Source organism: the organism of the source record quoted next, unplaced genomic scaffold (genome assembly GCF_019419815.1).
Source record: "Pyrus x bretschneideri cultivar Hongxiangsu unplaced genomic scaffold, Pyrus_bretschneideri_v1 Contig77, whole genome shotgun sequence".
NCBI lineage: Eukaryota > Viridiplantae > Streptophyta > Magnoliopsida > Rosales > Rosaceae > Pyrus > Pyrus x bretschneideri.
In genome coordinates this window covers 346,897-418,985 of record NW_025999817.1, presented here as the reverse complement: position 1 = coordinate 418,985, position 72,089 = coordinate 346,897, and the positions used below count along the sequence as shown (strand labels likewise).

The window sequence follows — 72,089 nt, the reverse complement described above, 5'->3', positions numbered from 1 at the left end:
CTTCCCCTTCTCCATTTTCTCCATTTCCACTCCATTCTACACTTCCATCCCATCAACCAACCTATCCTTAAACCTTGTGCTACAACAACGAGGAAGAGAAGAGTGCCTAAACGTTCATACAATTCAAGTTTTGAGTTGTTGGAATGTTTAGGTGTTTCTTTGATTTCAAAGTTTCATTTTAATTCTCTTTGTTTTGTACGTATAAGGAATGGAAGAGAAGGGTGCTTAAACGTTCATACAATTCAAGTTTTGAGTTGTTGGAATGTTTAGGTGTTTCTTTGATTTCAAAGTTATGAGGAACTAAACCCCCTTTAGCTAGGGGGTGATTCGAAACTATGTTTATGTTTGTAATATGATTTGATTACTTTTAATTACGTTTCATAAGTTGTGAATTCAATTTGTTTAACTGTTTAATTGATAACCTATTTATGTATGTTTATTAAGAATGAACGCTTAATTTTCATGCATGAATTTGACGCTAGAATATAAGTGAGTTTCACGTAATAGTTATGAACTTATATTCACAAGTAGTGGAGGTTGCTTATAAACAATCGTGTTAAACATATTCTTGGCATAAGTTTCATGCAATCATAGTAACGAATGCCTCGTCAACACTTATAGTTTTCATGATGCTTAATGATTCTTGCTTGTATCTCTATTATGCAATTCATGTAGGGAACTTGTGAGGAATGCTTTGGATTGTCGTATGCAATCATCCAATTCATTAATTTAAGGAAAACTTGACGGTTAATTTAAGCGGACCTAATTAACCCGGGGCGTTGAGAATTCATGGTTTATTGAAAAGCAATTAGACATCGTTTTGTATGCAAGTATAACATATGTGGAGATGAACCCCTTAGCTAGCTTCCCATCCATTCATTTCCGTCAAATCCATAATTACAATTTGTTTTATTTCCAAGTTTCCATTTTTAGTTTAAAGTCGTCCAAATCCAATCCCCCTTTACTTTATTGTCCAATTTAGTTAGAAATCAATTTAGTTTGTGTTTTTAAAGCATTTTGAGTCTTTTGGTTTGTCTTAGTGTTTTAACGTTTAGTTTCACATTCTTTGAGTCTAGTTTAGTGTTTTATCTTGTTTTTACGTTTTTGAGTCAGTTTCCAAGGTTTTAGCAATCCCTCCTAATCCCCGGTCCAGAACGATCCCTACTTATACTTATACTACAATTGTCAAAAAGAGGGTTTAATTTGTGCGCGTATAAATCTCGCATCAAATTTTGGCGCCGTTGCCGGGGATTAGCAACTTTGCTAATCCCTTGGATTGTTTTATTTTCGTTTGTTTTTATTTTTCTAGATTCTTAAATTTGTTTTGTTTCTTGTTTTAGGTACTAGTTCATGACTCGGAGTTCTCATCCGATTCGTGAACATATCCTGGAGTGATTGGGTTCTTCGTCCGGCTGCAAGACGTAAAAGAAAGCGCTACTTGGGAGGCAACCCAATACAGTGAATAAAGCTTGTTTATTGATTTCCGAGTGATAAAAAAAAAAAAAAAAAAAAAACATGGCAGAAAGATGGAGCCTTTACAAAGGTTGTGTACGTGAGGCCCCACTACGTGGCAACACTCTCGGAGCAGGAGGCATCGGAACAGGAGGTCTCGGAGCAGAAGGCATTGGAGCAAGAGGCATCGGAGCGGAAGGCATAGGAGCGGGAGGTACCAAAGATAGATCATTCAAGGCCTCAAACCTTGGTGGAACGCTGGATGACCCAGGAAAGAGGTGCCTCTGGAAGAAAGCTGCAAACCGTTGACGGTCATCAAGCTCATCAAGCTTCCTCTTCATGCCTGACGAATAATTGTTGGCAAGCACGTGCAAACTTCGGTTCTCGTACTTAAGTTGTTTGATCTCCTGCTTAAGACTCTCCACCTCCGCCATCAAGGATTCAACCTGACGGGAGCGAGCAAGAAGGCGTTGGCCCATGTTGGACACAGAGCCAGCGCACTGAACGCTAAGAGCCAAGGACTCTTGAACGGCCAACTCATCGGACCGTCCTGAAAGCAGCTGACTGTCTTTGGGAGTGAGGAGGTTCCGAGCCACTATTGTAGCCGTTGTGGGATCCGTCATCACAGAGTCCTCATCTGTAAGAGGGCCATGGGAAGATAAGAAAGACGGGCACCATACCTTACCCTGACGAGACGCGACCGGATCACTGCTTAGACTCAAATCTAAGCAAAGGTTCGATGGGTTGGATGAGCTAGCCATTGTTCACGAAGTTAAAAGAGAAGGGGTGGACGAAGTAGATTTTCAAACGGGCTGGAGACGATTTCTGGGCAATTTTCAAGTGTGCATGCTAGAAGGTGATCAATCACCTCTATTAAAGGAGAGGCGTTCACCAATTCAGAATGAAGAGACACCACTCTTCTCGTCAGACGCAATCCCAGCTTTTCAGAAGACGCGTGGAAGGCGAGAAATCAGCTGCACACTTTAGCTGACAAATGTGGGAGACAAAGCCGAAAGCTCCCGGCTTTCCAGAAAGCGTGTGCATATTTGTCGAAAACTCCCGGCTTTGCAGAAAACGTGTGCCACTTGTCAAAAGATCTCAGACAGAGCCGCATCCGCGCTGCTACGTGTCGTTCAGAAAGCGAAGGGCATCGTTCAGAAATCGAAGGGGCGACTGCTCAGAAATCGAAGAGGCAAATTCAAAGATCGAAGAGTCGTCACTATTTCAAAAAGCCGGATTTGCGGGATCAAAACGTTTGTCGACAATGGTAAAAGAACAGTACCACCACTTGCTATTGAATTCCCTATATATGTCGACCTTCATTTTTTTGGCAAAGCAGAACTGAAGAAAAAGCCCAACTCTTTCTCACCTCTGAGGGTGCACTCCCAGCAAAGCCTTTCGAAATACTCTATTCTTTCTTCTTCCCCAAAGATGATAGCAGATGCCTGGAGTACAGATGACCCAGAAGGAAACAGCACCACAAATACATGTGCTGATTCATTCACCGCTTCTTTAAAAAGCAAAGGTATCTCATATCATCAAGGGCAAAAGCAAAGGTATATCATATCATGCTCTTTCCCTGTCTTTTCCTTTGTCCTTGATATTACTTGCATGGCAAAGTGAAAGAAGCAATCAGCCGGCACTTGGAGTCTATCTGGACTCTATTCTCTGGTTGTTTACCTAGCTTTGCTGAGCTATCCTCTAACCCTCTTCAATACGAATTGGAGAGATTGAACAAAGAAACAGATAAAAGGAGGAAGCTCAGACCTTCGGGGGAGACCAAAGGAAGCCTGCTACCCAGTTCACGAGTAGCACAAAGGAAAATCAACGATGGGAGCAGCGCATTTCAAGAGTAAGCCTGTGGAATCACTCAAGATGAAGCCTCACTGCAATCACCAAGGAGAAGATGGAATTTACACTTAACAACCAGATTTGCATCTCTAAAACTCTTCTCTTTGATAGATACATTCTGCCATGTTTAGTATGTTTAGTATGTTTAGTATGTTTAGTTGTTGTTTTATATGTTTTCTTTTGTTTGGTGTGTTTTAAGCTTAAAACATTGAGGACAATGTTTGATTTAAGTATAGGGGGGTAACTAAGTATGTTGATGCAAAATTGTTGGATTTTATCACCCATAACTTCAAGTGTTGTTCCTTGCTGTTTTAAAATGTTTTTAAACTGTTTTAGTGTGTGTTGACTTAAAAATCCGAAAATACCATAAAAATTTGAAAAATTGTTTTGAAAAACCCAAAAAGAGTTGTTTTTGTGTGTTTGTGTCGTAGGTCACCTTCCAACACAATGATGAGGATTTGGTTTTTAATTGCATGATGGTTAAAGAAAGTTACAAACATGGATGGACGTTTGATATACTCTTTGGTTTATGCTTGGTTGTCATTATAGTTTACGAATTCACATGTAATCACAAATAATAAAAATTAGTTTTTGTAACATGCTTGAAGGAAGGAACTCAAACAAACGCTACATCCCTGTGAGACTTGAGCCTAAAAGTTATTTGGAGAGTAATAATCTGTGCGTCATTGTTTTCTAAAGTCGTTGCATGATCTCATTATTCTTTGTTTGGTTACTACTTAGAAGGCGTTTCATCACTTAGTTCCAAATGCTAGAACTCATGCCCATTTCATTCAAAGCATGTCATTGATTTGCATACCACATATTCAAGATGAAGTTGTGTAGTGACTACCATCAAAGCCAAACAGCCATGTGCCCTTCACTCATTTTGTGTTTAAGTTTAACCCCATTGAGCCGTGTTAGCCCATATTCTTTGTTAACCCGCATTATCCTCACCTAGCCTAGATTAGGACCATCCTTACCCTTGTTCTTGAAGCATAATAAGCAAGGAATTCCTTTTGATTAATGTGTTGCAGGAAATAAGTGTGGGGGAATTTTTATTGATGTGAGTTGATGTGCCATAGGCACGGCTAGAAAAAGAAAAAAAAAAAATTGAAAAAGAGTTCCAAAGTATTGTTTGTTGAAGTAAGGGCCCAAAACAATGAATTAGGCCCTACGAGTTGTTTGAATCTCCCCTAATTGTTTAAAAGTTGATTTCTGCATTCTAAGGGAATTCTAGGTCTTGATTTCATTACTTTACTTATTATTGCTGAAAGAACTTTTGTTTATCCCTACCTTTCCTTGTTAGCCAACACCCCAAGCCCCGTTACAACCCTCTACTTCTATCTTGAGTGTTGTGCATTTCAATTGTGGAGTTTGAATTTGGTATGAGCATATGGTGTCACTGGTTCTCGCATCTAAGTAGTAGCATTCCATTCATGAGATCATATCTAAACACGTTTAATTACTCCAGAAAGTGCATTCTTTGTTATAACCTATGTGAGTACTAGTCTTTCATGTTTACATCAATCTTCTCACATATAACTAGTGTAGGGTGTGTAGTCAGAAAATCTGAGTGAAAATTGAGTGCATAACTAGTGAGGAATTGAGGGAATTCTCTAAGGCATGTTACTACATGCAAAATGTGTTTTAATTGATTAAATGCGAACTAGTGAATGGTGACTATGATTAAGTATGTGCTTGAGGGGAAGTAAGACTAAAAGCTATGTGAGTAATGATTTTTGACATGTCATGTTTCATTGGAAATCCCTGAGGCAACCGTTGGAAGGTTTAGGTTATGTTTTGTTTATTTTGTTTCAGCTTGTTTACTTTAGTTGTTTTGTTTTGCTCGAGGACTAGCAAAAGCTAAGTGTGGGGGAATTTGATAGAAGCATATTCATGCGACTTAATTAGCTTGTTCTCGTGCATTTATGTTGTGTTTACTTATCTATTTCAGTGTTTAAGGCCACTTTTGTGTATTTTCAGATTATAAGGCCAAAGTGTGCAAGAAGATGCAATTTGGAGCTTTTGGAGCAAAACTGAGCTGGAATGTGGTGTATGTAAATGGAGCACGAGGAATGAACGTGGTTGAAGGTCAAAGGAGTTCAAGAAATGAAGAAATGAAAGTGAAGAGCAAAGAAGTCGGAATTGGCAACCAAAGTTTCTAAAGTTGGAAGTTTCTATTCTTGGAGGTTTCCATTGTCGTGAGTTTCTATTCTTGGCTTTGGGCTTTTAGATGACCTAAACCCTAACTCTTTGTGGACCCTAAGCCTATGCCGCACCTAAACCCTAACCTTAGCCCATTTTAGAGCCATTGCCGTGGGCTTTAGCCCAAGTCCTTTCCCTTGCCATGCAAGGGGGGGCATTTTAGGCCCAAAATCCATGCATTAAGCCCTTCACCCTAATTCTTCCTCCTAATTAGTGCATCCCACCATTCTATTCCATAATTTCCATTAGTGCATCCCACCATTCCATTCACACTTAAATGCCCATTATCCCATTTTTTTAGCTTTTAATTCCACACCATCCCATTATCCTTTACATCCACTAAACCATGCATCCACATTCACCTAAATAAACCCTAAACTACATCCACTAAACCATCCATCCACCATAATTCCCACCATCCACACCTTTTCCCTTCCACCAAATACCTTAAACAAACATCCATTAACACCCATTCTCTTCCTATAAATACCCATTCATTCCATTCACCATCTCATCTCATTCACAACACAACAACACACCACAAACACTTCCCCTTCTCCATTTTCTCCATTTCCACTCCATTCTACACTTCCATCCCATCAACCAACCTATCCTTAAACCTTGTGCTACAACAACGAGGAAGAGAAGAGTGCCTAAACGTTCATACAATTCAAGTTTTGAGTTGTTGGAATGTTTAGGTGTTTCTTTGATTTCAAAGTTTCATTTTAATTCTCTTTGTTTTGTACGTATAAGGAATGGAAGAGAAGGGTGCTTAAACGTTCATACAATTCAAGTTTTGAGTTGTTGGAATGTTTAGGTGTTTCTTTGATTTCAAAGTTATGAGGAACTAAACCCCCTTTAGCTAGGGGGTGATTCGAAACTATGTTTATGTTTGTAATATGATTTGATTACTTTTAATTACGTTTCATAAGTTGTGAATTCAATTTGTTTAACTGTTTAATTGATAACCTATTTATGTATGTTTATTAAGAATGAACGCTTAATTTTCATGCATGAATTTGACGCTAGAATATAAGTGAGTTTCACGTAATAGTTATGAACTTATATTCACAAGTAGTGGAGGTTGCTTATAAACAATCGTGTTAAACATATTCTTGGCATAAGTTTCATGCAATCATAGTAACGAATGCCTCGTCAACACTTATAGTTTTCATGATGCTTAATGATTCTTGCTTGTATCTCTATTATGCAATTCATGTAGGGAACTTGTGAGGAATGCTTTGGATTGTCGTATGCAATCATCCAATTCATTAATTTAAGGAAAACTTGACGGTTAATTTAAGCGGACCTAATTAACCCGGGGCGTTGAGAATTCATGGTTTATTGAAAAGCAATTAGACATCGTTTTGTATGCAAGTATAACATATGTGGAGATGAACCCCTTAGCTAGCTTCCCATCCATTCATTTCCGTCAAATCCATAATTACAATTTGTTTTATTTCCAAGTTTCCATTTTTAGTTTAAAGTCGTCCAAATCCAATCCCCCTTTACTTTATTGTCCAATTTAGTTAGAAATCAATTTAGTTTGTGTTTTTAAAGCATTTTGAGTCTTTTGGTTTGTCTTAGTGTTTTAACGTTTAGTTTCACATTCTTTGAGTCTAGTTTAGTGTTTTATCTTGTTTTTACGTTTTTGAGTCAGTTTCCAAGGTTTTAGCAATCCCTCCTAATCCCCGGTCCAGAACGATCCCTACTTATACTTATACTACAATTGTCAAAAAGAGGGTTTAATTTGTGCGCGTATAAATCTCGCATCAGATTCAGATTTGTGAAGCTGGGCTAAGTATCCATCATTTATTGTTTGCTGATGATAGCTTCTTGTTCTGTAAAGCTAATTTGGATGAATGTGCTAAGGTTTAACATATTTTGGATGTTTTCTCTTAGGCGTCAGGGCAGGAAATAAACTTGGGGAAAAGTAGTATAGCGTTCAGTGCTAATGTGGGGGGGCGTGAGCAGCAAAGGCTTGCAGATTTTATGGGGGGTATTTGGGCATGTCCACATTTGTGGGGAAGAATAAACGCCAAACTTTTGCTTATATCAAAGAACGGGTTCATACAAGGTTGAGTGGGTGGAAAGGGAAATGTTTAAGTGGAGCGAGACGTGAATTGCTTGAAGGGAAAATATGAGATTTATGTGGGATTTCTAGTGACTAGCATGCATATACAATTCAAAATTTATATACGAAAGCAACGGAAGCATGTCATACATTTTATCAAAGCTATAGTCATGCAAATCCCCTTCAAGATGCATAGGTTTATATAAGATGCATCAAAAACAATTTATTGAAGAACAAAGTTTAGGAGTAGTTTTATACCTCTTGATCTAGATCTAAGACCAAGGATTGACCACCTCCAAGCTCTTTGCTCCTTGAACTCCTTGAGCCTAGCCTCCCTCCTTGCCTCCTCCACTTTGTTGAGAATGAGTGCTCCTAGGTCCTCTTCAAGTTTCCAAAGATATGAAAACCTCTAAAGATCCTCACCCACTTTGTAATGAGAAAGATGAAGGAATTAACCAAAGGGTGATAAGATGATTAGCTAATACTTCCCTTTGGTGGCCGGCCTTTGAGCTTAGAGAGAGGATGTTTTTCTTTTCTTTTGTGTATTATGAACTACCTAACACACTCTCATTATTATGTTCCTTTTATTTCTTAAAGAAACAAATCAACCATTGACTTACTCTCTCTCCCTTCTCATTTGGCCGGCCTATTGTGTTTAATTTGGGCTTTGGGCTTTTAATTATTTCAAGTCATCCAATGCTTGAATAAAAGCCCAATGGGTTTTGGCCCAATGGGCCCGATTAAACCCGAACGTTTCTTTAAGCCCAAAACGATCTTTATCGCTTTTATGATTTCTTTAGACTTTCTAAATTAATCAAAACACTTAATTAATCCAATTAATTATTTCCTTCATCCATTAGTTACTCACTACAAGAGTGTATCGGTGAACAATCTTTTAGGTTCTAATTAGCAAGGCAGTGAGGTGATTGGCACCAATCCAATTGATTATCCAATCACTTAGTGATTTAAAACTTACTTTTAATTCACCTTCCTTTTAATGACTACATTTAATCATCTAGAAGAACTCACAAGCCATGAGTGACATCTAATCATATATCATGGCTACCCAAGCTAATGTAGAAGTTATTCGGAGAACCTATTCAGTTGGAATTACAATGTAATTCGATCCTTCTCTAAAACAATACTCTCAATCACATTACTAGGGTATGGATTTATAATGTCAAACCCCTAATGTGATTATTCCTTCTTATACGATTCATTTGAGACGTATAGGAACGCTTTCCTTTATTACGCTCGATACTTCGGCCGAAGATTCCCGAATCATATCTTAGAGTATTCATCCTCTCTTATCGAGGATTAGAGATTCCTTGTTGCGCATTCACTTGCCTTCATGGCTAAGTGGCTTAACCCCAACGATGCCTTGGACACTCTCGAATGGAATGACTTTAACATAATCAAAGATTAAGTACTTAACCACAAGACAACGAGATGCCTCAGGTCAAAGGATTACTTACATTATTCCAACCATTAGAGTTACTTGCTTGACATGTGAGTAGACCTCCATGCAAGTACTCTCGTTCGATTGTGTTCAGTGAACTCATTCCCTTAATGAGCACCTACATGCTTGTCTTAGTGTCGCTACACGAATGGGATGAGACTTTCCATCCTTCCAATTGAAGCGGACATAGTATGTACCAGTCTATGGATTGTCAGTATCCCTCCGACAATCCTTATGACCAGGAACCTTTTTGGACATGATGGTTATGAGAAGAAGGTCTCTGTAATCTAACATCATTAGGTTACTTCTTCCATCAATCCATTGTCCATGGATTCACTATTTAGGACATATTTCGTTCATTGAGATAGTCCCAATTAGTATATTTGCCTTCCCATGTATAAGAGTCATATATACATCAATTCATTGTCCTGAAAGGTTTCTTCCAAAGATTGACTTTCAGGGCATATTTCCAACAATCTCCCACTTGCACTAAAGTCAATCACTAGTGTATCTTATACATCCAACAATCTCCCTCTCTTATGCTCGTAGGTTAACTTGGTTATGTATTTAATCACCTTTTAATTTAAAAGGGATTTACTTATCAAATGTTTCTAAAACATTTTGATGATGTCTCTTTCTTGTGTTCGAATACTTTGATGAGACCTTGATTCCATGGCTTGAGCTATCGCCCCATTACGTCGTAGTATCCTACTAACGACCTTATGGTTTGGATTCAATCATTGGTTCTAAAAGAACCCCTTTTATTCAAAACACCTTTTGAAGCAGTTTCTAAAACAATATATCGATATATATATTTTGTTTGTATACTTTATACAAACTTTGCTCCAACCTTGAGACCATTGTAGTACGATACTAACAATACATTCATATGATTAGTACTTCATCCATTATGAAGTTCCATTTGTTAAAATGGGTTATTTTCACTTTGGTTCGTAACCTAAGTGAATGCACGCTTCCAAAGTCCCACTTTGATGTTCCTTTCTTAAAGGCAATAATACTCTATCAGTTGCTTTGGTTCTGATCCTGGGATATAGTAATATCTTAAAGTGATAACCCATGGTCTTTCACTTTTGGATATCTACTCACAAGTCCATACATGTGTCCCTTTTGTGATTTTATGACACATATGAAAAAGATTTTCTATCATATAAGGAAATTTTATGATTTGAACCATGAGGTGACGAATTTGAATTGTCTTGTTGTTAAACTATATGTTGTGACTCATTTTGAAACTATTCCCTTTTGTTTCATCAACTTGTCCATATGCTTTGTTATTAGCTTGTTCTCGTAAAAGAGAATGATGGACAACTTCCAACATATAACTATTTTATGCTAGGTTGACGAAACCAACATTCAAAGACTATTCTTTAGAATGTTACACAACATAGATTTTTAACGTTTTGAAGAGCTTGAGTCTTTTAACAATTAAAATTTCAAACTCTTAATAATAGTCAAATACTATTATTATTTAGACAACTATAAACCAATCATATTCAAGTTTATATCTATTTTAACACCTCCCACTATTTCTTATGACTTTAATGAGAAATGATTTCATACATTCAAAAATGTATAAACGTGGAATGTACGAGTAGAGGACATTGTGTAGTAGCTTTAAAACCTTTCAAGCTCATCTGTTTCAACCTTCATTAAGTTGATGCCTTGTTATTAAGTGATTAAAATCTTTAAACCTTTTATAGATTTAGACACTTCTTTCTTGGTTTTAATCACTAACACACTTAACATTTTAAAACAATTTTAAGAATGCCCAATTAGTTGTTCAAAACTACTAATTGAATCAAGAGTGACCTTGATTATTGTGTTTTAAGTGATAACCCTAGAAAACGTTTTTCTTATTACTTATATCATTATAATGTGATATAAATCTTGTATCTCAACTAGGATACAACAAGACAATATTCAATTCATAACACTACTTTAAGGAAATAATATATTAGAAGGCATTCATCACATTACATTAATATGATAACACAAACATTCACAATGTTTAACTTAAAAGGAATTAGCTCTAAACATTTAGAGACTTATTTAAGTACCTTCAAACATTTAGGCATTAATAGTGGTCTTCCATCATATGAAGCCACATAATAAGTTCTTAACATAATAAGAAAGTTTAAAGACAATCTTTAAATGCCTAAACAAACTTCCCAAGTAGTAAGCAAAATCATGGTGACCGAACCCTTCTTCACTCTTTTATTTGCTTGTTCCTCTTCTACTTAGTTCCTCCACCTATATACAATTATACAAGTGATTAGCTCTTTATATCAAATATAAATATTTAGAAGATCTAACAATTAGAATTGAAGATGAGAACATAAACCATACCTTGTGGCTTGTCCTTAAGAGTTGCAAGGTAAAACCTGCAATTCCTCCTCCAATGCCCTTCCTTTCCACAATGGTGGCAAGTCCCCTTGGGCTCCATTTCCTTTTTCTTTTTCTTCACTCCTCCTTTTGGCTTAGGAGTGGGAGACTTTATCTCCTTCCCCTTTCCTTTGCCATACGGCTTAGGATTGGAAGAGGATGGCTTGTTGTAGGCTACTGCAACAGTCCCTACAACGTTCTCTTTCATAGTCTTCTCAGCAGTTACTAACATGTTTAGTAACTCAGAGAGAGTACTATCTATTTTATTCATATTGTAGTTCATTACGAACTGTGAGAATGAATCAGAAAGAGAAGCCAATATAAAGTCCTGGGCCAATTCCCCGTCAAGTGGAGTACCTAGGTTCTCCAGTTGTTCAATGAATCCTATCATCTTCAGTGCATGTAGATGCACTGGAGCCCCTTTGACCATCTTGGTCTTCACAAGTTCACAAACAGTGTTAAAGCGACGGTTGCGCGTCCATTCACCATATAACTCCGTAAGATGGAGTATTATGGAAAATGCACTGTCCATGCCCTCGTGCTGTCTCTGTAGCTCCTCATTCATGGAGGCCAACAGATAGCACTTGGCTTGTGTATCATCCTCAACGTGCTTGTCATACTTAGCACGTTCATCCTCTGTGGCCTCAGGGCCAAGAGGTATGTCAGGAAGAGGCTTATCAAGTACGTAAATAATCTTCTCCAACGTTAGGAGAATCTTGACATTACGATACCATGATGGGAAATTGTGCCCCTCTAGGCAATGTTTGTCGAGTATTTTCGCGAATGTGCTTCCAACCATATCTAAATACATAAACAATAAAATAAATTAGTTTGATTGTTGATTAAGTCACACGATTCGGGTCTTTAAACCGAATGACATCACCCACCATTTTTGGCAAATTCCATATCCCTCAAGATGGAATCCGGGAGATTTCAAAGAAAGCTCCTAGCAGGTTATAGGAGGCTCACTATTACCAAGCCCACCTCACGATGATACGATGTTGGCTAGCAACAATAATAATGAGAGGGTACAATTACCCATTTACAACTTTTGTAATTACCCATCTAGTTTGGCCTCTAGAGAATGTGGCCTCACGATGATACGATATCGGCACCATTGCACTTAGTTAAGTTATTCCCACCATGCTTAGTTCATGTAGGGGTTCAAGAATAACCTCACAATGATACGATGTTGGCTATCCTCGTTGCCTACACTTACCTCATCATATGTTCATGGACTCCTCCTGAGTGTAAGCATGCACTTTGTACTCACCCATGATAGGGTGAAGCCGGTGTACAAGTCACAAACGATTGGAGCCCACCACGGTGGAAGGCCTACGAAGAAATGTTCAAAAACATCTCTCGTTTATCAACTTAATATTCGTTTGTTGAGGGATTTTAAGGTCTCATCAATTTTATTTATTTAAACATATTCAAATAAATTGTCCTATTACAACTACTAGTCCAAAGTTAATGAAATTAGTAGCATATGATATCCCCACTATTCGTTTTCATAAAACAAATCAATATCAAAACATTTTTCAAAATATTGGAGATATATATAACTACTAATTGAAATCATTATAGTTTAGTAGCGTATGATACTCCCACTATTTGTTTTGAGAAAAACAAATCAATATCAAAAACGAATTTTTCAAATATTGGAAGTAACTACTACTACTACGGGTTTTGCAATCCTTTGAAATTGGACTTTATAGTTATCTTAGGCTCTTGGATGACCATGGACTTATTGGGTTATTGCAACAACGAGCCAACATTGTTGAATAAGATCTCGGGGAGGTTGTGTCATTTTAATTACGTGCTTTTCAATCCAATTAAAACATTTTCATTGAGCCATTAGAAATGAAAGACAATCATTCATTGCTTATTAGGGCGTTGGACCCATTTAATCTTGAATCTCATGTCAAAACCCTCTTTTAGTTATGTCTCCTTACCAATAGTTAAAGAAACTCTAGTCTAGCACTAGAGGGAATCAACTAACTAAAAGAGATTAAGAGGTAATAAGAATTACAAACCGATTTGTACAAATTCCTACAAATTACATATACTAAGAGGGAGAGATAGATTAATGTCGAAACGTGACAAGGTCCAATTGAAACAGTAATTAAAACACATTCCCAAGGTTCAAACAATTTGATTTTAGCGCCTTATCTCATAGCTCAATTATCGTTTAAGGCATAAGTCCATAGTCACCCATTTACTAATTACTCAATCATATTAAATAATCAAATGGAATGCAACATATAAACAATTAGATTTAGTGCATATGGGCATAATTCAATGATGAGTTTAAACATTAAACAAAATTAAAATCAAACATTTCAATTTTTAAATAGTAGGGGTCTAAATGCAAATATGAAAAAGTTAGGGGTCAAACCATAAATACTAAAAGTAATACCAAACTTTTCTATAAATTACAAAAACCCCACAAGTGGGAAATCCACTAGGGATGGCCGGCCAAATTAAGGGGAAGTGGGTAGGTCTCACCCATCTTGCATTATTTCAACATAAAGAAGAAAAATATATCTTGTTTGCCACTTAGTTTTGTTTTAAGGACTTTAAGAAAAAGAATGATTGAAATATATATCTAGACAATTCTAGGTATTAATTTAAATTTTAGTGTAGGCTATGGATGGTATGTACATCATCCATAACCACAAAACAATGCATGTAAAACCATTTTCACCAAAAACAAACCATGAACACCAAGAACAAAACCATGAACATATTTTCAAGATTTGTATGTTCTTGGTGATTTTTCAAACCCAAAAAACAAAAGTGACAAGATCACTACTTTCTAGCTTCAAAGTGTGTGTGTGAGGTTCAAAACAAAACACAAACACTAACAAAAAATCCCCATTTAGCCGAACCCCCTTTGAAGAACAAAACCCCAAAATTTTTGTTTCTAAACCCTCTTTTCATTCATGCATCCAAAACATTTTTGCATACATATCTTTCTCAACTATTGATACACCTTTTCAACATTTGAAAAAGACAAAAGATAAACATATTTTGAATGAAAAACAATTTAAACTCAAACTTCATTCATGCATCAAAAACACTTTTCTTGCATATCCTTTTTCAACTTTTGATTTACAATTTTTCAACACTTTGAAAAAACAAAAGATAAACATATTTTGAATGAAGCAATAATATGACATACATAAAATTAAAACCCATATGCATAAAATCTAAAAGGACACATCATACATAAACCTTTGGCTCTGATACCACTTGAAGGGAAAATATGAGATTTATGTGGGATTTCTAGTGACTAGCATGCATATACAATTCAAAATTTATATACGAAAGCAACGGAAGCATGTCATACATTTTATCAAAGCTATAGTCATGCAAATCCCCTTCAAGATGCATAGGTTTATATAAGATGCATCAAAAACAATTTATTGAAGAACAAAGTTTAGGAGTAGTTTTATACCTCTTGATCTAGATCTAAGACCAAGGATTGACCACCTCCAAGCTCTTTGCTCCTTGAACTCCTTGAGCCTAGCCTCCCTCCTTGCCTCCTCCACTTTGTTGAGAATGAGTGCTCCTAGGTCCTCTTCAAGTTTCCAAAGATATGAAAACCTCTAAAGATCCTCACCCACTTTGTAATGAGAAAGATGAAGGAATTAACCAAAGGGTGATAAGATAATTAGCTAATACTTCCCTTTGGTGGCCGGCCTTTGAGCTTAGAGAGAGGATGTTTTTCTTTTCTTTTGTGTATTATGAACTACCTAACACACTCTCATTATTATGTTTCTTTTATTTCTTAAAGAAACAAATCAACCATTGACTTACTCTCTCTCCCTTCTCATTTGGCCGGCCTATTGTGTTTAATTTGGGCTTTGGGCTTTTAATTATTTCAAGTCATCCAATGCTTGAATAAAAGCCCAATGGGTTTTGGCCCAATGGGCCCGATTAAACCCGAACGTTTCTTTAAGCCCAAAACGATCTTTATCGCTTTTATGATTTCTTTAGACTTTCTAAATTAATCAAAACACTTAATTAATCCAATTAATTATTTCCTTCATCCATTAGTTACTCACTACAAGAGTGTATCGGTGAACAATCTTTTAGGTTCTAATTAGCAAGGCAGTGAGGTGATTGGCACCAATCCAATTGATTATCCAATCACTTAGTGATTTAAAACTTACTTTTAATTCACCTTCCTTTTAATGACTACATTTAATCATCTAGAAGAACTCACAAGCCATGAGTGACATCTAATCATATATCATGGCTACCCAAGCTAATGTAGAAGTTATTCGGAGAACCTATTCAGTTGGAATTACAATGTAATTCGATCCTTCTCTAAAACAATACTCTCAATCACATTACTAGGGTATGGATTTATAATGTCAAACCCCTAATGTGATTATTCCTTCTTATACGATTCATTTGAGACGTATAGGAACGCTTTCCTTTATTACGCTCGATACTTCGGCCGAAGATTCCCGAATCATATCTTAGAGTATTCATCCTCTCTTATCGAGGATTAGAGATTCCTTGTTGCGCATTCACTTGCCTTCATGGCTAAGTGGCTTAACCCCAACGATGCCTTGAACACTCTCGAATGGAATGACTTTAACATAATCAAAGATTAAGTACTTAACCACAAGACAACGAGATGCCTCAGGTCAAAGGATTACTTACATTATTCCAACCATTAGAGTTACTTGCTTGACATGTGAGTAGACCTCCATGCAAGTACTCTCGTTCGATTGTGTTCAGTGAACTCATTCCCTTAATGAGCACCCTACATGCTTGTCTTAGTGTCGCTACACGAATGGGATGAGACTTTCCATCCTTCCAATTGAAGCGGACATAGTATGTACCAGTCTATGGATTGTCAGTATCCCTCCGACAATCCTTATGACCAGGAACCTTTTTGGACATGATGGTTATGAGAAGAAGGTCTCTGTAATCTAACATCATTAGGTTACTTCTTCCATCAATCCATTGTCCATGGATTCACTATTTAGGACATATTTCGTTCATTGAGATAGTCTCAATTAGTATCTTTGCCTTCCGATGTATAAGAGTCATATATACATCAATTCATTGTCCTGAAAGGTTTCTTCCAAAGATTGACTTTCAGGGCATATTTCCAACATTGCTTGTGAAAGTGGTGGTTCAGGTGTTGCCTTCATATGCTATGAATTGCTTTTTGCTTCCAAAGACTTTTTGTGATGAGTTACATCAATTAATGGCTAGGTTTTGGTGGGGTAGCAACCTGGACTCGAGGAAGATCCATTGGAAATCATGGGATAAGTTGTGCATTGCTAAACCTGAAGGTGGTATGGGGTTCCAGAATCTTTATGCTTTTAATTTGGTGGTTCTAGCAAAACAAGGTTAGCAAATTATCCAACATCCTGACTCCTTGATGGCGAGGTTGTTGAAAGCTAAGCATTTTCCTAATAGTTCCTTTTAGGATACCCCGATGTCTTCTTCTTCTTCCTATTGTTGGTCTAGTATCCTTAAAGCTAGAGTGGTGTTGGAGAAGGGTTCAAGATAGTTGATTGGGGATGGGGCTTTGGTGTGGGGTTGGAAGGATAAGTGGGTGCCGCGTCCATCGACCTTTTGTCTCATATCAATGCCGCCTCATTCTGGGGAAGATATGAGGGTTTGTGAGCTCATAGATGTGGATAGGAAAGAGTGGAATGACTCTATGTTGTTCGATTTTTTTGAGGATGAGGACATGGAGTATAACTGTGTGTTGCCCATTAATTATCGGCTTTCGCCAGATAAACTAATCTAGCATTATAATGACCGGGGTTTTTTCACTGTTAAGAGTGCATATTAGGTTGCATGGGATCATATCAAGCCACTAACATTAAGTGCATCTTCTTCTGCGTCAGGAGGTAGTCCATTCACTCCTCTATGGAAGGCTATATAGAAGGCCAAAGTCCTACCAAAAGTGCAGAATATGGTGTGGATAACTTGTCAAAATATCCTCCCAACGAAAGAGAATTTATTGAAAAGGGGAGTATCATTGGATTTGACATGTGTTTTTTGCAATGGAGCACCGAAGACGGTGGTACATGTTCTTAAAGAGTATCATTTTGCTAGAGCTACATGGTTTCCAACCCCGTGCAGCTTTCTGGTTGATTCTGTCATGTGTGGTTCGATCAAGGAGTGGTTTCTATAGTTGTTACAAACTAAGAAATCTGCTTTTGATTTTATTTGTATGGTGGTCTGACATATTTGGTAGGCGAGGAATGATCGTATTTGGAATGGGAAGCAAGAGGTCCCTGGTGCTGTGGCCCAAATAGTTATGGCATGGTTGTAGGAATTCCAGGAGGTTGCAGACAGTGCACTCACGGTACAACAGCAAATTTCATAGGTTAGGCAAGAGGATGACAGTGGTTCAGTGGTTGGAGGGGTTGCAAAGGATTGGATAAAAGTGAATGTGGACGGAGCTACAAAATTGCACGACCAGGTGTGGGGGTTGGTGCAGTGATCTGTGATCCTAATGTTTCCTCGACACTTCATGCTGAATTGTTAGCGCTTAAGCATGGCGTGGAGTTGGCTCAACAGCTTGGCTATCAAAAGGTTCAAGTCGAAAGTGATTATGCTCAAGCAATTTCCATTGTTAACTCTTGTGTGGATTGTGCTTCTACTATGGACTTGCTGGTCGGAGATGTCTTACATAGTGCAACTTTTTTTTACTGCTTCAAAGTTTATTTCTATTTCTAGGAATAATAATGGTGTTGCCCATTGTTTGGCAAAGGTAGTAGTGTCTAGTGGTACTTGCTTAGTTTGGATTGAGGAGCCTTTAATTGTTATTTTGGATCTCCTCATCCAAGGAACATGTAATATTTCCAAGTTAATGATATTGTTTTCTTCTTCCAAAAAAAAAAAAATATATATATATATATATGTATATGTGTGTATATATATATATATTATCTTGTTTTGAAATGAGCAAAAAGAAATCCCCTCATTTGAGGATTTGGATCCCATCAAGATCCTCTTTGTGAAAATCTTAGAGATCTTCACATTCTATTTGTTTATTGTATATCGTGCGATAAAAAATTATTTTAATTATTTTATTTAAAATTACTTAATGATTTCTGACTGCATAATAAGATCTTCACATCCTATCCGTTCATCTTAAATCATGCAATCAAAAATTATTTTAATTATTTTATTTAAAATTACCTAATAATTTCTAACCGCATAATATTCTGGAATATCAGAGAGTATCCTCATCCCTCGTTTGAATTTGAAAACCCCCGGATAAAAACCACCACCGCCGTTTTTCTGTACATTTTTCAATTTCTCTCTCATCACTCCACTCTCCATCTCAACACTCTCAAAGTTCATAACCCAAAACTCATTCCTTCTCTCTCCATCACATCACTCCTACACCCTCCGAACCATCGCGCCATGACAGCTGTGCCTCCGCCGGCGCCAGGCCGAGAGCTCTCTAACCCCCCCACCGACGGCATCTCCAACCTCCGCTTCTCCAACCACAGCGATCACCTGCTCGTCTCCTCTTGGGACAAGGTACGCCCTCGCCTTCTCCTACCTCTCGCCACTTTTCCTCTCTAATCCCTCTCTCCCTCTCTCTCTCATTCGCAGACCGTCCGATTGTACGACGCCAGCGCCAATGTGCTGCGTGGAGAGTTCATGCACGGCGGTCCCGTACTCGATTGCTGCTTCCACGACGATTCCTCTGGGTTCAGCGCCGGCGCCGACAACACCGTCAGGCGGTAATTAAAATCACAAACCTAAAATCCCTAATTTTTTCTGCTTGGTTGCTCGGAAATTGCTGTAAAAACCCATCTCTTAACTCTGATGCTTTGTGTATTCCTCTATGTCAATACCCCAGGTTCGTATTCAGCTCCAGTAAGGAAGACATCTTAGGAAGGCACGACGCGCCAGTGCGTTGCATCGAGTACTCTTATGCAGCAGGTATGTTCTTCAAACCATCAATTTTAACATTTGAAAGTAGTTCCAATCAAAACTTGAAGAACTTTTCTGAAGAATTTTTTTGCCCCAGATCGGTTGATTGATCAGATTTTGTAGCGTGCGTAGTTGTAATAATTGCTTTATTAGTATGAATGGAATTTTGACGTTTAATGACTATAAACGACCTTAAATCATGATCTCTGCTGTAATTGGTATTTCCGGTAATCACATTTAATTATGTAAGTTTGAAAGCAAAAAAATTTGTTTCCTTATAATGTAAGACTCCGAGTTTGTAACCAATTCTCTTATGTGCAAATAATATCAGGGCAGTTGATCACTGGTAGTTGGGATAAAACAGTCAAGTGTTGGGACCCTAGAGGTGCAAGTGGACAGGAGCGAACTCTTGTTGGGTCATACCCACAACCCGAGCGTGTTTATTCTCTTTCACTTGTGGGAAACCGGTTAGTGGTTGCAACTGCCGGAAGACATGTCAATGTCTATGATTTGAGAAATATGTCCCAGCCTGAGCAACGGAGGGAGTCTTCGTTAAAGTACCAAACTCGATGTGTACGTTGTTATCCTAATGGAACAGGTAACTTTAATAGCTTTTCTGTTTCCGGACACTACCTCACAAAAAATTTCTTTCTTGCACTTAGTACTTTGGGTATTGCGTTGCTTTGTGGCTAACCATCCCCACTGGTTTTCCTTGCTCACAGAAAAGGGCTTTTTCCATTTTAGGGTACCTTTAAAAAAAATATGAGCTACGAAATATAAGTTGTTTGGGGAATGGAATTGATCAATGTTGTTGGTTGTTTCATGTTTGATTCTGTGATCACATTTTGCAGGTTATGCTCTTAGTTCTGTTGAAGGACGGGTTGCAATGGAATTTTTTGATCTTTCGGAGGCTAGTCAAACCAAAAAGTATGTATGCAGCTATCAGTGAGAAATTTTGCTTTACATTGACTGATATTTTCAGTTTCATTGCCTCGTATCTTTAGGAATCCTTTAAGATGTACACATCTTTGATGCCACCACCACTAAATAAGTTATTGATATATGAATGATTCTCTCTTCATAACCAATGTACACTTGTAGATTTTTCGGTAGAATAACTGTGGCATTCCTCTATGGTCACTGATTTGTGGCTGGTCAACTGGTTTGGAGATAGGGCTCTCTCAAGGATACTATTCTTCACAATGCAGGCATGCATAAATGTAATATCATTCAAACCGCGTCTTCATTCTTAATTTATTAATGTTATTAACCTTTGTGCAGATATGCATTTAAGTGTCATAGAAAATCAGAGGCTGGAAGGGACATTGTGTACCCAGTAAATGCAATTGCATTCCACCCCATGTAAGTTACTTTCCTCCGTTAAAGTTTTGCGTACTAAACTCGTAAACTTTTTATGCGTTGATTTATTGATGTCATAAAAAAGATAGATCATGTCTGGTTTCCTATTGAAAGCATCTTGTAGCTACAATAGTTACATCTGGGAATTTCGTAGTAGTCAACTTCATTCAAGGTTTATTCTCTGGTTGAATGGTTTGGAAAATAAGGATCAGAATTGGTCCTTGTTTATGTGATAGATTATGGCTTGGATTATACTTGATCTATGAGTCGGGATTTAGGTATTTAAAACCTAAATTAAGCCCCAGGGAGGCTTTAGTAGTTTCGGATTCACTTACCTCATGCTTTAATAAAGTTTATCAGAGGAGTTTGAGAATGAGATTCTTGTACATCATTGACTGTCATGTGGACAAGCTACTTTTCCCTCTCAGGACAGTGAAAACAGCAATAGTCTAGAAATTGGTACATACTTTCGCTTGATGAGAGTTGGGATCATACTGCTTATTGTATGAGTAGTGATGCTAGCAGTTTCTTTAGTCCATGTGCATTATCTTATTAGTCCTTTTATGCAATCCAATTGCAGCTATGGTACTTTCGCTACTGGAGGTTGCGATGGCTATGTGAACGTATGGGATGGGAACAACAAGAAGAGGCTGTATCAGGTAATTTTTTGCCTTAGGTGACACTGATATATATGATTTTTTGCCATGGAGAAGTTACATTTATAACAAATTTTCGATGTGCTCGTCTTTGCCAGTACTCCAAGTACCCAACAAGCATTGCGGCGCTTTCTTTTAGCAGAGATGGCCGCCTGTTGGCTGTGGCATCAAGTTACACGTATGAAGAGGGGGATAAACCGTAAGCACATCTCTGTCTTTTGCTCCCTATCCATCACTTTACTCATCTGTCCATCCATGTTTGTGTCCATCTAATGTGTCATCTGTTCATCTTGCAGCCACGAGCCAGATGCCATCTTCATTCGAAGCGTAAATGAGATAGAGGTCAAGCCAAAGCCAAAAGCGTACCCTAATCCGCCAGCGTAAATGAAGTATTTTGCCTTTCGTATTAGTTACTCCGGATATGTTTGTTTAATTTGACGATGTAAGGTTCCAAAATATGTAAAGAGACCATGTGTACCAGTCTTCGGCCATCTTCCGAAACTTCTTCCGCTGTTAGAAACGATGATGCTTTGTAACGCACTTCTTATGATTTCATCTTACATAGAATGCCTCATTCCAATCGGTTTTTGAGTTCATTTTTATCACCTTTTGTTGATTTTCCTTCTGAAAATCCTTCAAGTTTATGTTTTTCTTGCTTAAAAGAAATAGAAATATGGTAACCAAATTCTTCCAAAAATAACATAAAAATAAAGTCGTTACTCGAAAGTATCGGCATAAATACAAGGTGTATGATACCCTCGAGTAAACGCTGAACGCGCTTTCTAAATAGTTTTGGTTCTACAAGCTGTTTGTTTCCCGGGAGACAACATTCCATAGGTTATTTGACATAAGTCTTTCCCGAAACTACCTGCATATACGGGATCAGAAGCATCACAAAATGGGTCGTTGTAATCGCTGTCTTAAGCCAGAACCCGGCTCCAATGCACTAGCTACGGAAGAGACGAGAGGGCTAGCTCAAATCCTTCCTTTGTATATTTATTTCTTTGCAATCACCTAAATCCAGATGGAGCTGCTTGTGGACCACCCACTGCTCCTCTCCTCATAGCTCTCGATTGAGAAAGCATCTCGTCGTAATTCTGAGCAACGAAATTTTCTTTCAGAACTTGCAAGACAGGCGCAGCAGAGAGATTAATGGAAAAAAATTGCAACAAAAAAAGTACCCGTTTCTCAAATGCTGCATCACGTGAATCTATTATCTTGTCTACAATTCCGTACTCTATGGCTTCTTGTGCTTGAAAATACTTGGGCCGCCGGACATCTTTAGATAGTTCTTCCTTGGACTTCCCTGTTCCTTTTGCAAGCAACTCAATGTAATACTCCGTGTTTGCATCCAATTCCTTGGCCTGATAGAAGTTTTTCAACAAAACATGAGTGAGAGGGGATGGAGAGAAAATGGAGAGCGGAGAACGAGCGACGAAGTACCTTAATCCACATGTCGATGACTGACCCACTTGACCTGCTGACCTTTGGTAAATATAATTTTGCTGCGATTCAGTATAATAACAGTGATCAAAAAGTGCACAAAAATAGGGGTGCAAAAAATAAAACCCTCTTTACAGCTTCCCGTATTGCACGAAAATGTGTCAAAAGTATGCTAGATTTGAAGATGGAATCATACTGGAGGAATTTGGCTGTACAGCACGATAACCCTTTGCTCCAAGTGACAGAAGCAGTGCGGCTTGACCATATGCCATGCCACAATTCACAGTATACACGTCTGATTTGACATACTACATGCAGATAAATCAAAATTAGGTCAGACAGTTTGGTAGGAAAAGAAAATGCTAGGGCTTTTCAACGAATATTATTTCCCGATGAGATGACAGACTATATATTGGCATGGCACTGATTATTGCACATTTGCAAAAATATATCATCCTATATAACGGACAAATATATCATCCTACATGGTGAAAATTACCATTGTACCTGTGTAACTTAACTGATTTCCAATTTATAAATAGACATAAAGAGAAAACCTCCAAGAGTTGATAATAATACTTACACTCATCATGTCAGCTATCGCATATGCTTCGGTTTCAGATCCAACACTCTCCATCTTCTCATTCTAAAATGCACCACAAAATTAATACGGATAGGTAATACTTTGAATTAGTGAAAATGATGGGGGAAACCTTTTGATGTTATATTGCACTCATAATTACTTCCAATACTAACCTGTGTCCCCGATGAATTTATGTACAAGTATATAGGTTTAGAAGGGTTATCATAATCCAACCACATAAACTGAGCGACAAGAAGCTCAGTTACTGCTGGTACAATCTACAGAAGTCAGATAAAAGTAAAATGCTGAGTCAGTACAAAATATAAAAATGGTTCGTGAAGAAAGAATCTTGTTGGCAAAAATATAATTAAAATACACACACACACACACACACATATATATATATATATATAATCTCTTACGGGCATGCCCAAATAGCAAATCCGAGCATCTAAAAGTAAGGAAGGCAGATCAGGAGGAGCAGTTCGGGGTCTTCCATTTCCTCTTGCACCTCCCCGATACATGCTCACACTCATACTGTATTGTGAAGGGCCCTTGCCATCCATGCCTGAAATGCTATACATCCCTCCATGATTCAAGTAGTTGTTGGCAGATGAGATGCTTTGCTGTGAAAATTTTTTGGATAAGAACATGTCTAGTCAGTTGATATGCCATATTTAGTATAGTTTAACTGAAATCCACTTAGCCCTTCTGTTAATATCGAGCTACTTAAAATTGGTTAAGAATCTAAGATGCATAGGGAGTGAACCTCTGTAACTTTTTCTGACTGACGTCTGGCAGGATTATCTTCTGTCATGAACATGTCCATTTGGGTAGGAGAAAGGCCATATAGATAATGGGGCACATTCTTAAAATTATCCATCACTGCACATGAGAACAATGAAGAATGTAAGGAGGAAATTAGACTTTTTCATTCTGATTATAATCGGCATTCCAAGTTTCTTTGGAAATTAAAGCATCAGAAAACTCACGTTTCAAATGAGCATAAAAAGGATTAAATCAAATTGCACTATTGATATATCAGAAGAATCCCTTCAGATGTTAAGATCCATGATAATGGCAAGCTTAAAAACCTTGATATTAATTGTTAAGGTACAAACTTTCCCCATCGAATACAAAACAGAACCCCCCTCTTCTAGCATGTGTAGGTATTGATTTTGTTTCCCTTGCAAACCCATTTTCAAGAGCAAGTTCAACCCATGAGTTCTAAACTTTGGTATCAGAGCATGAAAAGAGGGACTTAAGGTGCTAAGTCATTGAATACTGGTAAGTGAGGAAGATTACAAAAAGTGAAGAAGGCAAATATTAAATCGGTGTCAATACATACAGTAAGCTGACGAGGCAATCGGGCTTTGAAACCCATGTCCCACATTGAAAATATAGACCATTCCGACATAGGCAACGATTGCAAACCAGTTTTACACAAACAAGTTGTTAACATCAATGGTTACAAAACCTTTATCGACATAGGCCATAAATAATGCCGAAGTATAATAAGCATTGAACTTTTAGTACTTTTGGGTACACTCAACCACTACACGTAGACGTAAACTAATCCAAATTATACAATCCTCAACTACGCGCTTCTCCTGACTTCTCCAACCAAACTATGGTAAGTCTCATTCTACTTTAGACGTACCAATAGAGCACAACCACTCTAGTTCAGCCAATAGTTCCTCTTCCTGTATATAATGATGCCTGATAGTAATATGGCAACATGAAATTGCCATCAATTCTGTCTAAATTTACTACATTCAAACAAATAAAACCTATTGTCCCCTCAAATATCATGCGCTTAACAACTAAATATTCAAAGTCTCACCTTTCCCTATATTCACCTCCTTACGCAGCAACCCAATTGAAATTTGAAACCTCCTAAATCCCAAAACCAAAAAAAACATAAAAAAAATAAAAATAAAATAAAACCCACATAGGAAATTTGATTCACCACAGAAATGAATCGCAAATTCCCACTTAAAACAAAATTGGAAGACATGGAGGGTAGTGAAGACTCACATCCATCTTTGAGATTTTCCTGCCTAAACTGCTTGGGAACGTGGTCCGAAGCTTTGGCATAAGCAGACTTGAAGCGTCTCTGAGCTTTCAATCTTCCGGAAGAGAGAGGTGGAGCAGCGACGACCTTGGTGCCGTGAAGGAAGGTGTTTGGGATCCCAGCATTAAAGACGCCTGCTTGTCGACCTTGGATGCTGTCTACGGCGGCTGACGGCGGAGCTGAGAGCGGAGAAAGCAGAGAAGTCGCCATGAATAAACAGAGAGGGGGACTTCTCGGAGCTGAGGACAGTGGAGTTCTGCAGTATGAATGTTAATTTTGGGAAGCACACAGGGCCAAGAGAAGTATGAGGTTTTGGTGCATACGTGTGGGATAGGGGATGGTCCAGAGTCCATAATCCATGGGCTCGCGGGTGTGGGTTGGGTCGGATCTATTTCTATTGATGGGCTTGAATAGATGGATACATACCGTGTGAGAGGGTCCTAATTGGGCCTCAAAGTACGTAATTGAGAGTGTTTATGGTATGTTCTATTGGAACTCCACTTCAATCTCTCTTTACCCCTTAAAACTCAAATTGTGTGACATTACCTCTTGAAATTCAAGTTTTGCATCACTTGAAAACGTTTTGTTAATTCCGTAAAAAAAAAAAAAAAATCCATCAAGTCTACTGATGTGGCATGGCTAGGCTCACATATTGCTATTTTGATTGCCATGGTGTACAAAACAATATTTTGATATATTAAAATTGTTTTCGACATGGCGTAGAAGGTCATGGTGCTTCGGTAGTGCATCAAGTCCTTGTTCAGATCTTCATCTCCCCTGAACGAGGTGAAATGTGGTAGGTTGAACTTCCACGGTGGCTCCATCTGCTCAATCTTGTTTGAAAATGGTGACCTGCTCACATTGGCCACATCTCTACGAAGGGCATCATCGGTAATGTCAATGCACTGGAATCTGCGCAGCTGCTATGCTACGAGCCTTTGTACTTCCTTCTGGATTTGTGCTTGGTGAGGCAACGGAGCCTCCAACTGCCCCCGGTGTTGTCATGTTGGTCTATGTTGCTCTTCGGCATGTTCTGCTCGTCTGTGTCGCGACTGCAGTGCACGTGGTTGGCCCTGTGCTGCTCGCCGTTGCTCTTAGCGGGGGCTGTCAGCGAAACTTGAGCTGGACTGCTCACGTGCTCTTCTCTGGGCATCATGTGGTTGCCTATTCCGTTGCTCGTATGAGTATTTTCTTGCGAGCCTAGCCTCGTGTAGACAATTTTCCCAAAATGTCCTGAATGCTCATCGGAGTACAGACCCAACCTCAAATGCACACTGACTTATGAGTCGAGTCGAGAATGAACGCTTTTTTGTGCATCTATACAGGAGAAGATGTTTCCCCGAGGACCCAAACGAAAGTGCACACTACCCGAACTCACGGTTCATGACGGGCAGAGCGGCTCTTTGTCGGGACGTCGCTAGAATGAGTCACATTCTTCCGCCCTTGTCCTGCTTCGGGACACCTCGTCTGGGGTGCACTGTATCTCGATGCGTTTGAGGAGTTGGTTCACCAAGGTGGTTTGGTGCGTGAGGGCATTCGTCAAATTGGCAACCTGTTAGGGCAGGTGGTGCTCATCATTTGGATTGGAAAAGTCTGGAAAATGAGCATTTCCATGTGTGGTGGAAGTATAGTGGATTGTAGGTACAAAGATTGAGCCCAAAACGGACATTCCTGTAGAAAAGTGGGTGAAAGTAACCCTGAATCAATCGCGGGACTAATGGTCCGAGTTAGGATTCCTAGATGTGACCTTGGAATGGACTGGGCCGCGGGCCGAGTAGTCGAAATGGGTCGTGGGGCGCGTTGGACCAGCGCCGGCTCGCCTTGGACCTGTACAACCATGGGTTTTCCTGGTTATTGGGCTGCCACATCATAGTCTACTGGCTAGGTGGCTTGTGCTTGGGCTCATTAAGTTGCTTGGCTAACAGCAGCTGCCACATTCTGGGCTCAGATTTAGGCCTGTTGTGCAATTAGGCCTTTTATTGCAATGGGTTGGGCCTCCTGCCCATGGGATTGGAAATGGACCTGGGCCTGCTGCCTAAGGTTTGGTTTGGTGCGGCGCTGTAAAGGCAACGACGGTGGGAGTGATGTCGTGGCTACTGGGTTACAGTGGTGACGGTAGTCAGCGCCTCCGTTGCCATGGGGCTCTTTCTACCGTCGCATTGAGCCTTAAGGACCTCTTTAGTGGGGCTATATCTTCGTCTCCACTTTCCGGTCCAAATCCTTGCACATACGGGGTTCCATTTGTCGTAGTTTCTAAATTTCCTACCATTGTATCCTTTCTCTAGGGATTGATCAAGAAACTTATCTAGGAAAAATTAATTCATACGACATGTGAGAAATTCTACATAATAGAAAATTCAAGAAACTAATGTGAGATGCTTCTTCAAGTATTTTGAATCAGCTCTCAATGAAAGCACCAATTTTTCGATGTAAATTTCCGTTGTCTCCAATCTTGACGAAAATGCACCTGCAAAACAATCAACACCTTTGATCAGAGACCTAAGCCTCACACACCCACGAGGTGGGGGGAGGGGGGGTTAGGTCAACGGATCTCTGATGCCTAAGTTAGTTTCTCTGAGAGAGTAAAGTGTTTAGGGCTTTTTTAGGATTAGAAAAGCTCTTAAAATTTGGTAGAATATGGGGTATTTGTAGGAATAAGGACAGTTATAGTGTTTAATGGAGAGATATTCTCTAATTATTCCCAAGATATTAAATAGGAAATAATATCTTGAGATAATGGTGTAATTATCCCTAATTTATTTAAATTAGGATGACTTACTTGATTGAAGTCAATCTTCAAATGGGAATGTATTAAAGATAGGATTTAGGTAATTAATCTTTATCTTTAATTCCTTATCAAGAGCAGGTGAGTTGTGGGCAATCGTATTCAGCTGCTGAGACCTCCAGGGATGTGAGCTACGCGTGGGAGCATCTGGGAAGTCTGCCCATTTATTGAAGGCAATCTTGTTTTTCTTAAATAAAAGTTCATGTGTCGCCTCTAGAATTTTTGGGATTAGTTTAGGCTCCACAATATCTATCTTGGAAGAGGAGGTCCTGAATAAGACAAAGAGGGTCCTCGAACCAAACTAATTCATTGCTGATGGAAATAACAAACTTAGATCTATGGGCTATCCCATTACAAAACCTTGGGATGTGCACAAACTATGTTGGGGTAAGGGAGGCTGCCACTTGCAGAGCGTCCTTTGCTAGCAGGCCAAACGTCGACAAATCTTAAGAGTGATTTGTGATTGCAGCAATAGCCAATGTGGAATTGCTCTCTGCCATAACATATCTAACACTAAACTACTCGCCAAACGGAGTCCCTCTAGCACTATCAACAGCTCAACGTGGAGTGTAGTCTCAATCCCGTCCTTCCGCCACGCTCCATCAACAAAGAACTTCCTAAACCAATCTCTGATTACCACCCCCAATCCACCCACATTATGCTCAAGACTTGTAGCTCCATCCACATTAACCTTGATCTACCCATCAATATGAGTCCTCCATTTAATCTAAGGTAATTGCTTTGGGGCTATCTGCTGACCACTAGCCAATCTAAAAGCATGGTACCAACTGACCACTCTTTGAACCACCTCCATTGGCAGCCTATATTCCTCTAGATTCTGTTGAGTTGGTCTAGAATCCAATTTCTGATTCGGTTCATTTAAGTTAGTCTGAAACTCTATATCCTTTGGATTTCGTTAAGTTGGTCCGAAATCCCACTTCTGATTAGGTTTAGTTGAGTTAGTTTGAAACCCTATATTCTTCCAGATTTGTCGAGTTGGTCTAGAATCCCACTTCCGATATGGTTTCGTTGAGTATTCTGGAATCTAATGATTCATGCATGTCGAGTTCCATTGAGTGGTCATTGAATAAGTAATGCCATGAGAAATTGTGGAAGTCATTGCAAGTACAAGTTTTTTTAAAGCTTGAAAAAATGGTGAACTATGATTGGCTTAATCCCTTCACATGATATATAAACAGTCTAACCCTAAGGTTAGGTGCAACCTACTTCAACTCACAACTAAGCATTCATAAGTTGGAAAGATGCCAATGTTTGACCAAAAATAACCTTACAAAATGTTTTAATGGCAGAACTGAAAAATATAATACACAAACTCTTTTTAGTTCCCAATGTTCTCAAATTTAATTTTCCTCTACAACAAACAGATCAGTGCATGTGAGGATTTTTTTTTTTTCCTTGTTCTTCTTCTTCTTAGAAAACAAAATAAAAATGAAAAGACAAAATTACAAAGATGAGATAGTAAAATATGGTCTAGTTTCCGGGTTTCCTCCTATGTTCTGTGAAGTTTCCAATTCATCTCTATACCACAGAAAAGAAAAAGGAAAAAATGTAATAATGATTATCCAGATTAATACAAGTAATTAAAATAAAACCTAATTCGGTAACCAAAACCCTAGAATGGAAGTCATTATGTGCAGCTTTACTTGTGCCTTCTTTCACTTCGCGCGCACACACACGTATAGATATAAAACAAAGTAATACAGTCATATCGGAGTCTAATTCTTTCCCCTACAAATCCTCTCATGTTCCTCTCTTCTCCCCTCCCCTCCTTTGTCACTTTCTTCTTTATTTTTATCTCTTTAAAACAAAGCTAACATAAAATAATGATGTTGCTTAATTGTGACCGTCAAATAGAAAGAGATTAAAAGAAAAAAAATTTTGGAAGAGAAAGAATTCGACTCCCATACTCCTTCAAACTTGTAGGGCAGCATTTGTCATGGAGCGTGCCAAAGTTAATTTGACCCCGCCACTCTCACTATGACTTGGACAACAAGCTTACGTACCTCCCCATGTCCACGTGTCCTTGTGCTGATTCTATTGCCTTCCGACCACTTGTTTAGCCACAACTGCATGGTTTCTCTCTTATGCCTCCAAGTATTATTTTAGGGTAAAGTAGGATATTATTTAAAAGATTTAACTTACAAGAAGAAGATAGTTTGTACTGTTAGAAAGTCAATGTTCTAAGTTATAATTGTTTTGTATTTAATTTTGTATTTTATAATTGTAATTCTTCTTAGTTTGTAGGACTATCTATTGTACAAAGAAAGTTGTTGTAAATATACCTAACGTATCAATGAAAATATTTGCTTAAGTCTTAGTCAATCATGATTTTACATGTACATAAAGTGGCCTCCTTAAAATTTATTAGAGATTTCAATGTGGTTAAAGAAAATATTACGCACGACTTAGATACAGTGTCTTATGACTCTAGTTATATATTTAAGAAGACTAAAATTAAATAATTGTTGGTTTCGATTAGATTGGTCTGACTGATTGAGTCGACAATTTTAATTGCGTATTTGAATTTTGAGTTAATTATCATAGTATGATACCTTATAGCTTCACATTTACAAGTCATTTTCGAGACAAAACCTGAGTGGATTCGCGGCAAACAGAAGCCTCCGGAGGTATGGCGGCTTGTGTTGTGCCGTCATTTCAGATTAGGAAGAAGAATTCCAAAATGGGATAAGGCTTTGCTTGCTTACAAATAATGAAAAAGGCAAGAGTCAATCTGACTCAGAAAAAACCTTAGATTCACCTAAACATTTTTAACGGTATATGTTTTCCTCAAATGATTTAAAAGTCATCAAATCAATATAAGTAAAGAGAAGAAATTATAATTATTCAACTAACATAAGTTTAGACTCCGAATTCCAACATTATGGTTTTTGAGTTCCATTCTTTGAGTTCATCGCATGGGTGACAGACAATGAGAGCTCTGCCGTAGCATACACCAAACAAAATACATACGAGTTTAATAGTTTCAATTTCATAACCGAAGGCTAACTAGTAACACGTGGCAGAGGATGCACCAGCCACTTCCACCTGGCGTTTTATTAGGTGCTCCAAATAGAGAGATTTTTCAATATGACCGTCATACAAAACGGTACACCACATGTTCCTATATAAATGGTGAAATATGTGTGTTAAAATATTAATAACTTAAAAATTAAAATTTTTATTATTTACATAAAAAACGTAATGTACTATCTGTATTTCTATCACATCTAAAAATTTCTTCTCCAAATAGATGGATGGACGGCTTGATACGCGGTTATCATGCAATTGCTAATTGATTGTCGGTTATCTAAAAATGTGAACTCAAGACTTCACAAGGTGCCACGTGTCCAAATATGAAGAGAGAAGCGCGTAGCGTGTCGTATGCTTAACGGTTGGTTGCGCGTCGTTGGAGCCACTCTGTAGTCCACTCTGCCTCCTCACAGTGCTAAGCTCACCGGATAGTCACAAACACCCCAGCTGCCTTTAGCTTGCTATTAAATAAAACGAGAAATGCTCAGCAATCTTTCTAAAAGTAAGATTCTTCATCGATTCTCTGTCATTTTATATTTTTAGCACAATGTTTTATAAAGTTGTTAAAAAAATTAACATTCAACCGTGAGGTAATAAAGACTCTCTAAAAAGTTACACTTTAAAAGAATTTTCTTAACATTTCTCTTGTAATATTGTTTTGATTTTGAAGTACAAGATGAATTTTTGAGGATGCATTTTTTTTAGTTTTCCTTAGACTTCTTGTTTGAGTATGAGAACTGCATTCTTAAAAAACTTATTACATAAACAAATTAACTGTGATTTGTTAAAGATGTCTTATTTTCGTAGTTTTAAACGTAGTTAACTTAGTCAAGTTTGAATTTTATTCTCTGTAGTTTAGATGAATTCAGAGTAAAATATTGCATGAATACAAAAAATATCTTATCTTTATTTTAGATTTAAATGGTAGCATGTACTTTTTCAAAGTTAATAACAAAGACTAGAATTTTTTTACGTCTCTTGTAGAAAAAATTACTAGAGCGAAAGGGACTTAAGCAGAACAGGTGAACCATCGCTTCTTACACAAACTTGTATTAAGGATCCGACACATCATGGTATCATTGAATTCATTTTATAAGAAATCTGTCAACGAACACATTCATAGAATTAGTCAACCAAAAAAGAGAGAAAGAGGTTTGAAGCAGCCCTAATCGCCAGTAAGTGAGAGCGTTTACTTCCTAAACATTGAATTCAAAGTTCAAACGCAATGTCTTAAGTCACAAGAGTTGAATGTTTTGGGAGGGCAATTTGGTAAAACCAGCATCGCTAGGAAGAAGTAGAAGCTTTGGTTCTTTTCTAGAAAGTAGAAACAACTAGGAATCTAGGATAATCATGGGAAGGACAATAAAGCGCACGTCGCTAATAATGCGTCAGATTTAGCTGTCTTCCCAAAAGGCCCAAACCGACCAATAAACTACCTAAAATTGCAAGAACCGATGTGAAATCAACAGATATGGAAAGTAAAAGTTCGTTGGTGGGACCCGCATGCAAATATAATATATCTTATATGTGGGAAGAGCATGACCAATCAAATAAATGAGGGGTCAAGATCCTCTTCAGAGCTAAGCGGGCGGATTTTCCTGAGTAAGCTCATCGAACCATTTAAATTTTATTTAACGGTTATAAATAGGGGGTTTTTCTAAAAGTTATAATAATTGTAATCGTTAGATAAAATTTGAATGGGCAAATGGGCTTGCTCAGGAGGATCCTCACCCTTAGCTCGGGAGAGGATCCTAATCCATAAATGAGAATCGTCGTCGGATATTTTTTGTGAGGATTCCAAAGATTCTCAAATCACATTCATTCATCGTATATCATGTAATTAGAAATTATTGTATTTTTTTTATTTAAAATTAAATATAAACAGTACTTAACGAAAACTGACCTCACGATGTACGATGAGCGGATATGATTGGAGGATTTCTGGGATTCTCACAAAGAAGATCTGGTAAGGATCCTCTCTCCAATCAAATTGTCACCAAATGTGGAATTTTACTGAAGATTAGGAGGATTAACAAAAATACTATTTTTATTATCTATTTGTATTATTAATTGTATCATCTCTTTAATACAAATGAGATCCACATATGTTCGAATACGCTATCTTTATTATAAAAATGTTACAAATAGGTGATAATTGTAACATTACTCGATAATTAATTGGTAATTTAGAGAAGCAAGCTTGCATCTTTTCTCACCTCAACGTGACGTAAGCTAGGACGTAAAGATTGGGGGTGGATTTGAACACTGTACAAGGGTTGGGTTTTCTTTTATTACACAAAGGACAATTAACATTTGTTTTGGTGTTTATCCCTACCATTAGTCTTGTGATCACTACAAATTAATATTAATTTAGTTGGGATTAGTTTCTAACAACGGGTCATATAGGGATCCGAAGTTAAAAGACTTTTCAAATAGTAGAAAGCGAAATATATCACTAGTTTTTAAGCTAATTTTGTTAATTTAATTTGAACTTTAAATATTCCTCTGCACTTATAAGTAAGACGTTTTAAGTTCGATTGTAAAATTTGCACCACATTATTGTTAGCCCTATTGTAAAACTTAGCTCACTTTTAATAATTTAATATAGATAATATCGTTTGTTAAAAAAAAAAAAATTGAACTTTAACTGTAATAGATGAGTATGTGTGAGCAGAAAGTTACATAATTTGGTGAAACATACCCAAAGTTTTCACTCGCCTTGTTTTTGCTGCCGGCGAAATCAGTTTGCTTGTTTGTTCGCTCAAATGCAATTTTGTAGGCTTAGAAACCCCAAAAAAAACCCAAAACGAAGCTCTCATACTATAATCCTCAATTAGTTTTAGACGTGTTATGTCCTAACTTTCCCTTCGAAGCTTAGGTGATCCATCTAAACTAGATCGTACAAGTTGTATTTATATATATATAATAATATTTTATACTTTAAACTAATCTAAATTACAAGAAGGGAGATTCAAACTTAAATGCTTAAGAGAATATCCACTATAATTAGCCTATGTGACTACGCTCACATTTGCAACTAGATCATATAATCTATTTTCCTTGTCACCATCTTCCCAAACATTGTATCAACCCTAGATCAATAACATACGTAATCTCATGGTTCAATGAAGGGATATGGACAGAAAAGAAAGTCACGAGGAAGGGTGGAATACGAGTTAGAATTAGGATATGTGGGATAACGATATAGTTCTCTTTTTTTTCTTTTCAGGATAACGATTTAGTTCTCTCAATCATCACAAAAATGTGAAATTTAATGAATTATAAAGTAAACGACTCGATAAAAATCCTCTGCATTTAGTAAAACATAATGGAGATCTGAAGAGAATGAAGAACCATTCAATTCGTATCTGGTTGATTAGATTGAGAAAGATCTTTCAAATTTATTAATACTAAATACAAAATGATGGTCATTTATGCGTGTTTGCACGGTACACGCGCTCTTGAGCGACTCTTAGACACTACTTCCCAGTAGTAATAAGAATGCATTTACAGAGTCGTTTTTCTCTACTTATTTTTTCTACTAATCTAAACAAAAGGAAGTTATCCCCTTAGATATATTATCATCATGATTAATTGCAATCTAAAATTTTTGGAATATGATTTGTTGTGTATTGATGTCATATATAACGTCTATGTCACCAGACTCACCAAAAGTGGAAATCTTTTTCTTGTTTGATAAGTGCCCAACCCATGATGTAGAATCTGATAAAATTGTTTATTGTGTGCTGTAAGTATTGATCAAAAGGTAGTAACTAGTTCCTTTCCCATTAAACACAACGACACAATGCTGATTTTGGAGAAACCAACTAGTCCTTATCTAATACTCCATGACAGGGATCATGAAGACAACATTGAGGACTCCTTTCCCACTATTCCTATCCATCTTTCCCTAAGCTAAACTGTACACCCTAAAAAGAAGGTCAAAACAAACCTATTTATTGACCATAGATGCGAACCTTAGTCAGTATCAGCGACTCATCTTCGAGCTATGAGGCATATAGGACGAAAGCGCGCTAAGGAACCCAGTAAATTCAAAAAATGACAAACTTGTGAGCCTTGTGATTCCACCTTCCGCTGGCAATTAGTAAATATTTAGTAGTAATCACCAAGTATAACAAGTAAATAGAGAGAGAAGTTGGAATCCGCTCGAGGTAGCGTGATGTGCACGGACCAGGACCCAAGGAGCAAGTAGTGAGATTTGTTTTGGTTTAGTGGATGAAAAGAGAAAGCAAAGCAAGCAGGCGTACAAATGTTTTGACTTGGAACAAGTCCAACAAAATACTCGGTCCACCACCTCTCTCCCCTCCCACCACTCCCACTCCACCTCCCCTCTTTCTACCCTTTTCCTTAGTTGACCGACTTCACTCCTTTCACCTACTCTTCCCCAAATCCCTCGTATAAATACACCACCTCTCCTCCTCACTATCCCCACCACCAAAAAGTAGTGAAAGCAGTCTCCGTCTTTCTGTATCTCGACAACCATATCGATCACATATTTTCCGCGTTTTCGCGCACGAGAAATTACGATAAAAATGGCCTTAGAGGCTTTGAAATCCGCGAGTACCACCACTACTTCTTCTCCATCCTTTTCATCGTTTGAAAAGGTGGAGGATCGTCGCCACGGCAATCACCAAATCGACTCCAAAGAGCCATGGACCAAACGGAAGCGCTCTAAGCGGCTGCGCAGCGAAGACCCGCCAACCGAAGAGGAGTACCTCGCTCTCTGCCTCATCATGCTCGCCCGCGGCACCACTAGTAGCTCTGAATTGCCGCCGCAGCCGCCGTCCCGAGACCTTTCTTACAAGTGCTCTGTTTGCAACAAGGGGTTCTCCTCTTACCAAGCTCTTGGCGGACACAAGGCCAGCCACCGCAAGTCCGACTCTTCCGCCGCCGCCATGGTCGACCAGCAAATCTCCGCCGCTTCCGCCGTGACAACAACAAGCGGTAGGACCCACGAGTGCTCTATCTGCCACAAGACCTTCCCCACCGGCCAGGCACTGGGAGGCCACAAGCGCTGTCACTACGACGGCGGCAGCGCGGCCACGAGCGCTGTCACTACTTCCGAAGGCGGCGGTGCTGGGGCTTCCAGCCATAGTCAGAGTCAGCGCGGATTTGACCTAAACATGCCGGCGTTGCCGGAGTTCTGGCCAGGGTTCGGCGGGGACAAGAAAAGTCAACTCTCCGGCGAGCAGGAGGTGCAGAGCCCGATGGTGGGAAAGAAGCCGCGGTGGTTGTTGGGTGGAGATTAATTTGGATTTACGTGAATGACAAAGCTCCGCTGTATAGCTAGCTAGCTGATAGCTGCATGTTTTTAAATTTTAAATTTTATTTGTTCTTCATTTGATGGGTTGTTGAATGCTGTACAGACAATTCAATTCGTTCATTGTTTGTGAACAACGTTGTAGTGTCGCCACTTGGTTATTATTTAATTAATATTGTTTATCTTCAATTCGATTTGGGTTTTTTATTCCTTCATTTTTGTTACGTGATCTTTCTTATTTATTTTGCTTTGTATTTGTTATGGGTACATATGAAATACCCAAAACAAATTTTAATAGAAAATAGTCGAGTAATTAAGCTCCTTTGTGCTACATACGTTTCAGAAATGAAAAAAAAAAAAAAAAACTACATAACAATGTTTTTACGGTATGTATTTTGACCTATCATCGGATGTATAAGGGTTTGTTTGGATATGCTTTCTAAATGACAGACAGTGGTTTTAAAGAAAATATTTTTTGGTTCCAAAAGCACTTAAAGTGTTTTCTGTAAAAAGTACCAGTTATATGTTTCTTCTAGGAAGCACTTTAAGTGCTTTTTCAAAATTTACTTACATTTTTTCTAAGTTTTGATTCCAAAAATATTTTCAACAAAAACGTTTTCAGTTATTTTAAAAACACATTCAAACGAATTCTAAATTTGTAAAGTAACTGAAGTTCACATTTGTCTCTATATTGAGATATTCTCCCTAATCTTGCACAGCTCGATAACTATACATCTGACGGCAACCCAGATCTTGTAGGCATATGTGAATGTGGATTAGGATATTTTCAATTATTTGTCAAATCAAAGTCTAATTGCCTTTTTACTGTAATAATAATTGTCAAATCAAACATCAAAATGAAATGTAATTTAAATCTGTTTTTTATTTCAATTGAATATAAAAACTTCTTATTTATAGGTGATAAAAATTATTATTAAATTATAATACCAAGTGATTCTGTAATATTTTAATTAAGGAGCGGTGGGGGATACGTATTACTGTTAGAAATGCAGCTTGACAGCGGAGGCACAGCAGGCAGGCAGGCATGCATGTATGCCTCACTGGTGGTTTGATGGTGGCGGTGATTGTGGTGAGCCAAGTAAGTATGTATTAACAAACATGCACGACAAAGGCAGAGTATTTAGCCATTGAAGCCAAAGGCCAACACCGTGTGGGTTCATGCCTTTAATTACTTACTGCACATGTTGAGAGGTCATCATCAGATAATTATGCCACCATATATTACTACGTCCAATATTTATTAATATTTCGTTGTAAAGCTTTTGCTGGCTTAATTAGGACATTTGTGGCTGCATAGTATTTTAATATTTAATTATTGTGAGTATCAATTCACATGGACTAATTTTGTATAATTAGCATGTATTCTACCTTTTTAATTTCATTTCTCCAATCTAGTTTAGTGATTGGAACTTAGTTTAGTTGCCAGTGGCAGTGTAGTCTGTTTTTTCTATCTAAATTTGAGTTTTTATATAGATTAGAGTAACTTAAAATATTATCTTGTAAAAGAAATTGATCGGAACCTGTGTAGAGGATCTACGGGTGACAGTAGCAATGTGCTCTGTTTTTTCATCTAAATTTGAGTTTTCATACAGATTAGAGTATCATCTTGTAAAAGAAATTGATAGGAACCTTCTATCTGCTTGTAGAGGATCTATGGGTCATATTGTCATACAAGACAAAGACCTAGAAGAAATACTAGTGAAGTACGTGATTGGTAACTTAATCGAGCAAATATGACAATTAAACATTAAATATGTGGCCACTTAGTACTACGGTCTAGTGGTATTCTTGTACACTTGTAAGTGAGAAGTATTATGTTTGATTCTCGTCAAAGGCGAATTTGAACCACATTTTTATGGCTAGCCTATTGTAAGACTTAGCATACTTCCTCATCCCTTTATGTTGATATTCGTTTGTTCAAAAATAAACATTAAATATGTGATATGTCTAGATGAAATGTTTGTAGCTACATGCCTACATGCATATATGTAACATGTTGCTTTTTTTTCTTTTTCTTTTTGTAGCTTAGCTTAGCTTAATGGATATTATTCTCTAACAAAGACTCATCACACTGGTCGTGTTGATGCACTCCACTCCTACTACCCTCCCACTTTGTACGCCTTAGATTTAAAAGCAAATTAATCAGTAATTAATTGCTTATTATTATTGCTAATTAAGGTTTGATTTCTAGTGTGAATGCGAGGTTTAATTGCCGTGTGGCCAAAGCTGCTTCCTACAAACGTGGCCTTGACAATTAAACTTGCCTAATATCTTAGTTTTGTTTTTATAATAATTGCTTACTCTTGTTTAAACGGACGGTTTAAACGTGAAATGTAGGTATACAGGTAATAAGAATCAGATATTATATATATTGTATGGATGCGATCCTCGTTGTGCATCTTGATCAATTAGATCATTTCTTTGTAGATTTCTAAGCAAGGCTTTTGTAAATGTGTTTCCGGGTATTCCTTTTTTATTTCGTCCAAACGTAAGAGTTCCTCTAAGTCTATGAATTCTTTTAGAATACTCTTTCCTTGAATCTCATTATAAAAAGAATTCAGATTGCCTAGTATTCCACCAATTAGTAAACCAAGATTCCAGACTTTTATTAAATGAGAGAGAGATCCACCAAGGGAAAAATACTATAGATGCAAGATATAGAAGAGAAATTAATACTTTCTTTTTTACCATGTTTTCGTGAACTTCTTTTCCCGGAGAAGAAGCAATGACAGTATCTGGGGAATAAGTATCAGCTAACTCTGTGCTAGCAACCCTTATCGATCTCTTAACAACAAGTAGATCTACGCCAGGGGAATTAGTAATGTGTCAGGAGAAATTGGTACAAGAGGCTGTGGATACACTTCTTGATAATGGAATCCGCGGACAACCAATGAGGGACGGTCATAATAAGGTTTACAAGTCGTTTTCAGATGTAATTGAAGGAAAAGAGGGAAGATTTCGTGAGACTCTGCTTGGCAAACGGGTCGATTATTCGGGGCGTTCTGTGATTGTCGTAGGTCCCTCACTTTCATTACATCGATGTGGATTGCCTCGCGAAATAGCAATAGAGCTTTTCCAGACATTTGTAATTCGTGGTTTAATTAGACAACACTTTGCTTCGAATATAGGAGTTGCTAAGAGTGTGTGTATATATATAAGCTTAAAATGTAGCATGTTCTTAGATATGAATGATCAATGATTTATCAGATAAATGGATATATCACTGTTAGGTAATCTGAACAAGAATTATGTTACGCTATAAAGAGCGCAATTGCTGACAAAAAAACATATAAATTAATAGAGGCTGGATTAGCGATCCACTACTAATTACACCTATATTCACTTACACAACAACATTAATTGTATAAACTAGTTTGTCAATTATCTGATGTGGGAATATTCTCGTATTCAACAACTTCTTTTCGTCGTATGTCCTCACTTTACATCGAGTAAAGTTTTTTGCTTAACCGAATCGAAGCCATGTAAAGCTAAATGTGATATGTGATCATATATGAGCCGTACACTAATTTAGTATAGTTAATCTCTTTTATATATGCTTTTTAGCTCCTGCATGTACTAATTTTGATTAGAGAAGAATTTCCTTGCATCATTGGTTTTTATTTTTTATATTTAGACACCTACTAACATAACTCTTTGACAATAGAAAGTGTCTAATCTTTCCATAAGAAGTAATTAGTTATGAACACCTGCTTCTTCATCATAGTTTTTAGGGTGCTTTAGATTTTAGCCCTTACAATTCATTATTTCTAGATAAAAACTCATCTATCTTTAAAGATCCAGTTTAAGTCCTAATTTAAAATTTTCAAACATATAGTAACACTATTGACCTATTAATGCAATTTATTTACACTCATGCCACTCATACTTTATGGTCCATTTTTCAAATTCCTAAATTTATGCCAAATTAAAAGTAGTAGAAAAAGTGAAATAAAATGAAAAAAGTGTTTGCATTAACCGTATCTATGTTAAACTAGAAAATTAGTTTTTTTTTTTCGTGATATATTTTGTAGCAATTTTATCCATGTTAATTGGTAGGTAAATTAGTTTGTTCCAATTATTAAAAAAAAAAAATACTACACCTATATTATATATTTTGAATCAAATAACATTCCTCTAACTTGTAGGTAAATTATTTTCTATGTATTGTTATATATGTTAGACACGTTTTGTTGTTGAATAAACATGAGTGGAACATAATATTGTTGATTTTATACATCAAACTGCATTTCTTTTGTTATAGGTAAATTATTTTCCATGTACAAGTACTTATGTTAGGCAAGTTTAGTTGTTGGTACCTACACCCATGGTATAATTGGTGTAGGTAAATTATTGGAAATTAATTTGTAGTTAGGTAATGAACATTTTGCATCATTGGAAATGAACATTTCAAAGAGTAGGTAGGTAAATTAATTTGTTCTAATTATATAAAAAAAATTACATGACACCTAGTTATATTTAATTTTTCCAATTATTAAAAAAATTTATGCTACACCCAACCAAATAACATTTCTCTAACTTGTAGGTAAATTATTTTCCATGTATTGTTAAATATGTTAGGCACGTTTTATTGTTTTATAAACATGGGTGTAACATAATATTTTTAATACTATGCATCGAACTACATTCCTTCTTAATATAGCTAAATTATTTTCCATGTAATTAGTACATATGTTAGGCACGTTTTGTTGTTGGTATATTATTTTGCATCATTGTAAAAAAGAGATATTATATTACACCCATGGTATAATTGTTGTAGGTAAATTAATGTGCATGTAGATAATGAAATACAATGTTCTAATATATTAATAAAAAGGGATAAATTCAAAAGTATTCAAGAGTAGGGTGAAAAAACTAAATCGAATAGTTTTATGAAAATTCAAAACCTTTCTAAAAAATTAATATGCAATAAATTTTTAACATTAATGTCTTTTTTTTTTCTTGTTGCAAAATCATTTACTATTTCCTTACAATTAATTGTCTACATCAAGTATGTAATAGGGGTATTTTAGGCATGTGAAAAATGTAAAATGTGTGAATTAATATGAAGTTAATGAATTTGCTTATGTGGATCCTAATCATTGGGTTTTCTTTGAGTAAAAAAGTTATGTAGGGTTTTATATGAAGAAAATTGAGTTTGAAAGGCTAAAGTCATATTTTCACTAGTTTTTATACTTGTTTTGGTTACAAGTGTACGTAATAAAACTGCTTTGAATATATATTTCATTTTCTCAAAGAATAAAAGAAACTGTTTCACACACAATGGAAGCTACGGAATAATTCAGCCTTGATGGGATTGCTAACTTGCTTATTCCTTGAACATGCTTGAATATTTAGAGGGATGCTGTGAAGCAAAAGAGGAGAAATTCGAAAAGATGTTTGTGTTTCATTGCGTGCAGGAAGTATATATACAGAAAACCCTAACTGCCATCTGACAAATAGGATAAGCAAATTCATTTCCTTGATATTAATCAGTGTTGCAAACTTATGGATCAAACTAAATAGAGATATTATTGAAATTAGGGCTAATATTTTATGTGCTCTTGAAGATGCCCTATCCAAATAATTGGACCAGAAATTTGTATAGTCATGCATATATATATATATATATATATTTTTTTTTTTTAAACAAATAATTTTATCTACACTAAAAGGGAGAGGTGAGCTTATCCTCATAATGAACTAATAATAATGTGGTTCAAATTATCATTTGACGACAATCGAACCTAAGACCTCTCACTTACAAGTAAAGAGGAGTATCGCTAGATTGTAGTACTAAGAGGCTATAGTCATGCATATAATTAATTACCTTTTCAAATCAAAACACTTTCGAGGAAATTACCTAGTTTTCTTTTTTTTTTTTTTTTTTTTTGTGGAAAAATTAGTATCCAATCCCTAATTACCAATGTACATTAATTGAAACCTTATTAGTTTTCAGATTTTGATCAAAGTTTTTAGCATTAATGTAATAATAAATTTACATGTTAGTTATATAATTTTTTTAAAATAAAAATTAATAATTGATTTAGGATTTTAATACTCACACCTTTATTAAACAACTAACTAATTTTCAATTCAAAACATTTCTAAAATAAATAAAAAATTAGAATAAGTTTGTACCCATTAGCTTTTTATAAAAAAAATTTCAATTTTTAATCTTATATGCACCCATTCATGTAATTTTTCTCAAATTTTTAATCTTGAAATGTAACCATTCTTAAATATACCAATTTGTCATATGTAAACTGTACCATTTTTTATTTTATATAAAATCTATTCAATTTTTTCTAATCCATTTTTAAACTTATATGGGTACAATTTTTTTCTTTTGATTTGAGAATGTATCCATATCAAGTTTAATCGAAGAAATTTACTAATGTTATTAAGCCTAATATATATTACTTTTTTTGTGTGGTTTTGAAGAATGTACCCACATTTTGGTACAATAATTTTTTTGTTGATTTTGATGAATGTACCCATGTTTACACACACACACACACACACACACACACATATGCATACACACACTAGTATAATTTTATAATTTTATATTTTTAATGCCACAAATTATGGATTTTTATTTAAAATCTCATTAAAATAAACAACTATAAATTTCAATTTTTAATTTAAAAAATATAGTAACATACATAGAAATGTTGCAGTCCTATTAGATTAGGAATGTGATTATGTAAATCCTAGTATATCTAGGAGTATCTTGTAGTTACCAATTAGGAGTTGATTACCTATTAAGAGATGTAATCCTATAAGGGTAAGGATTATATTCTTCTTACTATTATAAATAAAGGCATAAGGGGGTGATACAACACACATCTCAGAATTAAATCTCTCTCTTTCTCTCTTGTTACCGCCGGCCCCCTATCTCTATTCCTTAGATTGCTCAGTTAATTAGGCCTACAACATGTTATCAGCACGTTCTTACTAGAAGCTGAGGAATTGACACATCGTAGGAGGAGGCTATCTTCTACGAATTCAAAGGCTCTCAATCGTTTTCTGCCAATCAAGTTCTTCTAAAATAAATTAAGATATTTAAAAAAACCTTGAAGCATGAAAATATTCCCCATGATGCATGAACCCCCTATATTTATATTTTCCTTCCAATTATATATGTCATATATATGTTCATATATTTTGTCAATATATATAATGTAACATCCCACATCGCCCAAGGGAGTGATCCTTATATGTATATTCTCATCCCTACCTAGCACGAGGCCTTTTGGGAGCTCAATGGCTTCGGGTTCCGTAGGAACTCTGAAGTTAAGCGAGAAGGGGGCTAGAGCAATCCCATGATAGGTGACCCACTGGGAAGTTGCTCGTGAGTTCCCAAAAACAAAACCGTGAGAGAATGGTAAGCCCAAAGTGGACAATATCGTGCTACGGTGGTGGAGTCAGGCCCGGGAAGTGATCCGCCCCGGGCCGGAATGTGACAATTTGGTATCAGAGCCTAACCCTGGCCGTGGTGTGCCGACGAGGACGTTGGGCCCCTAAGGGGGGTGGATTGTAACATCCCACATCGCCCAGGGGAGTGATCCTTATATGTATATTCCCATCCCTACCTAGCACGAGGCCTTTTGGGAGCTCACTGGTTTCAGGTTCCGTAGAAACTCTGAAGTTAAGCAAGAAGGGAGCTAGAGCAATCCCATGATGGGTGACCCACTGGGAAGTTGCTCGTGAGTTCCCAAAAACAAAACCGTGAGAGAATGGTAAGCCCAAAGCAGACAATATCGTGCTACGGTGGTGGAGTCGGGCTCGGGAAATGATCCGCCCCGGACCAGGATGTGACATATAATTGTTCATGCATTATGCATTTATGCTATGTAGAATTGGAAATTAATTTAGAAGCAATTAGGGTTTTTAACCCTAGAATTCAAAAAAAAAGAGGATAAATTGCAACACCACTATGGACCACCATGGGATGGTGTCACCCCGACGCCTTGGACCACCTGCACAGCCCTATGGGCTCGCTGCACCTCTCAAACCCAACCAAGCTTCGGCTTGGGTCGTTTGTCACATGGGCCTGCAAGCCCCCATCCACCCGAGCCTAAACCTGCATGCCAGAAGCATGCTGGGTTTGTCTCAGACATGGGCCTGAAGCCACGGCCCATTTGCAACAGCTTCCTTGGCGTGCTGGGTTTATATATGCCACGACCCGTAATTAAATAGCCAGCCCAGATGGCTGGGCTTACCTCCCTAGGCCCAAGTCCTAAAACCCAGCCCCGGTTGGGGTTTTTGTGCCCCCGCTCGCAAGCCTTTGGGCTTTCCCTTCTCGGCTTGTGGCCTGTTGCCACCTTTGGGCTGCCTATTGCAGTCAACTCAAGCCCAAATTTTTTTTAGGCTATCCTTTTTCGAACCCAATGCTAATTTTTGGCATTCTAAATAATTTCAACCCGCATGTTATAATTATTTTTGCTTCTACGATCGACCCCGAATGGTCTCAATCTATTGAATTAATTAAAGTGACTAGCAGTTCACTAATCTGACAATTAATCCGAAATTATTGGCCTGAAACTCACTTTTTAGCATTAACAATTCAATAAATTATTTCATCTCTTTGAACCATTGACTCTCTTTCGTAGTCCCGAAGCACTCACACTTGGGTTCCTAAAGCAATCCACAAATCGTTACACTTTTTTGTATATTGTATTCTGTGTTATTTTAGGTACCCCTACATATGAACTAAACGTTCATAACTATCAAACTGTATTTTCGAATTTAGTGCTTTTGAAACCCGAAGTTTTCATTCAAAACTTACCACATGAAACCTGTAGCTTTCATGCATAAATTAAACTAGTACATGTTTATAGAACCTCGAATGTTCTATGATATATTTCTATACAACTAACCACGTTTTGGTGTACCCTCTATTTAGGGACATGTCAAACTTGAACAAGCTTGATTTCACCGTTCTGGAAGTCTCCGGAAGAAACTACCTGAAGTGGGTTCAAGATGTGAGGCTCCAGTTCACTGCAAAGAGTCTTAGCGAATCGTTTTGATCACCAGAAAGACATCTTCTTGCGTGAAGCAAAACACGACTGGCAACATTTACGCTTCCAAGACTTTAAGTCTATGAATGAATACAACTTTGAAGTTTGTAGAATCCAGTCACTGATTAATTTATGTAACGAGGACTTAATCGAACAGGATCTCCTGGAAAAAACATGTTTGACCTTCAATGTCACCAATATTGTTCTGCAACAATAATATAGAGCACATAAGTTCACCAAATTTTTGGATTTGATATCTATTCTACTTCTCGTTGAAAAGTAGAACCATCTTTTGATGAAGAATCATCAAGCTCGACCTAGTTGCTCGAACACTGCGCCTGAAGCGCACGCGACAATTTCGAACATCCAAAATAGACGAAGATCCCATCGTGGTCGTGGCAAATGGCAACAAGCCCCACCACGGGACCAAGGTCCACTGAACAGTGGCCCGTCCAAGGGAGGAAACTTGACCCAGAAACGCCAACCATTTGCCTCGAAGGCCCCAATCTTCAAGAACAAGTGAAAAGCTACTGTTCAATTGGATTCCACTTAATTGGACATGTGCTACTGCTGTGGATCAAGGTATCATTGGTCATGTGTATGCTGAGCTACCCCCGAGGCCATTGCCAAGTATTATTCACGTCGTGAGTCCAACTTTGTGCATCTAAATCCCCGAAATGGCTACTAAAACGCTAAAGGTTTCAGATTTTTAGGAGGCATCCACTCTTATGGAAGAATAAATTTAGACATGTTTTTAGGGTGTTTAACCCCTAGTGGCCGAACCCACTAGGAGTGGTTGAACCCCCTCCCTATTTTCTAGGTTTATGGTTTAATTTTCGGATAATTTTCTAAGTCTTTGGAATTATTTGTTTGGTTTGGTTTGGTTTGTTTTGAACTTTGGATATTATTTTATGGATATTATTTCTTGAATTGATTAATTGAATGAATGGAATTATATTTATGCAAGTGACCGATTCAATTAATTTTTGTCTAAGTATGACTAGTGGGGAAGTTAGTTGTCTGGCAGATAGTGCAACTACGCACACCATATTGCGTGTGAAACACTATTTCACTAACTTCGTACCTAAGAATGCACCTCTGCCAACCCTTTCAGGCCCATCGAACCTAATAGAAGGATAAGACAAAGCCCGTATAATGTTGTCCAATGATACTGAATTAACTATTAAAGAGGCACTCTATTCTCCCCGTTCCAGAAGAACATTGCTGAGTTTTAGAGACATTTAAGATAATCAATATCATGTTGAAACCCCTAAAGAGAATGGTTCTGAATTTCTTTGTATCATTTCTTACAAATATGGCCGAAAGCATATTCACAAGAAGTTGGAACATCTCTTGAGTGGGTTGTACATAACAATCATTCGAGTCATAGAGACACATAATGTGGCTGGCCATAGTGCTGGGTTCCAGGACACTTTGCTGCTTTGACATGATTGAATGAAACATCCCAAACGAGATATGATGCGCCGTATCCTCAAAGCATCTCATAGGCATCACTTGAAATCTTATCCCGGGCATTCGTTTTGCAAAACATGTTCTTTTGGGAAGTTGAACATTCAACCCTCAATTACAAAGATTATTCACGACCCCCCTAAATTTCTTCAGAGGATTTTGTGAACCTATCCAACCAACATACGGACCATTTAGACACTTTATGGTGTTGGTTGATGCATCGACACGATGATCATATGTGTGCTTGTTGTCCATTCATAATGCTGCATTTGTGAAACTCCTAGCACAAATTATTAAGCAAAGGGCTCACCACCTTGATTATCCAATCAAGTCGATTCGACTGAATAATGCTGGAGAGTTTACGTCACAAACATTTGACGATTATTGCATGTTTGTTGGGATTGAAGTTGAACATCATGTACCCCATGTTCACACCCGAAACGGCTGGGCAGAAGCTTTCATAAAGTGCCTTCAAACAATAGCACAGACTTTGGTTATGCGAATCAATTTGCTGGTATCTGCCTAGGGCCACGAAATATTGCACGCAGCTATGTTGGTCCGCTTTAAGCCCACCACTACCCAACCTTATTCATCGTTATAGTTGGTTAATGGATACGAGCCTAACGTCTCGCATTTTGTGTTTGGGTGCGTAGTCTATGTGCCAATAATTCGGCCACTACGTACCAAAATGGGTCATCAGAGAAAAATGGGAATCTATGTCATTTATGATTCACCATCGATTATACGCTATTTAGAGCCCTTAACAGGAGATCTCTTTATCGCATGTTTTGCGGATTGTCACTTCAATGAAATAGTCTTCCCATCGTTAGGGGGAGATATGATCACTAACGTTCCTGTAGAACGTCGCGAATTGTCGTGGATTACTTTCATTATGTCTCATTTAGATCCTGCACGCCTCAATTTGAAACTGAAGTGCGACGCATTCTAGATCTTCAAAGCATTGCTCAAAGCATGCTGGATGCTTTTACTGATCTATTGAAGGTGATGACATGGCATATACTCGCTGCAAACGCACCTGCAAGGATAGCCGTGCCAATTATACGCCGTAACACATTTATGGAAGGCCGAATCATCCCCAAGGGTGGGGCGGCCTTACCTCCCACACGGCAAGGTACACTGGCGGCTAGCCAATCACCTCCTCCTACCCTGAAGTGTGGCAAGCCTCCTGGTTCAAAGGATTCATAACCCCGGAAGAGGAAAATGGTATAAACTAGTGAACCTAGTCTGAATCTGACCATTGCTTACTCATCCGTTCTAACACATGAGGTTATTCTAGATTACAATGATGCTTCAAATGAAACATGCTGACCTCTAAAGAATCGTGAAATTTTGGTCCATTACGCAGTAGTAGATGAGGTTTGGAATCAGAATGAGATGATAGTCGATGATGCATTCACGTATACCGTTGCTTCCGATCTCATGCTTAGCGATGACATTGAACCATGCTCCGTTGATAAATGTTGACATAGAATGAATTGGTCAAACTAGAAACAAGCAATCCAAGTCGAACTCGATTCGCTCACGAAATGAAAGGTATTTGGACCCGTAGCTCCTACTTCACAACATGTGAAGCTTGTGGGCTATAAGTGGGTTTTCGTGAGGAAGCATAATAAAAAGAATGAAATAGTGCAGTACAAAGCATGCCTCGTAGCACAAGGCTTCTCTTAACGTCCTGGGATTGATTACGAGGAGATGCATTCCCCCGTAATGGACGTCATTCTGCTACCTTATCATTTTGGTAGTTTATGAAAAACTGAATATGTAGCTTATGGACGTGGTAACTGCATATCTTTATGGGGTTCTAGATATATAAATGTACATGAAAGTTCTAGAAAGACTTCCATTGACTGGTTTAAATAGTTCTAGACCATGAAATACTCTCTCGATTAGATTAAGGAGGTCACTCTACATATCGAAACAATCTGGGCAGATGTGGTATAACCGTCTGAGTGAATATTTGACAAGTTAGGGTTATGTGAACAACGAACTATGCCCATGCATGTTCATTAAGAAGTCACATTCTGGATTTGCAATCGTTTTAGTCTATGTCAACGACATGAACCTCATTGGAACTCTCACAGAGCTTGAGGAAATTGCCACTCACTTGAAATGGAAATTTGAGATGAAAGATCTTGGGAAAACTCTATATTGTCTTGGCCTAAAGATCGAGCATTGTTCGGATGGAATCCTAGTACATCAATCGAACTACACCCAGAAAGTGTTGCATCGTTTTAATGAGGATAAAATGAAGCTTTCGAGTACTCCTGTGGTCATTTGGACTCTAGATGCTAAACAAAATCCCTTCTGCCCGAAGAAGGATGAGGAAGAGATTTTGGAGCCTGAAGTTCCATACCTAAGTGCAATTGGTGCTTTATTGTACTTGGCTCAATGCACTAGACTCGACATCTCCTTCGTTGGTAATCTTTTGGCTAGATACAACAATGCACCTACACGTAGACACTGGAATGGTGTTAAAGATATTTTTCGCCACCTCAAGGGTACTACGGATTTGGGCTTATTCTACACCCACAAATCTTTGAGAAGAGTTGCCACCCCACTCGATCCTCGGGTTGATTCTTGCCTCGTTGGTTACGCAGATGTTGGTTATTTGTCTGGCTCTCATAGGGCACATTCTCACATAGGTTATGCCTTTACTGTTGGAGACACCGCTATATCATGGAGGTCTACCGAGCAAATGCTAGTTGCGACTTCTTCGAACCATGCTGAGATTCTCGCCCTGCATGAAGCCTCGTGAGAGTGCTTTTGGCTGATAGCAGTTATGGAACATATTCGAAGCATTAATGGTCTTTCTTCCGTTGTTGACCTTTCTACAACGATCTTTGAAGACAATGCAGCATGTATCGAGTAGTTAAAGAAGGGATACATCAAGGGAGACAACACCAAGCACATAATGCCGAAGTTCTTTTACTCTCACCAGTAACAACAACATCAAAACATTGAAGTCAAGCAAATTCGTTCCCAAGACAACCTGGCTGACCTCTTCATGAAGTCATTGCCCAAGTTTACTTGTCAGAAGCTCGTCCAAGGAATCGGTATGCGTAAATTATCTGAATTGAATCTCTTGTAGTCTTATTTATAATTTATGTCTAACTCAAGGAGAGTATCATGAAGCATACTCACTTGATCTTAATGTACTTTTTTTCCTACGATTAGGAGCATTTTTCCCACTAGGCACCCATCCTGGGATGATCATACTCCGTTGAGTTCACTACTTTCGTCCTGTTTGACGTTTGTTTTAGACATTATGCATACTTCTCACTTTTCTCCTTAGTCTATGAGTTTTCCCCATGCCTTGGGTTTTACCATAGCGAGGTTTTGTGAGTTTCACTACCAACGTATACTTACTTTACTTGTGTTTAAAACTCGCGTTCACCCTTTATGCCAACGACTTCATCAATTGTTCTACCTCATCTGCTAAAGATTTGATGCGACATTTTGTTTGAGTATTTACACACTTAAAGGGGAGTGTTGCAGTCTTATCAGATTAAGAATGTGATTGTGTAAATCCTAGTATATCTAGGGGTATCTTGTAGTTACCTATTAGGAGTTGATTACCTATTAAGAGATGTAATCCTATAAGGGTAAGGATTCTACCTTTCCTACTACAATAAATAAAGGTATAAGGGAGTGATACAACACATACCTCAGAATTAAATCTCTCTCACTCTTTCTCTCTTGTTGCCGCCGGCCCCCTCTCTCTTTATTCCTTAGATCGCTTAGTTAATTAGGCCTGCAACAAGAAATAATTTATCACATTAATTTTAGGGACTCCGATCAATAATTAAAAACCAACAAGGTTTTAGTAAAATAATATTGATAGCTAGGGACCACATCCAAAGTCTTTTTTTTTTTTTTCTCTTCATATATGCATGTGATATTTAACAATAAATTTATTTAACAAACAGAAATTGGATTTCAAATTTAGATGTAGAGGGAGGAGGATAGTGTTCTAGTCAACTTAACTTAGCCGAAGTTTGCAAATTAGTCTTTGATTTACCTTTTTATTTTTCGGGGTTAGAAAATTTGTTAATATTGGTATCATATAAATTGATCTGATAATTTATGGTGGAGATTCGAGAAAATAAAGTCAAGAAACGTGAACGAAAGAAGACTGGAGACTATCCGATAGTCATCCAATTCCGTTCAACACTTTACTTAGTTTACTTTTCTTAATTTCACATTGTGTGAATTATTTAGTACTAATGTGATTGTCATGCATTTCTTTATAATATTTCGATGGCTCTGCAGTCTACACACAAAACCGATCAAAATATTTGCATTCGTTAAAATAAGCAGCTAATTAACTAGTAATTTTGCTTTCCTAGCTCGCTTCTGTTGGCTCTGTCTGTGCGCTGATTTTGAAGGGGACGTAGTGACATTAGGCAAAAGATGGCCAAAGAAACAAGATACTAATTTGGCAATAAAAGATTATCCACTGGCTTCTACTATTTTATTGGTATTTAATTTTTTTTATTTCAGTATATTATGTTATTTCAGGATCTCTTCCTCTAAGACATATGTAACTCATTATTAGCTTATTTCGAATCAATAGCGGTTCCTTCAAAAGAAGAAGGAAGGGTACTGCTAGGATTTTATTTTTCTATTTTTCTTAAAAAAAATTGAGTCAGAAACAGTAATATTGAACCACAACGCAAGTAGAGTCTTGACTAGCCGAAACTTGTTAAGGTTGGTTATGAAGACCAAATGGGATCGAATTTAAATTTAAGGATAAATATCAATCTACTAACTTCAAGTTTTGTGGTTTTCAATATTTAGTATATGAAATTTTTTTCATCTCAAAGTCATACATAAAGTGTTAATTTTAGAACAGTCTCATACATCCGTTAGCCTGGCTGTTAAGTCTTCCGTTAACTGATGATGTGGCGTCCATGTGGACAATGACTGAGCACCACATGTTATTAACGGATCCACGTGAAAATAAAAAATTAAAAAAAAAATTAAAATAAATAAAAATATTAAAAAAAAAATCAAAATCCTAGAACCCCCTCCGTCTTCCCAACCCGACACCCCTCCATCCCCTCCACGGCTCCACCCTTCCATCCCCTCCACCCCTCCATCCCCTCCACCCGAGAACTCCTCCACCCCCTTTGTCTTCTCCACCTGAGCACCCTCTTCTCCCATCCCCCATCACCCATCCCTTGCCCACCCGAGCCACCCTTTCTCCGATCCACTCCTCCTTCTTCACCTCCCCGACCCGCCTTCTCCCACTCTCTATGACTCCAAGGTGTCCAATCCGCCTTTGTCGACGCCGAATCCCACGCTCTCCTCTTCTGTCTCTCTCGTCTATGGCTTTTTACCTTCTTCTGTGTTGGCCAAACAATCGTTGCTGATTGAAATCTTTCAAACCAACAAGACGACGAAGATTCTGAGAGGTTTTCGACGTCGACAATTCTCCCTCCTTTTTTTTTCGTCGGAGATTTTTTCTACTGTCAACGTCCCGGCGGTTCAGAAGGAGCTCCGAACTCTCACTTTTCGCCGGACTTGGAATGTAGAGGCTCGACCCTCGCCGCAGATCCTGAATTTTTCTCCGACGGCTGAGCTTCTGAAGGCTTGACAGATTCGAATTTCCAGAAGAGCAGAGTGTTTCTTCAGTTTTTGAGTCTGAGTGTTTTTTTTTTCGTTTGAAAAAAATTGGTGGGTTCGAACTGGTTCTGTGAGTAGAGAGATTAGGGTTTTGAGATTGGGAATTCAGTGTTGAATTGGAGCTGCTTGGGATTAGGGTTTTGTAGGTGGGTTTAATGGCGCGCTAGGGCAATTGAACCCCCCCTTGAATTGACTGAATTAAGAAAAATAAAAGAAATGGATTTGAACTTTGAAGTCCAGGTTTTGTTGTTGGGAAAATTTTATTTTGTGAAGATTTTCTATAGCAAACGTGGCAAGAAAGAAGCTTTCTTTTTCGGCTTTTCGGTTTCGAATTCATGCCTTCTTTATACGGTAAGAAATTTACGAAATGCACTTCATTTATGAGATTGATTGTTTCTGTTTTGTTGTTGTTTGTAAGGTTTGATTGAATTCTGTGAGTTGTATGCCTAATTTGGATGGTTAATGTGGTTTGTAGCATTTACTGAGAGCGTGAAGAGAATGTTTTTTTTTTTTTTTTTGCAAATTTTGCTTATTTTAGTTGAAGAAATTGATATGATTACGTTTATGGATTCAAAAGAGAAACTGAAGGAGGGGGTACATGCTTATATCTTCATCTATGGCATGCTTACGCCAGTGGCATGGTTCAAATGCCTCCGGAGAGAGGTGGAGAGCATGAGATTCGGGGCGGACGAAGGCGGATTGGACGCCCTGGATGAAGGAAAATTTGTGAAAAACATGTTCATTTAAGCAACATCAATAGCATGCAATTAACAATTAAAGGCGGAATCATGCTTGTATGCACTTAAAACAAAACATTTACCCATGAAATTCAAAGCCTAGTAGATAGGTGAATCAAGACTCAACTCAAAACAAAGTGAGTTGAGAAATCAATACCTTTGTAGATTCCTCTTTGCATAAGCAAAGGCTAATCACCCAAAGAGAGGGCCTTCATTCCTTGCATCTTAGATCCATGGATTTGGATGGATGAAAAGGTTTCTCCAAGTTCCCAAAATTGAGAACCTCTAAGTCTCCACACCAAGGTATATTGTAGAAGAAATGAGTGACCTAGAGGAAGTAAGATTGCTAGCTATTCTCCTCTAGATTGGCCGAATTTCCCAAAAAACATGGCACCAAATTTTAGCTCCAAAATTCATGCTCATATGAACTACATCTACAACATTTGAGATGGCAAATTTTCTAACAAAATTTACATTCAAAGAAGCAAGAATAAAGCTTGTAACAATTACAACATCTCATTCATACTCTGGCCAGAGATTCTAAATCATATCATAGAGTATTCTCCCTCAAACAGTTTGAAGGTTAGAGATCCCTTGTTGCGCATTCACTTGCCTCCATGGCTAAGTGGCTTGATGCGAGAATTACTTGACACTCAAATTAAACCCTCGTTTGACAATTGTAGTAGAATGGATAAGTGAGGGATCGTTCTAGACCGGGGATTAGGAGGGCTTGCTAAAACCTTCTAAATTGACTTAAAAACATAAAAACACAATATAAAACACTATTTAATGCTCGAAGAAAGCAAAACTAAAAATAAGAAAGATTAAGACTAAGACTTCAACGAAATAGGGGGGAATTGGATTTGGACGAATTTAAACTAAAACGTAAAAACAATATAAAATGTTAAACTAGACTCAAAGAATGTGAAATTAAACGTTAAAACACTAAGACAAACCAAAAGAATCAAAATGCTTTAAAAACACAAACTAAATTGATTTCTAACTATATTGCACATTAAAGCAAAAGAGGGATTGAGATTTGATGAAAATTGAAATAACGAAACAAGAATGTAATTGATGAAATAAGATGGTTGGTGAATTAGCTAGAGGTTCTTTCTCCACACATGATATTTATGCATATGAATCAATTTCCAGTTATTCCTTCATTGAATTATGAACGACAATGCCCCAAATTAACCGTGACATCACTAGTTAACCCTCAGATTTTCCTTATATTATTGGATTGGATGGCATCATTCGACAACCCAAAACATTCTCAAAAGTTCCCTACATGTCATCATAATAGAGATACAATCGAAGATCATTAAGAATAATGAAAACCATAAGCATTGACAAAGCACTTGCAACTATGACATCATGTTACTCATGCTAAGAATTAAACTTAACGCGATCGTGACAAGCGACCTTCACTACTTTCAAGTATAAGTTAGTAACGATTATGTGAAACCTTCTTAAACTTTAGCCACATATTCATGCATGCTAATTAAGTGTCGACCCTCAATCAACAAACACAAATAAGTTAATCATCAAATAGTTAAGCCAATTGCATTCACGAATCAAGAGTTCATAACCGGAATTCATCAATTCATATTACATAAATAATCATGGTATTGAAATCACCCCTAGCTAAAAAGGGTTTAGTTCCTCATAACTTTGAAATCAAAGAAACACCTAAACATTCCAACAACTCAAACGTGAATTGTATGAACGTTTAGGCCCTCTTATCTTCCATTCCTCATATTACAAAACAAAGAGAATTGAATTTAAACTTTGAAATCAAAGAAACACGTAAACATTCCAACAACTCAAACGTGAATTGTATGAACGTTTAGGCCCTCTTATCTTCCTCTTTATTGTGGCACAAGAACTAAGGGATGTTGTAGGTGTGTTGAATGGATTGGGGGATTATGGAAATGGAAGAAATGGAGGAGAAATGGAAGAAAAACTCACGGCTAGGGAGAAGATGGAAGTGTTTGTGGTGTGTTGTGTATGAAATGAGATGATGAATGAATGAATGAATGCAAGGGTATTTATAGGAGTAGTGGAGGGAACATATAGGGAGAGAATGGATGGGAGAGCATGTGAATGATAGCTAGGAGAATGATTAAAGGGGTGTGAATGGTTGGAAATGCATGTGGGTGAATTGGTGGTGCAATGATGAAAGAATAAGTGCATGTGTGTGTGTTTTGTGTTGGAATGAATGTGGATGCATGATGAAAAGTTAATAAATAATGCATGTAGGGTTAGGAAATAAAATCATAACTTAAAGGGGGGATGATTAAAGGATGTGGCTAGGTTGGAAAGGTGTGGAAGATGGATGGAATTAGGGGGAATGCATGGCAATGATGGGGAGTTCTTTGGTGATGAATGCAATGATGAAGAGTGAATAAATAATGCATGTAGGGTTAGCTAGGTTGGCTTTGTTTGGGTGCATGTGAGTTAAAGAGGGAGAATGTGGTGAAATGATGAAGTAGAAAGGTGAAAATGCATGTGAATGCATGTGAGTGCATGTGTGTGTGAATGGGTGTTTCTTGATGGTTTTGGGGTTGTGATGCATGTGAATGCATGTGGCTAAGGCTTGTTGATTGGGCTAGAGGTTTTGCATGGCTCAAAGGATTGTTTGATTGGGCTAGGCCCTTTGTTTTATGTCCAAAGTGCATACAAGGCTTTCAAATTCGTCCAACACTTTGGCTCCAAAAATATGCTATCCATTCCAAGCCCAATTTTGCTCCAAAATGCTCCAAAATGCATCTTTTTGCTTCCTTAGCCATATGAACCTAAAAACACACGAAAATGGCTTAAACTACTAAAACAACTATGAATTAACAACATAGATGCACGAAAACAAGCTAAGTAAGTCGCCTAAATATGCTCCTATCATGGCTTAACCCCAACGATGCCGTGGACACCCTGATAGAGTGACGTTGACATAATCAAAGATTAAGGACCTAACCACAAGACAACTGTGATGCCTCAGGTCAAAAGACTAATTTGCATTATCCCAACCATGAGTTCTCATGTGACATGAATATGAGAACTCTTCGTTGATCGTGTTCAATGAACTCATTCTCTATTGAGCACCTACGTACTTGTCTTGATGTCACACACACCAATGACTCGAGACTAGTCACTCTCCCTGAGAGAAGACATAGCACGTACTGATCTTAACGGACTGTCAATGCCCAATTGACAATCCTATGATCAGGAACGTTTAGGATGTGTCAACGAAAGAATGGTCTCATGAATCTAACTTCTTTAGATCACATTCTTCCAATCATATATTCCTTGGACTTATCGTTTAAGCATATAACATTTATATGAGACGGCTCAAACAATAATCTTTGCCCTTTACATTTAAACTACATTATTTTGAAATGAACTACATTAGTTTGAAATGTCCGTAAAGTATCATCATATGATTGGTTTTAGGGCACATTTCCAACACTGGAGTCGCAGGGAGAGGGAGAAGGTGGGTCGGGGAGGTGAAGAGGGAGGAGTGGGTTGGAGAAATGGTGGCTTGGGTGGACAAGGGATGGGTGATGGGGAATGGGATAAAGGGGTGCTCAGGTGGATGGGATGGAAGGGTGTCAGGTGGGGAAGACGAAGGCAGTTCTGGGAAATTTTTTTTTTAATTATTTTTATTTAATTAATTATTTTAATATATTTTTTGAATTTTTAATTTCCACGTGGATCTCTTAATAACACATGGCGTCCAGTCATTGTCCACATGAGCAACATGTCATCCACATGAGCGATATGTCATTAGTTAACGGATGTGACATCCCACATCGCCCAGGGGTGATCCTTAAATGTATATTCTCATCCCTACCTAGCGCGAGGCCTTTTGGGAGCTCACTGGCTTCGGGTTCCATGGGAACTCCGAAGTTAAGCGAGTAGCGCGCGAGAGCATTCCCAGGATGGGTGACCCATCGGGAAGTTCTCGTGTGAGTTCCCAGAAACAAAACCGTAAGGGCGTGGCCGGGGCTCAAAGCGGACAATATCGTGCTACAGTGGTGGAGCGGGCCTGGGAAGTGGTCCCACCCGGGCCGGGATGTGATAATTTGGTATCAGAGCCTAACCATGGTCGCATGTGTGCCGACGAGGACGTCGGGCCCCTAAGGGGGGTGGATTGTGACATCCCACATCGCCCAGGGGTGATCCTTAAATGTATATTCCTATCCCTACCTAGTGCGAGGCCTTTTGGGAGCTCACTGGCTTCGGGTTCCATGGGAACTCCGAAGTTAAGCGAGTAGCGCGCGAGAGCATTCCCAGGATGGGTGACCCATTGGGAAGTTCTCGTGTGAGTTCCCAGAAACAAAACCGTGAGGGCGTGGTCAGGGCCCAAAGCGGACAATATCGTGCTACGGTGGTGGAGCGGGCCCGGGAAGTGGTCCTACCCGGGCCGGGATGTGACATTGGCCCCGGATGTGACATTTAAATGTCACATCCCGGCCCGGGTGAGACCACTTCCCGGGCCCGCTCCACCACTGTAGCACGATATTGTCCGCTTTGGGCTTACCATTCCCTCACGATTTTGTTTTTGGGAACTCATGAGCAACTTCTCAGCGGGTCACCCATCATAGGATTGCTCTAGCCTCCTTCTCGCTTAATTTCGGAGTTCCTACGGAACCCAAAGCCAGTAAGTTCCCAAAAGGCCTCGCGCTAGGTAGGGATGAGAATATATATATATTTAAGGATCACTCCCTTGGGCGATGTGGGATGTCACAATCCACCCCCCTTAGGGGCCCGACGTCCTCGTCGACACACTCGCGACCAGGGTTAGGCTCTGATACCAAATTGTCACATCCTGGTCCGGGACGGATCACTTCCCCGGTCCGCTCCACCACCGTAGCACGATATTGTCCGCTTTGGGCTTACCATTCCCTCATGGTTTTGTTTTTGGGAACTCATGAGCAACTTCCCAGCGAGTCACCCATCATAGGATTGCTCTAGCCCCCTTCTCACTTAACTTCGGAGTTCCTACGGAACCCGAAGCCAGTAAGTTCCCAAAAGGCCTCGTGCTAGGTAGGGATGAGAATATATATTTAAGGATCACTCCCTTGGGCGATTTGGGATGTCACAACGGAGCCTTAACAGCTAAACCAACGGATGTATGAGACTGTCCCAAAATTAATACTTTAGGTATGACTCTGGGACGAAAAAAACTTCATGTACTAAATGTTGCAAACCACGAAATTTGATGGTAGTAAACTGAGATTTACCCTAAATTTAAAACACATTGTGCCAATTTTGTTAAGGTTGGGAGAAGTTTTCATATTTCTGATGAATTTTTTATTGATGCATCTACTAATAATTGGTTCCGAAACAATCTCCTCGGCAATTCATAATGGAGATTTATTTTTTTAAACTTGTTGGTTTCTATGGCATTGGCGAAACAAAAGTATTTTTGAACAAGATTTTGCTCTTCCCAATAATATCAATTCAATTATTATTGTCTACTTAAAAGATTGACTTCAGGCGAATATGGTTTATTCCATGAAGCCCCTTAGCACAAATACTTTTCTTCACTGGGGACCTTTTGAGGACTGGTAAAGCTTAATGTTGATGGGTGTCGCAAAGGGGCGGCCAATTTTTGTCCTAATAAACTCGTCGAAGGCATGGATCTCCGATTTTTGTACAAATATGGGTCAATGTGAGATTCTATGTGCTAAAGTTTAGGGTGTTTTTGTTGGGTGGGAACTTGTGTGGATAATAGAATTAATAAGATTATGGTGGAATCAGATTATTCACTTGCTGTAAAACTGATTTTAAATGCAAATGTGCATATTCACCCTCTGGGAAGTTTATTACAAAATTGTAGTACTCTTATGTAGCAAAGTTGGTCTTGTGAAAATGTTTTTTGCCTTGAAAATGTTTTTTGCCGAAGGATTGGATCATTTGGGATTATCATGCAATTTGTGTCCAATTGGAAGACTTTGAATGCAGTCTCTAGCCACTAGTATTCTTTGACTAAAACTTTATTAGTTTTCAATTTTTTATTAAAGTTCTTATACTTTTTCCACCTCATTATATTAGTATTAATGGATTTTCAAGTCAACTTTTTATTTTTTTAACTTAAAAATTGTATTATTTTCAAGTTAATTAATTTTCTCACTCAATTATCATAATTAATTGTCTAAATTCACTGTAATTATAGAAATTCAAAATTCTTATCTCCATTATCCAAATTCAAAGAAAACCAAATTATAACAAATAAGGATTTTTGTCTAACTAATTCGAAGTTCTCGATCACTCTGTTATTGCTCTCCTTTTTTCTTCTTTTTATTTATTTATTTTTTTTTTCTTTTTTGGGGAAAAAGTACCAAATCTTCTATATGATGCATTTGCAATGCAACAATGTAAAATAAGAGTGGTTAAAGAAATGGACCCATAAGCAAAACAATATTGTATCCATTAACTACAAAATGTTCCCATTTGGATGCCCTCCTCAATCATGATTAAATTTAAGGAAAATTAATGAAAAATGCTTGAAAACTTTGAGTTTTAACGATAAGGATAAAATAAAAGGTAAAGTGAATAGTGATAGGTTTGACTTTTTAGTGTAAAAATGTAATTTTTCTTTAAAATAAACAGTACCGCGGACTTTTTGTAAAACTCTCTTAAATTTACCCATTGATTGCAGGCTATGCTCATATTTTTTGAGAACGTTTTTTGTTGGACAATGGGCCGTTGATCAAACGAGTTCCTTCTAACACATAAAAGAACAATGTACCGGCCATATACTACACAGGCCAAATTCCAAAAGCAACCAAAAATAAATAAAATTTGCTTTGCATTTTGCACTAGAAATGTACCCATGTGACCCAAAAATACATTCAATTCATAAAAAAAAAAAATTCAATAAACAAGACAGAAAAAAGGTTAATAGAAGAATATAAACATGGGTACAATTTTTAATTATTATGTTTATGCATGCACCTCCTGTACAAATGTATCCGGAATGCGGAGTGGTAATACATGTCTCTATACAAATAATAAGATTCTTGAGTTAAAAAATCAATAACATAAAAAATAAAATTTTCCACCACTTGTATAATAACACGTAGTATATCACTTATGTTACAGGCACAAGGAAAAATTTCTCCTCGTATAAGGTGGGCCTTTTCAACAGCCATTTTATATTGATGACCAAGAATTTGACTTTTATTTTTTTATTTTTTTTTTATTAACGTACTAATAGTCCAAAGATGCGAGATGTTAAACACTAACTGATTTAGAAATCTTTTATATCGGAGTTGGATGAAGTTCACACTCTATTTGAATACATTTTGTTAAACATTTTAATCTCTATAGTAATAATGTCCAAGGAGAGTATCAAAAGAACATTGAACAATTTCATGTAAAAGGTATAAATTAGGGGTTTTTGAACATTAGTCCTTGTCATAGATCATTTTTTTTTTTTTTAAATGATGCTAGATTACATATTTAATTTAATCCATTAAAGTGTACTTTTATTAAAATTTATGTTCTATGGTCTTGTTTAATGTGTATCTTTATTTAATGTCTCCACATTAAAATTCTAATTTTATTATTATGCACATATTAGTTGATACATCCCCGCCTAGGCTCCACCTGATCCCAGACTCGACTCCATCGTAACACAATATTATCTATTTTGGGTCCCGACCACGCCCTCACGGTTTTGTTTCTGGGAACTCACACGAGAACTTCTCAGTGAGTCACCCATCTTGGGAATGCTCTCGTTCAATCTCGCTTAACTTCGGAGTTCCGATGGAACCCAAAGTTAATGAGCTCCCAAAAAGCCTCGTGTTAGGTAGAGATGAGAATATACATATAAGGCTTACAGGATCCACTCACCTGGGCGATGTGGGATGTTACATTAGTTATTTCAATTATAAATGAACATAAATGAGAAAATACTAAAACAAATTAGTGACATAGAAATATGTAAATACATAAGTGTACAAAAATGACTGTACTGAAATATATAAAGTTGACTTCTTTGTATTGAAATGTTTGTACCTAAATGTTTATACCGAAATATATTATAATGAAACTAAATGTATGTACCGAAATGTACATACTGAAATGTATTATATTTGATTAATGTGCCTAAATGTTAGTACCGAAATGTATGTACCAAAATGTAAATACCGAAATATACACTACTGAATTAACGTACCTATATATTTGTATCGATGGATATACTGAAATATATCAAATGAATTAATGTACCTAAATGAAGAACATATAAATTGTATCGGAATATATTTATATATATATATATATATAAATTAGTCTACCTAAATATAGACATCAAAATATATTATGATGAATGAAATGAAAATTAAATTTAAATGCAATTAATTAATACATTAACAATTTGAAGAAAAAGAGAAATAAAACATTAAAATATAATTAATAATTGATATGATAAAATGTATCAGGGACGAAAATTAAATTTTAATCTTACACACAATTATAGTCTAAAATTCATATTTTTTAAGAATTAAAATGAAGTTTCCTATAAATTTTAATAGTGAGACGTGAGGCAATTGCATTGACACTCTTACATGTAGACATTGAATTTCTTTGTCGCTGGAGAAGAAAACAAATCTAGTGTGAATTGTCACGTAGACAAAGAGTTGTTCACTTTAAGATATTAGGTACAATGGCGTAGCTAGAAATATGCATTAATGGAGTCATAAACAAGAAGTTTTTGAAAATTAAATATACTTTTATTTATAATTGGTAACTACATGTTCTCATATTTTAAAACACCGTATCACAACATCATTATCAATAAAATTAAATACATTTTTATAACCAAGTTATCATTAAACCATTGATTTTCATTGATTTTTTATTGTATACAATCAAGTTATCATTCAACCATTGATTTTTCGTATGATGTGAATTCTTTACAATATTAATCACTAAAAAGGAAAGGGATCCTCTCCGGATCCCTTCCACCAAATCCATCAAGGCCACAAATCCGAGCATTTGAAATTTGATCTAATGACTAAAGTTATTATAACTTTTAAAGTGGACCCCCGTTTGTAGCGGTTAGATCAAATTTCAAAGCTCTGAATTTGTGGCCTTGGTGGGAGGGATCCGAAGAGGATCCCTTTCCCACTAAAAAAGCTCTCATTGTTTTGGAAAAGTTGTAGTTTTGGTATGTTTTAATTAAAAAAATATTAACAAATGGCATCTTTGTTTTGTTGCCTTAGCTATTATATGGGTCATATAAAAATTTACAGGAGAGATATTTGAAGTTATTTGAGGTCGGTGGTAGCCATTGCCCCATGTTGGTTTTGCTACTGATTAGGCACATGCTACATGCATAGTTAAATTCAAAATTGACTTTGTTGCATATTAATACGGATAAGGATCCTCTCTAGCTCTTCTTTGTGATGATTTCGAGGATCATTTCATCGTATCCGTTTATCGTACATCATATGGTCAGTTTTCATTAGGTACTGTTTGTGTTCAATTTTAAACAAAACAAATCAAAATGATTTCTGATCACAGAATGACAGATGAATGAACACGATGACGTGATTCCCGAGATCCTCACGAAGAGAATGTGGATAAGAACCTATTCCTATTAATAACATATATTGAACCACAGATTTCTACTCAGTTTCCCAAAAAACAAGGGGAAAAAAAAACCCATATATTTACAGTTTCACCCAAGTTTTAGCTTCCATTATTCATAGTTTAATTGCTCTAAAGTATGATCAGTGTTCAGTTGTTGGACCCTGGAAGCATTGGGTTTCAATAAACTTCTTTATCCGATAATTACAACATGATATTTAAGAGATATTTGATGCTTGTAGGTTTTGGTTTGCCAGTCTTTAATCTGAAAAGGTGTAGAATCTTTCTAGAGTTGTTAACAAAGCGTCATTTGTTTAAAGCTTGCGGATTAACTCGCTTCTCTCTTTAATTTGGTTTGGGCAGTTTAGCATGTTGTATAACAAAAACAAAATAGGTGTAATAAAAATAATGATAACAAATATTTGGTACCATTATGGTTCGATGCACGTAATGTTTGTTTTAACTTTTAAAAATTGAAATTTTATTACTATGACATTACAAATGGTTACCTTAATGTTCCTTTCATCCAACAAACCATCAAATTGTCTGCTATCGATTTCGTGAGGCTTGATAGGCCTACTTTGTAAAAAGAAAGTTAATTTGACAGTTAGATTAATGACTGATTTGGTATTGCTGTGTTTTGAAAAAAATACTGCTTCTACTGTGCTGTGAGAATAAGTAGCTGTGAAATAAAGCAGTTGAGTGTTTGGTAAACTTTTTTGAAAAAAAGTGCTTTTGAAAAAAATAAAAAAGCATTATGATAGTGTTTGATAAACTTTTATGTAAAACAGATGTGAAAAAAAGCTGGTTTTTCAAAGTTGGATTTTGCAGCTTTGTGTTTTTGGCTTTTTTTTCACCCAAAACTGTGAAAAAAAGCTGAAGCTGAATGTTTACCAAACATAAAAAAGCTCCCAGCTTTTTTTGATAGCCACTTTTTTCAGAAACACCTCAGTACCAAACTAGGGCTAACAGGAGGGAATTATGGTGTAATAGTTCATAAGGGTAGTCAAGTGTTCTCTCAAATGTTATGGACCAAAATGTTAACTCATCCTAGATTAGAGGGATACAACATATAAGTATGAAAAAGTGGCTCAAGTCCAAAGTTATAAATTATCTGGGAAACTTGGGCCTAAGATAAGTTAGTTTGCAAGTTAAGTGAAATTCAAGGACCCAAGTATACTCCTTCATCCCATGCACATTTGCAGGGGTCCATTAAACAGCAACTTGGACTTCAGTTTTGGTCACAGGATTGTGCATGCACTTCCATTTTTTCCAATGAGCATTTGGCATTCAAGATACTCATAGGCATTCATTGCGTGATCAAGCGATGAGTGCCATAAGAAGAGGGGGAAATGTGGCAGATTGAGTGTTAAAAGCTTGTCAAGTAGAAGCGGAACATGCGTTATAATTTTTAACTTATAATTTAGATTTTATTACACAAGTGTGGAAAGTCCTAAATTACGTTTTTTTTTCTTTCTATTATTTATTTTAGAGAAAATAAGCATTCTAGTATGTTGTATAATATCTAGCTAGGTCATGATTGCCAAGTTCCTTTTGTGCGTTCATTGTCTGCCATGCAATAGGATGGTTCATAACTGGAGAATTGGGTTGGTGAGAAGTCATGTGAACCAGAACCAGAACCAATTGTGGAGGCTCTGGTTTATACAGTTACACCATACAAACAAAAAAATATACAGTATATAAAAGCTAGAAAGAGACGTGAAGAAACTGTAACAAAAGCAGAAAAGAAGAAAAAAGAAACTGGTTCAGAGTATGGAAAGGCTCAGAGACTCCTGCCTGGCCTTGGCTGAAAAGATACATAATTACAGTATTACACAACCACAACCTTTGTATCTCACTCTTCATCATCATCAGCACCATCATGTCTTTTGTTGTCCAGTGTCCACACAGCATCACACTATTCACATATGTCAGATGCTCCTGTTATGAGAGAGAGAGAGAGAGAGAGAGAGAGAATCTTCTGGGGGAGGGTATGAGCAGAATGAGGAGGGCCTAAATATGATCATTTCACCGCTTTCTGGGCGAAGGCACACTTGAGTATATAGTCCATGCATGAACTTGGGCCACAAACTTTTGTGGCATGGAGGTTTCCTTTCTTATAAACACAATTTTTAATTAATATTGTAGCAAATATAACTACTACTGTTAGGTTGGATTTGCATGGGTTGAGCTTTATTTCCCAAATCATCATTTCCTCAATCCACATACTTAATTGGCAATGGAAAAAAAAATAGAAAAAGAAAAATATCAAAAACACTATAATTGCTCTAGATTTCTGATTCTTTCTTTTGGAATTTATGCTTAGAATATCCTCCTAAAATGCTGAAAGTATCCATCTTTATCCATATTTAATTCTCCTTTGAATATCTCCTACTCCTATAATTTTATTTTTTTGTCCTGCCGAGTACTTAAAATTATAAAAGCCATACAAAATGGTTTCTGTCACAAGTTCATATCAATATTCTAAAACTTTCTTCCCCACACTGAAAAGCGCTAGCCTAAAAGTGTTATTAGAGAGATTCTCTTGTATAGGCGATATATCTCAAATTTACAACACTTATCACGTGATCGTTTACTGATATTTTGTAAACTAGGCTCTTGGCGTGGCTGGAGAGTTTGATTATTAAGAGCATAATTTAATTATCATTGTATTCCTAATTTTTATGCCCATGTAAACCTAATAAGCCTATAAACTAATTCCCATTGTGTGCCTAATTGTTTTGCCTCTAAACCCAATTAGCCTATAAATTAGCTAACTCCCATTGGATGTTTTGCTAATATACCTAATTAGCTTTCTACCGACTACAGTTCTACATAATTAAACTTGAAAATTAACTAGGTACTAATCACGTCTTAAATTAAGAATTTGCATTTGCATTTGTACATTTCCTCACTTTTTAATAATGAAGGAGGGAGGTCCTTAGATCAGTCTGGAACAAGATGGGGGTGGTCAGGGTTCAAAAGGCTAAAGAAAACGTATGTGCCATCACAATTGTGGAGGAACCGGTCACCAGAAAAATTTTGGAAGGCAATCCTTGGTTCATCAGGAATTGTACCTTTTCGTAAAGTTATGGCCATCATTTCACTCTCTAGACGATATTGAAGTTGATCGAGCTGTTTATTGGATATAGGCTCATGGCATACCCAGAAATTACTATACACTGATGAACACTAGAAGTTTGGGGGTAAAAATCGGTGCGGTTCTTGAGGTTGAGGATCCGACAGAGTTGGTTTTCGTGATTTCCTGAGACTTAGGGTGGATTTTGATGCACTACGACCCTTAGTTACCTGCTGCTCGGTGTCATGCCCAACTCGTGGTTCCTATATGATTTGCTTCAAGTTTGAAGATTTGGGAATTTTCTGTTACTGATGTGGGAGGTTAGGCCATTCAAGCGCTTGCCTGCGTATGACCCCACTGTCAACATTTGGTGGAACTCGGTTCAATGGGGAACTCCAGGCAGAAACTTCATCCAGGGCAAGTTCCCTTTTGTTTTCGCAAAGCAGGGGGGTCGCAAAAACCAGAGCTCATGACAACCACCGGAGAAGAAAATAGAAGGATAGTGATGGTGGATTTTACAGCCTACCGAACACATTAATGGATATTTCGGCGAATAGATTTTTGTAGTGTTGGCAGGAGGAGGGAGGAACATGCCAAATTGGCCACAATACGTTCTACCATGAGGCCTGATTATACATATGTTGCTGGTACATCTGCATGTTTGGTCTCCCATACTAACCAAGAAAAGACATTACACCTGGCAGGGACACATTGTGATGTAGAGCATATTCCCACCTCGCAATTCGATATACGAAGTGACTATGGCCATATATGGCACCCCGACAGTTATGGGACTCAATTTACAAATGGCACATTTACCATTGCTGTTAATGGACTATCTTTGGAGAAGGATTGGTGTGATCCACAAAGGCTTCCCCTTTGGACTTGAAAAAACGTTGGTGGGTTACTTTAGGCTGAGGAGGAGGTGCGTCCCAGCCCCACAAGGTTTTCTGTGATGGATTGCTTTCCACCAAAAAACAAATATTGCGAAAGTTGATGCCCAAAGCCTAGCTTTGGCAACCCAAATGGTACAGGCCTCAAATGATGGTTTGAAAAGCAACGTGGCTTCTGGAGAGGAATTGAAGGGCAATATGGCAAACAGCCAATGATCAGTATCTGGTGTTAATGTTCAGCACAATCTTAACTCAAGTAAAGGAAAAAGAAATGACCTGAAGGTCTCTATTCCACCAACTAAGAAACGAAACTTACGTTGAACCCTAAGAGTGGACGCCTTCTACACCTATCAAATCTGAAAAGGAGAAATTCTAGGATTTGAAGAGGTGTCCCATGGGGGGGGGGAACCACGGTGACCAACCATGCTTACTTTAGGCAGCATAAGTTCCAATTGTGTAAGGTGGTGGTCAACCCTTCAAAAGAACTGGAGGAAGCAATGAAGTGCAGATTGTTGGGCAGAGGTAATAGAACAAAACTTGTATCATCAGTGGAGGTTGACGAAACTCAGCCCCACCGACAACCATGAAATTGCCGAGGGCTTGGGAACCCTCGAAAAGTTCAGGTGTTGCAGGATATTATTCAGCAAAAAGATCCTAAATTGGTTTTCTTGAGTGAAACCAAATGTAAGGCAGAGGTACTAAATGGTTTGAGGATGAAGTTGGTTTTAGAAGAGTGTTTGGGGTAAATTCAAATGGGATTCAGGAGGCCTTGGCTTATTTTGGACATGCTATATTAATATGAGAATCACTTCTTTCTCAGAGAGATATATTGATTTTGAAATTGGCGCAATTGGAGATTCAATTCATTAGCGCTTCACAGGCTTTTATAGGCACCTGGTAACTGAGGAAAGCTAAAATTCATGGGATCTTATGAGACGTTTGGTTGCGAATTGTTCTCTTCCATGGTTGATATGAGGGGATTTTAATGAATTGCTTGGTATTCATGAGAAGGAAAGGGGATCTTATGAGTGACTGCCATCTACATGATTTGGGGTTCTTAGGTACTTCTTACACCTGGATTACTACTAGGTCGGGGGGGTATCAAAGAATGGCTGGATATGATGCTTATGACATATGGGCTAAGGGATTTGTCCAGAAACGCTAAGGTTACTCATCTTGATCCTAGTAAATATGATCATGTGTCTATTTTTCTAGAAGTAGATGGACCACATAACCGAGCTTGTATGCGTTGAAGTAGGGTGTTTTGATTAAAAAACTTCTAGACAGATCACGAGGAATGTGAAAGTATTATTCGTGATGCTTGGAACCAGCCGAGGTCCGGAGTGCCAATTTTTTAGATTGTAAGCAAAATTAAAGCCACAAAGGTGGCATTCTTAAAGTGGCAGCAATTGGTATTTAAAGGTAGACATGAAGAAATTAATGGAGTGCAGCATAAATTGGGATTCATACTTACCCAGCCACTCACGGTGGAAGCATTGGCTGAACGGAATTGTGTAATGCAGCGGCTTGACCAACTGCTGGGATAAGAGGAGATATACTGGAGGCAAAGATCATGTGCATTATGGGTCAAGGATGGTGACCGTAATACATGGTTTTTTCACCAACGAGCAAAGAACCGAAGGGAAAAAATTCGAAAAAGTAGATAAAAAATGCAAGGGGTGATTGGGTCTATGATGATATGAGATTGAAAACACTGTTACCAAATACTTTAAGGAATTCTTTCAAACAGCTAGGAATCTTTAGGACAGTGAAATTATTGGAGCTATTGATACTAAGGTAACTTCATATATGAATCGTATGTTAGATATGGCAAACTACGATGAGGAAGTTTGAGGGACGGTTTTTCAGATGCAGCCATCCAACGTTCCGGGACCCGAGAAAATGAATCCCTTATTCTTCCAGAAATTCTGGAATATTGTTGAGGAATACATTACAAATGCGATTAAAAATTTCCTAGCAACAAGGAGATTATTAAAGCAAATAAACTTCACTTATGTGAGCTTTATTCCCAAAACAAAGCAACCGGAAATGGTGGCTCAATTTAGGCCAATCAGTTTATGCAACGTCCTATTCATAATTATTTCTAAGGTATTTGCAAATCGGCTTAAGGATTTCCTCCCTAAAATTATCTCACAGACACAAAGTGCTTTTGTGCCTGGTCGTAATATTTCTGATAATACCATTTTAGCATCGAAAATTGCTAATTATATGTTCAGATGAAAGAAGGGTTACGTCTCACTAAAACTCGATATTAGTAAGGCGTACGACTGTATCGAGTGAGATTTCTTACATCGAATCCTTACTAAGATGGGCTTTTCTTAACATTGGATCAAGCTCATCATACTTTGCATGACTACTGTTTCTTATTCCATTCTTGTGAATGGCTACCCACGGAGGTATACTCTCCCATCTCATGGATTACGTCAGGGAGACCCTTTATCACCATATTTATTTATCCTTTGTGCCAAGGGACTTTCAACGTTGATTGCTCAGCGGGAACAACGGGGGTTGATACAAGGCATCTCAATCTATCCGGAAACACCATTGGTTAATCATTTGTTATTTGCATATGATAGCCTACTGTTTTGCCAAGCAACAGAGTCAGATTGCAGGTGAGTACATGATGCTCTAATGGTTTATGAGCTTGCTTTGGGCCAGAGGGTGAATCTTGAAAAAGTGAGATATGCTTCAGCAGAAACGTGAAACATCTTGCATAACTCAAGCTTGTCGGGATCCTTGGAGTGACTTGTGTGGATCAGCATGATAAGTATCTTAGTATGCCAACACTTGTGGGAAGGAACAAGACCTTGTGCTTTGGTTATCTCAAGGTGAAGGAAGATTTGTGAAAAACATGTTCATTTAAGCAACATCAATAGCATGCAATTAACAATTAAAGGCGGAATCATGCTTGTATGCACTTAAAAACAAAACATTTACCCATGAAATTCAAAGCCTAGTAGATAGGTGAACCAAGACTCAACTCAAAACAAAGTGAGTTGAGAAATCAATACCTTTGTAGATTCCTCTTTGCATAAGCAAAGGCTAATCACCCAAAGAGAGGGCCTTCATTCCTTGCATCTTAGATCCATAGATTTGGATGGATGAAAAAGTTTCTCGAAGTTCCCAAAATTGAGAACCTCTAATGATTCATCACCAAGGCATAATGAAGAAGAAATGAGTGACCTTGGAGGAGTTTGATTGCTAGATGATCCCTCCAAGGTGGCCTAAATTTTAGAGAGAAAGGAGAGCTTGTGTTCTCATCCTTTCTCCAAAAATTACCATATGTAAATTTTAGGCTATAAAGTCCTTTATATAGTCCCTTCAAATAAGTGACCTAATGGACCAAAAGCCCTATTCTTCTAACATGGCAAGCCTATAGGGTTTATTGGGCTTTCAAGCCCTTTGTTTATTCAAGTTGTCATACAACTTGAGTTAATGGGCTTGACATTCAAATCCCATTGGGCCTTGCGGCCCAAAACTAACCCGAGGTCTTTAACGAACTTATTCGTTTGATTAATTAACATATTAATTAATCCTAGCCTTAGATAAATAATTAAACCATTTAATTATTCTTACTCATCTCCGTTGTTTCTTCAAACTTTACCTTACTCGGTGAACGATCCATTAGGTTCCTTTTAGCGAGGCAGTGGGCGATTAAAACTCTTTCTAATCGATTGTGAATTAAAACTTACTTTCAATTCTCCCGTTAGTGATAATACACTTTTAGGGCTTCCACAAACCATGGTTGACGCCTAGCAGCATGTCATGGTTACCCAAGCTAATCAGAAGAGGTGGAGAACCTATTCAGTTTTAGGATTACAAATGCAATACGGTCTTTCTCTAATACAATACTCTTGACCACATTGTTTGGTTTGATAGTTTATTCATGTCTACTATCCAATGTGAGTCTTGTGCTTATATGATTACCTTGAATGTGATTTGGAACACATTCCTAAATCTCATTCATACTTTGGCCAAAGATTCTTAATCATATCATAGAGTATTCTCCCTCAAACAGTTTGAAGGTTAGAGATCCCTTGTTGCGCATTCACTTGCCTCCATGGCTAAGTGGCTTAACCCCAACGATGCCTTGGACACCCTCCTGATGGAGTGACTTTGACATAATCAAAGATTAAGGACCTAACCACAAGACAACTGTGATGCCTCAGGTCAAAAGACTAATTTGCATTATCCCAACCATGAGTTCTCATGTGACATGAATATGAGAACTCTTCGTTGATCGTGTTCAGTGAACTCATTCTCTATTGAGCACCTACGTACTTGTCTTGATGTCACACACACCAATGACTCGAGACTAGTCACTCTCCCTGAGAGAAGACATAGCACGTACTGATCTTAACGGACTATCAATGCCCAATTGACAATCCTATGATCAGGAACGTTTAGGATGTGTCAACGAAAGAATGGTCTCATGAATCTAACTTCTTTAGATCGCATTCTTCCAATCACATATTCCTTGGACTTATCGTTTAAGCATATAACATTTATATGAGACGGCTCAAACAATAATCTTTGCCCTTTACATTTAAACTACATTAGTTTGAAATGTCCGTAAAGTATCATCATATGATTGGTTTTAGGGCACATTTCCAACACAAGGATCGTTGGTGGAAGGGACTAAAAAGTCGGAAAGGTAAAATGTTGAGCGCAGCCGGGAAAAAGGTGTTGGGGCAATGGCCCAAGCAATTCCTAGCTACTCAATGAGTTGTTTCCTTCTTCCCAAACTATTTGTGATGACCTAAACAAGCTAATTGCATCATATTGGTGGAGTGGTGATAAGGGAGAGAAAAAACACATTGGTGCTCTTGGGAACATCTTTGTAGTCCAAAGAATGAGGGTGGACTTGGGTTTCGGCTCTTATATGCATTCAACTTGGGTATATTGGCAAAACAAGGGTGTAGATTGATGTCTAATCTTCACTCTCTGGTTGCAATGGCTCTGAAGGCAAAATATTTTCCAAATAGCTTGTT

At 37.6% G+C, this 72,089-nt stretch overlaps 3 protein-coding genes across 3 annotated transcripts; 2 read left to right on the top strand and 1 right to left on the bottom strand.

Moving 5' to 3' along the window:
* The first annotated feature begins 18,665 nt into the window (after positions 1–18,665).
* LOC103938797 (mitotic checkpoint protein BUB3.2) lies at positions 18,666–21,973 on the top strand. Its single transcript, XM_009348841.3, has 9 exons — positions 18,666–18,977; positions 19,053–19,183; positions 19,303–19,385; positions 19,708–19,974; positions 20,228–20,303; positions 20,658–20,738; positions 21,316–21,394; positions 21,490–21,590; positions 21,688–21,973. Exons 1-9 carry the CDS (start codon positions 18,858–18,860, stop codon positions 21,773–21,775), a joined length of 1,026 nt encoding a protein of 341 aa, XP_009347116.1. The 5' UTR covers positions 18,666–18,857; the 3' UTR covers positions 21,776–21,973.
* A 90-nt stretch (positions 21,974–22,063) lies between these two features.
* LOC103938798 (ATP-dependent Clp protease proteolytic subunit-related protein 1, chloroplastic) lies at positions 22,064–25,771 on the bottom strand. Its single transcript, XM_009348842.2, has 9 exons — positions 25,455–25,771; positions 24,187–24,302; positions 23,840–24,043; positions 23,591–23,695; positions 23,418–23,480; positions 23,031–23,142; positions 22,835–22,896; positions 22,573–22,755; positions 22,064–22,488 (listed from the first exon to the last, which is right to left on the bottom strand). The coding sequence occupies exons 1-9, from the start codon at positions 25,699–25,701 to the stop codon at positions 22,402–22,404; spliced, it is 1,179 nt and encodes a 392-aa protein (XP_009347117.2). The 5' UTR covers positions 25,702–25,771; the 3' UTR covers positions 22,064–22,401.
* A 9,969-nt stretch (positions 25,772–35,740) lies between these two features.
* On the top strand, positions 35,741–36,797 carry LOC103938799 (zinc finger protein ZAT10-like). Its single transcript, XM_009348843.3, has one exon. It carries the CDS (start codon positions 35,881–35,883, stop codon positions 36,595–36,597), a length of 717 nt encoding a protein of 238 aa, XP_009347118.2. The 5' UTR covers positions 35,741–35,880; the 3' UTR covers positions 36,598–36,797.
* The last annotated feature ends 35,292 nt before the right edge of the window (positions 36,798–72,089 follow it).

Coding starts and splice junctions, on each gene's coding strand:
- LOC103938797 (XM_009348841.3), top strand. CDS start 18,858: ATGACAGCTGTGCCTCCGCCGGCGCCAGGCCGAGAGCTCTCTAACCCC. Junction 19,386..19,707: donor CGAGTACTCTTATGCAGCAG/GTATGTTCTTCA, acceptor AAATAATATCAG/GGCAGTTGATCACTGGTAGT. Junction 19,975..20,227: donor TTGTTATCCTAATGGAACAG/GTAACTTTAATA, acceptor CACATTTTGCAG/GTTATGCTCTTAGTTCTGTT.
- LOC103938798 (XM_009348842.2), bottom strand. CDS start 25,701: ATGGCGACTTCTCTGCTTTCTCCGCTCTCAGCTCCGCCGTCAGCCGCC. Junction 23,481..23,590: donor TAAATTCATCGGGGACACAG/GTTAGTATTGGA, acceptor GGTGCATTTTAG/AATGAGAAGATGGAGAGTGT. Junction 23,143..23,417: donor CGATAGCTGACATGATGAGT/GTAAGTATTATT, acceptor ATCTGCATGTAG/TATGTCAAATCAGACGTGTA.
- LOC103938799 (XM_009348843.3), top strand. CDS start 35,881: ATGGCCTTAGAGGCTTTGAAATCCGCGAGTACCACCACTACTTCTTCT.